Here is a 72,089-nt window from a genome sequence, read left to right as displayed (position 1 = left end):
TGGGCGATTGCTGAGAAATGTCAAGATTTCATCTCAAATACTCAACTCTCAATTGACTAAAAAGAAATGATTTTAGTGGGAGAGAATAGAGGAGGAAGAAGTGAAGGAACTAGGAGAAAAAAGCATAATCTTTTTCTATAAAACTTTCCCAGAATAGTGAAAGAGCAGAGTGCCTTTTAAAAATAAAAAGGGGTATTTTTAAAAAATAGGTCATTTGGACTTGTGACCAACATGTAAAATATCCTTGCCCCCTAGAGAAAGAGTCACATTTCATTGAAAAAACTTTCACCAGTGCAGATTAGCAGCTGATCTGTAATTTCAAGTCTTGTGAAGTTGCTTCAACATGTGTCCAATTTCTTTAATGAATATGGATACCAAAATCTTAACTAAAATGCCAACTAAAAGATTACAATATATTAAAAATATTATACACTATGACCAAGCAGGATTTATACCAGGAATGCAAAGATGGTTTAACATAAAGAAAATCATTAATATAAATTTTTTAAAAGTACATTTTTCCTCTTCTAATTCTCAAAGGGTAATGGTTAGGAAGTTTGGAAGCATAAGGGATTGTGTCATTATTATCATTAAAATAATTATTAAAATGAGAACATAACTGCAATAATGATGATAGTAGTAATATGTAAAATACTTAATTGGGTTCAGCAATTCCTAATTTGTCCCAAAAAAGGATGATGACTGAAAAACTTGACCTTGAATTCAGGAATCAAAATAAATTAATTGAGGAAGGTGATACTGACCAACCCCCCCCCCCCCCATCTTTGGTGTTTTCCAGACAAGACGCATGAAATGTAAAGCTATAAAGAGAAATCCAAGGTTGTGGATGCTATTTAGAAGGACATATTTATAGCAGTTAAAACCCGCACAAAACCAAACATACATTTTTTATGATTAAATGGTGTCTATACAAAAATCGATACAATGTTAACAAAACATTGGATTCATAACCCAAGAAATATACAGAAACATTAGAAAAATCAGAAAAGATGTTCTCAGAATGCATCAATGATAAAAAAATATTGTAGAAATACTTTTACAACAAAGAGACCATATTAGACAAAGTAGCAGTCTAAGGTTGTTTGTCTCCAGTTGGAGCCTATGAAGTGGTTATGATCCTAGAAATCAACAGATAACATGTTAATAAAGTTTGTTGTTTGTCCTTCATTATGGGAGAGGGCCATGACATTAAGGAGATGAAGGCATGACATGCAAATGAATTGTGAGGGAGGGCTGTGCAAGATTACTTGACTCACTTTCCCCTCTAGGGTCATCTGGGTCCAGGGACCAGATAGCCCTGGACATATAAACTATTTATGGAAACAGAGGAATTAACAATAATTATTCAGTTTCTAGTCATTGGTACTAGTAGGGAGAGAACATGTATTCTCAAGGATTCTGGTCCTATTAATTGATGTAGCTAAGCAATGAGTTAATGATGGTGATTCAAGATTCAGTCATTGCTATTAAAAATTATAAAAAATGTTTTCTCAGGGATCTTGTCTTATTCATTGATATAATTATGCAATGAAGTGGCAGAAAATGTGTAATATTGTATTATAGGTTTCAAAATTTTCATATCTACCATATATCTAGAGAAGCAAGATCAGGTGGCTAGAATTATGTACTGGAGGCTTGCTATCCTTTATAATCTAACAGACTAATCTCTGGAATTCAAATCCAAACCTCAAAATATCCTGGAGAATTCCACAAATAAACTAACACTGGAGCATTATTACAGACAGGACTCTTACAAACAACCATCTGGACATAACATTGATACATAAAAAAGAATAATTTGTAAAAATAGATATCGCCCTGCCAAGTACTCAGAATCTTCAAATTACATGGAATGAAAACCTTTTTAAAAAGCAGGGAATTGTCAGGAAAAATTAAACATTGTGGGAACAGGGTGAAGTTCATATAATTCTTTTGGCATGTTTGCAGCCGCAGTTATTGTGAAGATGGTTTTAGTGAGTCCACAGAAGATGAACTTTTAGCCTAATTTGTTGTTGTTCAGTCATCTCAATGTACCCAATTCTTTGTGACCCCATTTGGGGTTGGCAAAGATAATAGAGTGATTTATTGTTTCCTTCTCCAGCTCATATAGTAGATGAGGAAAGAGAAATAGAGTTAATTGACTTGCCCAGCATCACACAGATAATAAGTGTCTGAGGCTGGATTTGAACTCAAGAAGATGAATTTTCCTAATCTTGGGCCTGGAACTCTTTCCATTATACCAATTATCTCCCTAAACATCATGATCTCTCACTCAATAACAACAACAATAACACAAAACCCAGTCATTTTCTCCACATTGCTATAGCCTATAGAACATTAAATATAAAAGAATAATAATAGGATAGTAACTTACTATCAGAATATTTCTCTTTTTTTTGGTCAGGCTATTTCTATTTGAACACCATCAAAAAAAGATAAGAATAAGATGATACTGATGATATAAATATAAAAACAATAATTTTATATATTTGCATAAAAGTCCACGCAATATTAAATATAAAATAAAAAAGGATAACAACTTATCTCAGGATTATTTCTATCCTAACTTTAATGAAATAAATGAGAATGATTGAATATTAATAACAATCATAATATTTTAAAAGAGATGCTGCTCTACCAAATCTGTTAATTAAGGAGCATTTATTAAGTGTCTACTTTGTGTTAGGGCAATTGGGTGGTACAGTGAACAGAGTGCCAGGCTTGGTGTCAAGAAGATTCATCTTCCTGAGTTCAAATCTAGCCTTAGGTACTTATTATCTGTGTGATTTTGGTCAAGTCACTTAACCATGTTTGCCTCAGTTTCCTCATCTGTCAAATGATCTGTAGAAGGAAATGGCAAACTACTCCAGTATCATTACCAAGAAAATCCCAAATGGAGTCATAAAGAATTGGAAACAATTAAAATACCTGAACAAAAAATAATTAATAATAATAATTAATAATAATAACTGATATGTACATGGCATGTTTACAAACCCTTATAAGGTAAGATGTTTTTATAATCCTCATTTTATACATGAAGAAACTGAGATAAAGTATTTGCTCAATGTCACATGAGCATAGCTTTTCTGACTCCAAATTCAATTGTTTTTTCCCACCATCCCACAGTGTTCCATACCTGGAACATAAGAAGATTATACTCTAGCCAAATCCCAGATCAGTTTGGTACTCACTTCTTGGCCCTAACTTTAGGAGGATTGTATGTAGATCATGTCTGTAGACATCCGAGAGCATTCAATTCAACTTCCTAAATTTTCAGATGACTAGTACAGTGAATAAATTATAAAGACTAAAGTCTTGGGTTCAGATTCTGCCTCCAATACTTAGTAACTTTGTGACCCTAAACTAGTTATTTTATCTTTTTGTGCCTAAGTTTCTTCATCTATTAAGTGAAGAGCATAATAGTATGCTTCTTACAGGGTTGCTTGGAGGATCAGATAAAATAACCCATGTAAAATGCTTTGTAAACCTTAAAGTATTATATAACTGCTGACTTATGTTATTTTTATGAAGAAACAGGCAGATTAAGTGATTTGCCTTTCCTTCCCCACACCCCTTTCAATATATGCATCTCCCTGAAAAACTTTAGCTGGTTAGCCAATGCCCAACTTTTATGTGTTCTTTTAAGAGCTTTATTGAAAATGATACAGCTTATTTCTCCAGATTTTTACTAGCTGCCCCAAACTTTGTATCCTTAATCTATAATGGTTAGCTCACTCCCAAGCCTTCCTCACCCCACTAAAACTTAGTAACTGGGTAAGGTACCTCATCTCTATCCAGTAAGTGTGTATCTATTGGTAGATTTAGACATTTTACCTTGCAGATTTTGCCCTTTCTTCTTTTCTACCAGCTCTCAATCTTCTTTCTTCTCCCCCACCTCCCCCATCCTTGCAGAGTATTCCTAGGTTTAAAGGAAATTAAAATGAGCTGACCCCACAAAATCTTGTAGGAAGCTTCTATATATTTTATGAAGAGGGATCAGAAGAAGATACTAGTAAGTTGTAGCTTTCTAAATACTTTTTTAAAAAGGGGAATTATAGCTAAAACATGTAATTGTTTGGGATTTCACAATTTGGGAACCAAAAGGATTCCATCCCATATGCTAGCTAATAGCAGAGTTTAAAAATCTCCTCTAAAGACTATTCTACAAATGGTCATCTAATCTCTGTCTGAAGACCTTGAGTGATAAGTGAACCCACCTACTACTTTCCAAGGCCATGTATCTCTGCAGTTTTCTTTACATACATATATACATACACACACATTCAATTTTTATGTTTTTCTAAATACATGTAAATGAAAATTTCTTAATATTCATTTTTTAAAGTTTTAATTCTCTCAATTTCAAATTCTTAAATTTAAAATTCTCTCCCTCCCTTCCTCTCCTCTCCCATCCTTGAGAAAGTAAACAATATGATATAGATCAGGGCTTCTTGAACATTTTTTCCACCCACTATCCCATTTTGCCCATGAAATTTTTATGCAATTCTGACTTTATAGGTATATAAAATAGGTACATACATTATTTTTAGTTACTTGTTCAATTTGTTGAACTTCTACTTATCTCTTTAGGAAATAGGGGTGTTTGGCGATACGAATTTCTTCTTGGGATTTGCTTCAGCTGCCTCCCTCATTATGTCATATTATATCTTTATTTTTCTTAACTTTGATGAAAGCATTATTTCTATGATTTGTGTTTTATCTATCCCTACTTTGGCATTGTTTTTTAGGTTTCAATTAATATTTAGTCTTTGCTTTAAAAATCCTTTATTAAATGTAAATTTTATGGCACTGATGTAAATAAAAGATGTATTTTTAAAAATAGGAATACAAATCAAACATTTACTCATAATAAACTATAGTTTTGTGACACATTCAGTTATATGACCCCATATGGAGGTAGAACTCACAGTGTAAGAATCTTTGATATAGTGATGATTAATTGTGATGGACTTGGAATTTCTCAACAATGCGGTAATTCAAGGCAGTTCCAGTAGACTTGAGATGGAAAATGCCATCAGCATTCAGAGAGAGAACTATGGAGACTGAATATGAATTGAAGCATAGTATTTTTTTTTACCTTTTGTTTATTTGTTTTTTTCTTTCTCATGATTTTTTCCCTTTTAGTCTGATTTTTCTTGCACAATGACAAATATGGAAATATGTCTAAAAGAATTGTACAGATTTAAACTTATATCAGATTACTTGCTATCTTGGGGGAAAGGGAGGTAAGGGAGAGAGGGAGAAAAATTTGGAACACAAAGTTTTACAAATTGAAAATTGAAAACTATCTTTATGTATATTTGAAAAAATTAAATGCTACTGAAAATTTCTTATTTATTTTTTTTTTTCCTGAGGCTGGGGTTAAGTGACTTGCCCAGGGTTACACAGCTAGGAAGTGCTAAGTGTCTAAGACCAGATTTGAACTAGGGTCCTCCTGAATTCAAGGCTGGTGCTCTATCCACTGCGCCACCTAGCTGCCCCCTACTGAAAAATTTTTAATCATAAAGGCATAAGGTTAGCTTTAAACCTAAAAAAAAATTTTGATATAGATTATATTTGTATAGTCATGCAAAACATTTCTATATTAGTCATGATGTAAAGAAAACACAAAAAACCCCAAAAATAATAAAGTAAAAAAGTATGTTGCAATCTGCATTTCCTCTTTGCAATTTTCACCAATTGTTCTTAGCTATGATTGCATATTTGTCTCTGCATTTCTTCTCATGGGAATATTCAGTCACTAAGTTATCTGCTGTGGTTTCAGGCCCCAGACACTAGACAAGTTCTTCATTTATTCTCCAGTCTCTGTGGTGCCCTGTTATTTTGATTAGCCTGAGAAGTTGTAAACCCCTTGTCATTTTTTAGTTGCCTTTGTTTACAAAGAACAGAGGATTAAACTGGAAGAATGTGTTATGACCTGATCTATTTATAATAATGGGGGGAGCCTGGCCTCCTCATGAGAAGAACTTGGAGCGGAGGGCCTTACAGGTACTTCACACAATCACAGAATTTGAGTCAAAAGAGGTGATTTTGTCCAACTCATGTCTAAAAAAATAATACCTACTACAACAAATCCAGCACATGGATTTTCTAAAATCTTTGCTTATAGACGTCCAATGAAAGGGAATCTACTACCTCCCACAGCAGCCCAATCCACTTCTAAGGATGATTATTAGAGATTTTTTTCTGACAAAAAAATCCTTTATTTGCTCCTTTGAAACTTCAATCTATTGCTCTTGATTCTGCCCCCAGGTTCAAATATCATTTCTATGTGATAATCCTTCAAACTTTTGAACATAGCTATGATGCACACACGTATCCCTCCCTACTCTACTCTTCTAAACTTTCAGTTCTTTTAACTAATGCTAATGTGGTATAAACTCAAGGATCTTGACCACCCTGATTTACCTCCTCTGGACAGTTAACTTCTCCTTTAACCTTTTATTCCATATAAATCTTTCTCAGCATCAATAAGGCTCAGTGGCATAAGCAAAGTTTTAAGATTCATGGGCACAGAGCTCAAATCCCTGTTCTTTTCTTGGCTCAGCCATCTTTGGACAATCCTTGACTAAGCCAATTATATAAAAGCAGAATAAGATAAGCATCCTTTTCTATCTCCCTAGGGAACTGTGGTAGAAATTAAATCTAATTTAAAATAATTTAAAGTATATTAAATTAGTAAATTTATTAACAAATTTATTAAATGAAATTAAAATAAGCTTAAAGTTGTTGTTAGAGAAAGAATATCTCACAGATACTGAATGGAGTTCTCTGATAAAATCCGCCAATCTCTTTAAGTCAAACTGTTATGTCTCATTGTGGCTGTCTGTGTGAGTGGGTAGTGTGAGCTCTCTAGGGCAGGGGTGAGCTACACCATGTTCTCATTTGGCTGGTAGTGTCCAGTTTTCTCTTCCAGTCCACAGCTATTTCATAGCAATCTTTTAGAAATGGGAACATGTTGTAAGATATGCATGTGCTAAAGTGGCCACCCAGTTCTCTTCTCCCAGTTTTAGTTGAATAAATAAAACTCACAACTGTGGCCCCAGAAGACTTTTGTCCAAACAGTTGGGTACCTGCTTTGAAGCATATAATCACTGATTTTGAAGGCCTTCTCCTACCATATTCCTCATGCTAGATATTCTCTCCCTTCTAGACATTTCAAATATGACCTGTTAGATTAAGTAAGATCCTCCACTGTCTATCCAAATTGCTGGATTTTATCTGAAATGTACACTCTTGGTTCTCTGGTAAACCTACTTCCCTGAAAATAGCCCTGCATCATCAGTTTGAGCCCTCACATCAGACATTGATGATTTCCTTTCCAGATAGCATCAGGAAGCTGTATTTTTAGGGTTGTCACTTTATAAGCTCAGGTGCCTGAGTTCTGCACTTAAGAGGAAGGAGCTATTTGTTTTTTCCCAAGTACTTTGTCTATAATCAGAGTGCTTTGGTTATGGCCACGTATTCTGAGAAGCCAGGATTCACTAAAAACAGTGATTACCTGAGAGAGATTAGTAGGATTTCCCATTCATTATGCTCTTAAGAACTTTTTAACTATTTCATGAAAATTCCCACACTGTTCAAATGATGATGCAACAAGAACAAAAAAACAGTAATGAGGTATTATATACTGAGAACATAAGAGTTAAAAAAATGACCACATAAGTACAATTTAGCACTTTGTTACTTCTTGCCTTTTATTATTCTTAAACTTTCTCATCCTTTCCCTTTAGAGTTCTTTTACTTTCTTTATTTGCTGCTAAAAAATCCTTAGCTCAAATGGTTTTATTTGAAATGAAAGTCTCCATCCTGAGTGTTTTCCTGACAGCTGGTAGCTACAAATGCAACTAGATTCTAGATTACTCAATTACTTAAGGAAAAATTGCCCAGGAACCAGAAAAAGAGAGCATTTATTATTTCTTTCTAAGAGGTATTCCTGTCTTTCTACTACATGGAAGAAACAAAAAAGAAAGCCTGAGTGTTGTTTGTCTCTCCTTCTCCAAGAGGACCAAGACATCAGGAAGGTGATATGACATGCAAATGAATTAGATTTAAGTGAGGGAGGACTGTGCAAGGTCACCTGCCTCATTTTCCCCTCCAGAGCCATAATGGGTCCACTGGAAACATATAGATAAGTATGACTAGGGATGGCCCTGAATGAAATGGGAAACCTTGACCTTTTTAAGCTAAGGTTTTCAACAGGTCTGAGTTTGACTGAGATTCCAACCATGCAGTGATTAAGGCTGGATAGCAATTGAGACATAGAATCTCCTCTTTCACCTAGTCCAAAAACAATCTAAATAAATAAAATAAAAGATTGAATGAATCTGGGAGAGGAAGAGCTGAGGGTTTCTGGCCAAAGCAGAAATGACTGCTACACACATTTAATTTGAGTCGATCAGGATCCAAACAAAGATCAAATGAGACTTGGCCTAGAACCTATTGATGGCCAATGAGAATCAATTTGATTTTGGTATAAGACCTGGTCCTAAAGAAAGAAATCTAGTCTGTAAATTCCAAGATATCTTAGGAGGGTTTCGAGGTGCAAAAGAGGGAAAAATGCTTCCATGAGAACAGATGTTATCTCTTCATTAAACTTTATTTTTCCCTAAACTGATAGCCCAATAGGTGGCAAATATTTTTTAAAGAAATGAATGAAGTAATGAATAATAAGGTGTGTTCAATGTTCAGGCATTTCAGCTATGTCTGACTCTTTATGACCCCATATGGGGTTTTCTTGGCAGATAACTGGAGTGCTTTGCCATATACCCCCCAGCTCATTTACAGATGAGAATACTAGGGCAAACAGGATTAAGTGACTTATTCAGGGTCACCCAGTGAGTAAGTGTCTTACATTAGATTTGAACTCAGGAAGATGAGTCTGCATGGCTCCAGTCCTGGTTCTCTATCCCCTGTGTCATCATGAAAAAAGTGGTGTATCTTCATTCTTTTCATAATCAGATGTTTCCCTAGCAGTCTACATTATGAGACAGAAGGAAAATCTCTTATATTTCTTTATCTTGGACAAGTGTAATTCATACAAGTTCTGGACCCACTCTCCCAAACAACATTTGCACTAGCTGATTAAGTCCACAGAGTTCATTTGTCTGTCTCCCCTCAGGATGCTGCACTACCCTGAGGGGATGAGAAGTCCCTTTCTATTGCTATCATTCATGAGTCCTACTATCTGGTATATTCCTACAATATCATCACCAGTTAATATCTCCCCAATATGAATTGACCAGCTACTACCTCCCCAATATTATCTAAACCAAAACTTGTTAAAATGTAGGTTGTGACCTCATATGAGGTCATGTAAGTAGATGTGGGGGTTGATAAATATGATTTATCAGTAAATGTTTGAGTTGTATACCTATTTTATATACTTATATACCTAGAATTGCATACAAATGTATTGTATGAAGAGGGGTCATGAGCGGAAAAATCAATTAATTAATTAATCAATCAATAATAATCCAATAAATAATTGGATTTAATAAAATATATTTACTGAGAGGCCATAACAAGAAGCAATAACCTCTGTCCTTAAGCAGCATGGACTTAAAATAATTGCTACAAACAGGATCTCAGATGCCAAGAATATTCTCTATTGGGAAGGTCAGATATGTCACTTCCAAGCTGTCTCAGCTACCATGGCTGAAGATTCTGTCATGGGCTTTGATTATGGTGTCTCTGATGATTCTCCCAATCTTTCAAAGCTCATAAGAACATGGTCTGTTCCCTTTTCAATGTTCATTCATTTAAAACCAGAAAAGAATAAATATAAAAAAGGAAAAGAAACAGAAGTACCTTATCTTCATAATCATATAGTAGCTGAGCTGGAAGAGAGAGTTTGAAGCTCCTCTTCCACCTAAAGGGCCCCAGTAGCTTTGCCCCCCTCCCTTTAAAGGTGTTAGAGGAGATTCTCCATTGGAGTTTTTTCAGTTCTAGTTTAACAGCCAGTTAAAAGAGGAAACTGACAAGAAGTCAGTCATGGAATATCTGCATATACTCTGAATAATTCCTCCATTATTTTAGAATTAGATCCCCATAACCTCATTCAGATTATTAGCAAGAAGAATGTATTGAACACATTTCATTGGTCAGTCTGCTATATACAGTAGTATAAAATTAAATTTTAAAAAATCATTCCCTTAGCAACTGACCTTATGTCTAGGAACCTACATAATTTACTGTTCAGTCATTTCCAACTCTTTATAACTACATTTTGGATTTTCTAGGTAAAGAGCCAAATGTGTGGCTTGCCATTTCTTTCTCCAGCTTATTTTACAGAGGAGAAAACTGTGGCTAAAAAGGTAAATGACTTGCCCATGATCACATAGTTAGTGAGTGTCTGAGATCAGATTTTAACCCAAGTTTTCCTGTCTCAAGGCCTGATGCTCTATTCACTGCACAACCAAGCTGCCTACATAATTACATAATGCTTTTAGATGCTTTTCTGTCCACTCTTTCCTGGTGCTTCTAGAGGGTGAAGATCATAGTTCACCCACAATTCAAGAGTCACAAATTGAACTTGGGAGTATGGGAGTGGATATCTTCTTTCCTCTCTCTTCTATCTTGGCTCAGAGAAATATGTCTCTGTTTTGTATTGTTTGTTCTTTTCAGTTTAAGATACCAATGTAGTAAGTGATACAAGTGGGGCCTTGACTGGGATAAAATTGGGCCTTTCACATTTGCAAGCGTCCCTAGAGAGATTTTCTGCCTAAAATCTTTTATTCTAGATATTCTGACTGAGTAATCCAAAGAAACTTGGTTAATAGTCTCTAAGCTATAAATATACAGTCCAATTATTTTTTAGTATGTGTTTCCTCACAAATCAATTCCATAGATTTAATTTTGCAAATTTTTCATTTGTTGACTGTTTGTTAAATACTGATAATTTGTATTACTGAATTCTGCAAAAGTACTGATATGTTAATTCATTCTGTATTATCAAGCCCTTTAGGAGTACTGATATTAAGTTTAATGTGAGAAATCTGGAGGCACAGGATTGCTTCTGTCTATGTGAACTATTCATATTGTTCTTTTTACATTTAAATAGAGATATATTGCTTGCCTTTTATGAAAGCTAAATGCTGTACAATTGTGTAGAATATGAAAGTTTGTGTCTAAAAGCCACAAATAGTTGAAATTCTTTTCTACTTCTCTAACTGGGACTATTTGTCTTGGGGAAAGTTTATAATTCCAATTAATTTATCCTGGCAGTAGCAAGCATACAATGAGACCCAGAGAAGATTGTAGAGACTTCTCTATTACCTATACTAGACAAACTTCTAGAAAATTTTGATGACTTGTGTAGAAAGGAATTTTTTTTTTCCACAGTCCTCCTTTGGATGCTTTATGAACTTAGGGAATAATTAAAAGAATCTCAACTCAGGGACAGTTTTCTTATTTGAGAATGGGATACTGTCAAATTAACCCCAGGCTCCAAATTCCTGTGGGGAGGACTATGAAAAGCTCAATGGATCAGATTTCTATCATGAATGGGAAAAGTTTCTTTTTTTTTGCTTTTTCTTTGGTTTGTGGATTAAGAAAGGCCCTGTAATAAGGTTAGCAATTAGAGATGTTTGGTAAGCTTAATTAAATCTCCCTTGTTTTATGAATCTGCAAGACTTTGTATTTGTGGATCATAGCGATTTTCATCTGTATAGACAGGATTGCATATGACCACGTATCAGTGGCTGTATTAAGACTTTATTGTATAGTGTTGGGACAACATATACAAGAACATTGATTATGTCTCCCAAGAGAACACAGAGACCTATTGTGAATTTAGGGTGAAGACTGTTAAAATTCACCCCTTCCTATTTGTAGTGGACAGCAAATTTCAAATGGAGGAAATGTATAATAGGGCTTGCCTGGGTAATCCCAAATCACCTAACATAAAACTCCTTACATACTCTGTCACGTGGGTAAGAATAGCCTCTTTTAACTGTTCCGTTCTGCACACATATATTGTATCTAGGATATACTATAACATATTTAACATTTATAAGACGACCTGCCATCTAGGGGAGGGGGAGGGAGGAAGGGAAAAGTCAGAACAGAAGTGAGTGCAAGCGATAATGTTGTAAAAAATTACCCAGGTATATGTTCTGTCAATAAAAGTTATAATAAAACAAGCAAACAAACAAACAAACAAACAACAACAACAACAACAAAAAGAATAGCCTCTTTTGATTGATTATTTTGTCAGAAAGGCTGCATCTTTAAAGCTGGCCAGACTGGGACAGTGTCTCTCTGCTCACATATTCCTTCTGCTTCTAGAGGACAAAGATTACATATAGTTTACTCACAGCCTGGGTGCCATGATCTGAAATGTGGGGAGGGGGGAAAGGTCGTAGGAGAAGAAATAATTTCTTCCCTCTTCCTCCTAAGAAATGGGGCTGGAGTCTCTGGTCTGTGTTGTTTGTCCTTCTCAATTTTAGATGACAGTGGTGATTTCTTACTGAGCCATGAAGACCTTGGAGTTAGGACTCCAGACAGGAAATTGCAGGCAGTCAGCCCAATAGACAAGCCCTGAGAAAGCCAAGGTTATTGAGATTCAAACTCAAGGGAGGATTTTGGACTTAGAAATGGGACCATAAGCTATAGTCCAGCTTCTAAAATTGTGGTTTGCAATCCCAGATAGGGTCTGGTAATTGAATGTGGGGTTGCAAAATTATGATTTATTATCAGTAAATGTTTGATTTGTATACCTATTTTATATGCTTATATACTAGGGTCACAAAAACTTCTGAGGCAAAAAGAAGTCACAAATGGAAAAAGTTTAAGAAGCCCTGATTTATAGGAACTAAGTTAAGCAATAACCCTAATCTTCCCTTTCCCTGAGAGTGAGAGTGGGAGAGGAGGAAGGAAAAAAAAGGAGAAAGGAGAGGAAGTAAGGCTCCTGTGTGTTATGGAGTAAATTTGTGACTAGACTTTTTGGAGTATAAATATCCCTTTGCAAAATGTGTTTTAGATACAATGTGACTTAACTAAAGATTTCCTGACAAGTGATTTCTTAAAGAATTTTATCCTTAAAAGTATACTTAAAAAATAAATAGGCCTCCAAAAAAACAAAACAACAAAAAAGAAAAACCCACCACCACAACAAAAGATTTAAAATGTCATAAAATCTGAATGGAAAGAGGCTATTGATTCCAATTCATATTTGGCCAGGAAGCCCCCTATAATGATCTTAGGATATTTAGCCTTTCCTTAAAGTTGTCTAGTGAAGGGCTTCTCATTTATTTAGGTAACCAATTATATTTGTGGACAACTCAAATCCTACTTGATTTCTTGCTCTGAGCTTCAATCTGTCCTACTTCTTGGGCCACCAAGTTAATTTTCTAGTGCCAAGAAGCTTATTCTTCTCTATAATAGCTCTTGAAATACATAAAGACAGTCAATATGTTTTCCTAAGTCTCCTCAGGTAAATATCTCAAGTTCCTTCAACTAATTATTTTACAGCATGATCTCTAATACTCTTAACATTCTGGGTGCCTTCCTTGGACATGTTTAACTTTGTCTATGCCCTTCTTAAAATGTGGTTTCTATACCTAAACACAAAATTCCAGGTGTACATTAACAAAAGAGTACAATGAGACTATTACCCCAAGTTTGGTATTAGTACATAGACCTTAATCAATCAACTGATAAAAATTCATAAGTATCTACTGTGTTCAAGGCATTGTGTCAAGTGCTAATGATACAAAATAATAAAATAATAAAATAGCTCCTTCCCTCAAAGAACTTATATTATATTGGAAATAGTTGGAGAAAGGGGAAACAATATGTATCTAAGTATATACATAATAAATACACAATAAATGTAAAATCTTTGAAAGAAAATATACTGGAAGCCAGGGGGGAAACTTCATGTACGTATTGTTGTTCAGTCATTTTTTAGTCATATCTAACTCTTCAAACCCCATTTGGAATTTTTTGGGCAAAGATACTGAAGTGATTTACCATTTCCTTTTGCAGCTCATTTTTATAGATGAGGAAATTGAGGCAAACAGGCTTAAGTGACTTATCCACATAGATATAAGTATATGAAGTAAGATTTGAACTCAGAAAGAGGAATCTTCCTGACTTTAAGCCCAACCCTCTTTGCACTGTTCTAGCTAGCTGCTCAACGTAGATATTAATTGATCTGAATCTTGGGGGGGGGAACAGGGATTCTCAGAGGTGAAGATGTGGTGGGAGTGCAGCCTAAGCACTGAAAGACAGGTTCTTCAAAGACAAGAAAATTAGAAACAGACTATATGAAGAAAAGCAAGATGACAGCCAAAACCCCTCTCCCCCTTAGGCTCTCTGACCTTTCAGAGCTTCTCTGATGGTCTGACTGGCCACACATCTTGCCTAGAATCCTTGTTATAAGGTCATCATAACTTGAACTCTGGATCCACTGAAGCATCACCATTGGCTCCCATACCTTAGTGCATGGAAAAGGGATGACTGTGCAATAAGGCCAAAAACATAGGTTGGGTCAGGTTGTGAAAAGTTTTAAATGCCAGACAACTACATCTTTTATCCTAGAAGCATTAAGAAGACATTCAAGTTTATTGAGTAGGGAAGTGACATGATTAGCTTTTGCAAACCTGCATAAATGATTTATTATTATTTATTATTGTTGTTGCTATTATTATTAAAGCAGAACTAGCAAGCCAATTTGCATAATGACAACAATAGTAGATAAGAAAATAATCACAAAAAAACTTCCAAACTGGCCAAAGCCTACCCAGTAACAATTTCAAAATGCTAATATTGAAATATCTTTCCCAAAAAAAGAAACAAGATATGTATTCTTAGATATGGTCATGTGATCATTTTTTATTTGCTTAGCTATATATATTTGTTACAAGAGACATTGACTTTGCCATTTCCTTTGCCAGCTCATTTTATAGATGAGGAAATTGAGGCAAACAGAGTTAAGTGACTTGTCCTAGAGTCCAGTTCACCTTTAGCACAAAGACACTCAGACCCACTACTTGGCTCTCAAGGTTCCATATCCTTCTTTCCTGTCTCCTCTGAGTCACAAGCTTCCAGTTTCCAGCTTCCCAAAACAGGACTGGATTCTTCTGTGCCTCTTTGAATTATTTATGCTTTTTGTGCTTTATAGCACTTCTTCTATTCTTTGAGAACTATTATTTATCCATAGTTTATTCCTCAGTTTAGGGCTTCAAAACCTTGGGTTTGTGAACTTTTAAAAGCATATTTTGATAACTGTATTTCAATAGAATTGACTTCCTTTATATTCTGATGTATTTTATTTTATACATTTAAAAATATAATTCTGAGGAGTATATGAGTTTTTTCAGGCATTCATGACTCAAAAAAAGATTAGGAACTCTTGCTTTTACCAGTGTACAGTTCTCTAGTAAGGAAATCAATTTGCATTTTGAGCAGATGTAATACTACTTAGAATTGGCAGAAAAACAAACATGAAGAAATACCTTTCAAACATTGAAATATTTCCCTTGCCTTTCATACTTGATAATCCTCATGGCTAATTGCTTTGGCAAATAGACTTTTGCCCCTTGTGAAGTATGACTTAAAAAAAATAGAGAGCTTCCCTGCCATATCTCTGTTATTGGGTAATACTTGATCAGATATATGTGATGGATGAGCAATGACCAGATTCTTCCTGGAGCCTTATTGCAAATAGCAGATGACTCTGAGGTTATCTGTGAGATTGACCATAGGAACCTAATTTCCAGTCTCTTCTCACTCCTTTCTTGTTCTTCTTCAGTCAATCAATGAACATTGATTTAGCACCCACTGTATGCCATTCATTGTACTAACTATTGAAGATAAAATAGTTTGCTTATATAATGGATGGATTAGAAGAAGGAGAGCTTTCTAGCAATGTTTTTGGTTAGGATTAGTTAAGGAAGGGAGGGAGGAAGGGACAAAAAGAGGGAGAGAAACAGAAAGAGATGGAAAAAAGGAAAAATATTGAAAAGAGAAAGGAAGGGAAAAAGGAAAGGAAGAAAATCTACCAAAATTGAAGAAAAATTTGAAGGAAACAATCTCTAAGCCCCGATACTTATCCAGATTCTACTTTAAGATTAAAATAGAAATAAAATCAAAAACAATTAAGGAAGACAAGATGATTAGAGAGAATTAAGGAGTACTGAGAGATATTAAGAAGAACCTAAAGAGACTGATTAAAGAAGAAAGTAGATGACAAGACAAGACAAGATAGTGAAGAAAAGGTACATGGGTCAGAAGGTTAAGTAAATTGAGAGTGTATCTTTGATGAGTGAGGGAAAATGTTGAAACTGCAAAGCTAATACCAGACAGGGAAGTATGTGTCATTGTGGATATGGAGTTGTTGAAACAAAAGCAAAGGAATTTGAGGGGAGCTATCAAGTTATTAAGAGGCACTTGGTTGTAAAAATTTTAATCATGAGTTTGGGGGTTGGGTGAGAAATGGTGTAAATATCCACAAATCACTTAAAGAAGGCACAATCTTTATGGACGGAAAATTGTGTAGCAACTAGTATTTATGCCACCATTATTTGCTTTCAAGTATGAACTATTCTCCCTCCTGAAGGACAAAGTGATAGGATTCTAAGGACTTATCTCCATACTCTAGGTTGAAATAGCTAATGATGTGTTCCAAAGGGAAGAATAGAGTATAACACAGAGAAGAAAGAAAATAAAAGAACCGTGTTACAACTGAAGCTTGAAAATAGATTTGAACCAATATAGCCAAGATTAGAAGGGAAGCAGAAAACTGTGGGGAAAATTTTACATCCAAAGTTTCTGATAAATACCTCATTTCTAAAATATATACAGAAGACTAAAATGTATAAGCATACAAACCATTCTCCAATTGATAAATGATCAATGGATATGAACAGCCAATTTTCAAATGAAGAAATTAAAGTTATTTCTAGTCATATGAAAAAAATGTTCTAAAATGGATTATTTTACTACTATTGATTAGAGAAATGCAAATTAAAAGAACTTCACACCTCTAAATTGATTAAAATGGCAGGAAAAGATAATGATAAATGTTGGAGGGAATGTGAGAAAACTGGGACACTAATATTTGGTGGAGTTGTGAACTGATGACACCATTCTGAAGAGCAGGTTAGAACTATGACCAAAGGACTTCAAACTGTACATACACTTTGATCCAGCAGTATCTCTACTGAGTCTGTATCCCAAAGAGATCATAAAAAGGGGAAAAGAACCCATATGCTCAAACATGTTTGTAGAAGCTCTTTTTTTTGTAGTGGCAAGGAACTGGAAACTGAGTGGATGCCCATCAGATAGGGAATGGCAGAATAAGTTAGGATTTATGAATGTAATGGGATGTTATTCTATAAATGATCAGCAGGCTCATTTCAGAAAAGTCTGTAGAGAGTTACATGAACTGATACTAAGTGAAATGGGTAGTAGCAAGAGAACATTTTATACAACAAGAAGATTATGTGATGATCAACAGTGATGAACTTGGCTCTTTCCAACAATATGGTGATTCAAGGTAATTCCAATAGACTTTGATAAAAAGTTCCATCTGCATCTAGAGAGATTGGATGGAGACTGTGAATAAAAACATAATATTTTCATCTTTTTGTGGTTGTTTGCTTGCTTGTTTTTTCTTTCTCATTTTTTCCCTTTTGATTTGATTTTTCTTGTTCAGGATGATAAATATATGTTTAGACAAACTGTACATATTTAATTTATATTGGATTACTTGCTTATCTAGGGGAAGTGGGGAGGTGGGAAGAGAGAGAAAAAGAATTTGGAATCCAAGGTTTTGTAAGAGTGAATGTTGAAAACTATTAGTTTGCATGTATTTTGAAAAATAAAAAGCTATTAGACTAAGGGCAGCTAGGTGGTGCAGTAAATAGAGCACCAGCCCTGAAGTCAGGAGGACCTGAGTTCAAATCTGGTCTCAGACACCTAGCTGCAAATCACTTAACCCCAATTGCCTTAGCCAAAAAAAAAAAAAAAAAAAAAGAAAAAAAAAAGAAGAAGAAGAAGCTATTAGACTAAAAAAACAAACTAGATTTGGGGCTCTTTCTGTAGAAGAAAAAGTAGATCCTCTGAGGAAGAAGTAGTTCCTTGGTCTCCAAAGAATGACATAGCATAACCACTAAAGCCCCAGAGATAATCCAGATGGTCTTTGATTATGACTTACCGTTAATGTTTCAGCACACAAGAAAATAATCATAGTTGATGATTCCTTGTTCAGTACCCAGATTCAGAGATCTGTTGTTTTCCCAAATTCAGTATTTAGGACATGAGAGAACCTACCAAAGTTTCTCAAAAGAGACAACAATTACATTTTTCTGTTGATTCAAATGAGGCAAATGACAATTCCAGAAGGCACCTAAAATATATTGTCGATAATTATGAAATATTATTATTTTTATAATGTTGAGTCTGAAGCCAAGTGAAATGAATTCAAATCCTGCTTCCTATGTGACTTTGGGTATCTAAGCCACTATGTGTCTTACCTTTGTTCACTTATAGACTGAGGACAGTAACATCTACTATACATAACTCACAAGGACAGAATTGTGAGGATCAAGTGAAATAATTTTTTAAAGGGCTTTATGAAATTCAAAAGCTAAACAAATGTCATTATCCATGCTAGTAGTATAGATGCTCAATGTTAATACTAATAGTCATGGAATCTTTAATCTGTTCCATTTACCAACATTAGCTGATTTTCTTCTCCTTAGTAAATTTGGTAGCCTCACATAGTTAGGGGCTTGCCATATTGGTGCAGAATGCCTGAAGCATTCCGTCAGCCTCAGCCTCTACAGTGGCAGAGAGCAGCCCTAGCTAATTTAATACAAAACTGTATTATATAATCTATCAACGGGAAGAAGAAAACTTGAATTCAATATTTCCTAACCTATACAATTTTCACAGGAAAAATGCTTCTCTGACTATTATGGAGAAACAAGAACATGTAAAACTTGCAAAATAACACCTACATATATTAAAGATTACTCCTTGCTTATGACATAAAGGCACATGAAATATAAAGCCTATTATTCATTGATGCAAGGAGTGGAATTTCTGGGTGTGAAACTTCTAGCAAGATAAATCATCATTTTCTCTGCAGTTCATAAAAAGACTACCTAGCACATTCAGCAGATGAGTAGAACTAGTTCTAGGGAACACAGTCAGTATGACGCAGATATGAAATTGGAATACAGGTTTTCTTGGATCTGACATACATCCCATTCGTTGTACCTCCTCTTCCTTCCTTCTTTCTCCTCCTCTCTCTCTCCTTGCTCCTTTTCTCCTCTTCCTTTCCCACTATTAATTATGTTCATACAGCAAATATTTATTAATTGCCTACTATGTGCCAGTCATGGTGCTAAGTGCTAGGGATACCAAAAAGAGGCAAAAAACAGCCTTCCCTCAAGGATCTTACAATCTAATGGGAAAGACAACTTGCAAATGAATATATACAAAGTAAGCTAAATGTAAATATAGCATAAATAGGAAATAACCAAAAGCCACAAAACACGAATTAAAAGGGGTTGGTATTAAGCAGATTTTCTAAAGAAGGTGAAATTTTACACTGTAGGAAATACTGAACCAACATGAAGTGGTACCTGATAGGGCATTTTAGAAAAGGATAAATAACCCTTTTCTGATTAACTGTTCCTAATCTCTCTCTCTCTCTCTTCTCTCTCTCTCTCTCTCTCTCTCTCTCTCTCTCTCTCTCTCTCTCTCAATCTCTCTCTCTCTCTCTCTGTTTCTCTGTCTCTCTGTCTCTGTCTCTCTCTCTCTGTTTCTCTGTCTCTCTGTCTCTGTCTCTCTCTCTGTCTCTCTGTCTCTCTCTTCCTCTATATTTCTTTCTCTCTCTCTTTCTCTTTTCCTCTCTCTCTTTTTTTCCTCTCTTTCTCTCTCTCTCCCAAGATATCAAGAAAAGGTTAAATTGTCATCAGTATTCATGGGATCTGCCTCCCAGAAGTTGTCATGTTCCCTAGGCCACATAACTTCAACCTGAGTCAGGTATCCTTAATCTCCTTAGTCTAAACCAGACATACTGGGATTTCTTCCTACCTCTTCAAGAACCTTAAATGAAAGCTCTGTACCTCTGGCTCACAGTATCCACATATTTTTCTGGTCTTTATTTTTTTTTTTGCTCTGTCTTTCTCCTTGCCTGGATTCCTAACATAGAATGGACCCATAAACAAATTATAACATATAAAGTACATGAAATAGAGAAATAGAAATTGAGAGAAATTTGAAGACTTATATGAACTGATGCAAAGCAAATAAATTTTGGGAGTAAAATACACAACTATGAAAAACAACCCTAAAACAGCTGAACTCAGATAAATTGCAATATTCAGTCTCAGCAAGTTAAGAGGAAGATGGCCTGAAAAAGAGCTGAGGGACATAAGGATGGGAAAACTGTTTCACTATCATCATTGGGAGGAGGTAGGGAAGAACTAACATGATAATTCATAGAATTTCAAAATTAAAAGGGACTATTATTAGATTGTGTGATGCTCAAGACTAGAGACTATCCTTTGCCTTTTTCCATGTTCTTAAGACTTAGCACAGTACCTGGCACATTGTAGGTATTTAATAAATGGCTGCTAACTATCATAATAGATTAAGAGTTATAAGGAACTCCAAAAGCCATGTAGTCCAACCCAACAATTACATGAGTGAGAAAACCAATCTTTCAGAGAAAGATTAGATGACTTGCTGAAGGTCATATTGATAACAAGTAGTAGATTCAAGATTTTAACCATGTGTTACAACTCTAAAATCATAATTTTCATTACATCACACTGTAGTTATCTACTCTAAGTCATACCAGAAGAGAAATCTCCTCTGCAGTGTTCCCATTAAATGGTACTCTGACCTCTGCATTAAGAAGGGAAGTTGACTGACTTCTTTTGTAAAAGCCCATTCCAATTTTGGACAACTTTCTTTGTTAGGAAATTGATCCATACCTTCTTGACCAAGTAATTTTTTTTCTCTCTCCTCTACTTCTCTTTTTTAAAAAAAAAAGGTAGGTGGCATTGACAAAAAACAAGTTATAATAGAAAGTTTTAAAAAATCAGATGTCTTGTGAACTTTTTAGCCCAATTTCTTATACCTTGTTCAGCCAGAATCATCCAAATAAGACCTATTCTTCAGAATAGCTATAAAAAGATTAAAAATTCAAAGAGTAATTAAATTATAGCCATTTTATGCTGCTTCCTTACTGATACATTTTAGGAATATTTTAAACTTGTTCAAAATTAAACTTATCATGTTCTACTCTAGATTCTTTCTCCTTCCAACTTTCCTTTTTCAGATGAAGGCATTAACATTTTCCCCATTTACAGCTTCAAATCTTCACTCATCTTTGATTCTTATCAGTCTCTCACTTCCATATCCCTTTAATATCCAATAAATTGCCAGATTTTGTTGGTTCTCTCTATTCAACATTTCTTGCTTTCACCCCTCTTCTCCACTCACACTATCACCATCTTAGTTGAAGTCCCCAACCTTCCCTCTCCAAACTACCTCATACTCATTTTGCAATTATTCTATGTGTACTCACATATTAAGTATTGGCCTGGCCCATTCTCATTGAGCCAGGGCAGTTACATCACAAGACTGGAGATTCCAATCCCTTCTCCTAGAATAGTGGTATCAAATTCAGTTAGAAATGGGAGGCACTAAGCCATAATAAGGAACCTGCTGGGGCACATTGACTAAGAAAACCACATGCTAACATTTTGTTGTTATTCAGTCATGTCCAACTCTGAGTAACCCCACTGAGAGCTTTTTTTCCAAAGATACTGGCATGATTTGCCATTTTTCTTTACCAGATCTTTTTATAATTGAGAAAACTGAGGCAAGTAGGGTTAAGTGATTTGCCCAGAATCACACAGCTAGAGAGAATCTGAGACCAGATTTGAGCTCACAAAAATGAGTTTTCCTGATTCCAGGCTTCAGCATAATTTTTGTGGGTTTTTTTGTTAAATATTTTCCAATTACATTTTAATTTGATTTGGTTCATATTTGACATCTTGAACCTAAGCATCAAAGCTTATTTTTGATGGAGTCATATTGGTTGGAAGGACCTATGGCATTTTCCCCTTATAACATTGTCTTTCACTGAAAGCCATGAACAGAGGGCTCTAAACTCTAACAAAACTGCCAAGAGACTTTTGAGAAGAGCCTAAGCTGAAGCTGACAATGGTCTTTTTAAAAAATATTTCCAATTCCATCTAGACAGTCAATTGAACAGCTTCCTCCAAACCATGTAATAAAAATAGGCAGACTGGAGCCAATAACAGAATATTGACATAAGCCCAAGTCATCCATTTTACATCATTGCTCTTTTTTTAAAAAATGTATTTATTTATTTAAAACTTAAATGCAAGATAAGAAAAATGAAATAGGAAAACAAAGACAGAAAAAAGGGAAAAACTAAACTAAACATTGTCATGTGCCCAGCAAAACATCAGAGATTATTCAAAATATGTAACAATAAATTTCCATTTTAAGAAAGCATGTATAGTAATAAGATATTATATTCATGAGTGTCCATCTTTTGTTGTCTGTTATACACTTTTTAACTTTATTCTTTTTTTTTTCCTTTCATTCCCTTCCCCAAGCAGACAACAGTTAAGCAAGGCTATATTTATGTATATATACATATATGTGTATGTATTCATGCACAGCTATATACACACATACATATATATACCTCCACTATATATATATATACACATGTATACATGCACATCCAAAACAACATTAATATGGCTGACGTATAATGTAGATTTTTTTCTTGATAGAATATTTGTTTGACTTTGAGATCAATGATTACTATCCATTCTTTTTTTCTAATAATTCTATTCCTGATCATTGTTATATGTTTGTATCACATTATCACTCTTGCAGAAACAGGTTTCCCTCTTCTTCACTATGTGGGGAATTTGTATCAGGCAAATGCCTAATCTTCTTTCAGTAGAATATAAGGTACTTTAGAGCAGGAGCTCTTCAATTTTTGACTTTTTATCCCTCATGCCCAGCATAGTTCCTGGTACATAGATGTTTAACAAATGTTTATTGATTGAGTGATTTTTGCCAGGACTTCTAATTTATTCTTCTGTCATCTGTCTCTTTCATTTTCTAATCCATCCTTCACACAGTTGCCAAAATAATCTTCCCTATCCAACAGTCACTGCTCTGCTCAAAAACCCTCAGTGACTCTCTACTATCCTTAGGGAAAAAGGCAGGGAGTTGTCAATTTTTTAGTTGTATTAGTATTTCTAGCCTCCAGTCATCCTGATCTATATCTTTGTCAATGGACACAAATTGTTCAGAAAGAGAAAGTGAGGCTGTTGACTTTGCATAGCCACCCTCATAAATCCAACTCACTTGATCTAATGTCATGGTTCCCTTTGAGAACTAAGGACAAGCAACAACAACAATACCTAGCACTTAGCACAGTGCCTGGTCCATGGTAAGCACTTAATAAATTTTTGTTGGCTTGACATTGATAATTGACTATTCAAACCAGAACCAAAAAACATATTAGTTATCTTCCATTTAAACTCCAAATTCCAAGATCCACAAAAATCCATTCCCAGGACCTACCTTTCTATCAATATTGTATTGCATTACTGATTATGAAAAGAATTTTGAAGTAAGTTTCTCTGATGAGGGCTCAATTTCTCAAATATATAGGGAACTGAGTCAAATTTATGGAAAAAAACCATGAGCCATTACCCAACTAATAAATGATCAAAAAATATGATACATGCCTAAAGGGTTATAAAATCATACATATCCTTTGATCTAACAATACCACTACTAAGCATGAATCCCAAAAGAGATGAAAAAAGAAAAAGAAAAAAATCTATATGTATAAAAATATTTCTCTGGGCAAAAAATTGGATGCCTATCAATTGAAGAATGGTTAAGTTGTTGTATGTAATTATAAAGGAATGTTATTATTCTATAAGAAGCGATGAGCAGGATGCTCTCAGAAAAACCTGGAAAGTCCTCCATGAGCTCAAGTAAAGTAAAACGTACTGTGTACATAGTAATAGCAAAGTTGTGGGAAGATCAGGTGTGAATGACTTTACTATTCTTAGCAATACAATGATCCAAGACTACTTTAAAGGACTTATGATGAAAAATATTATCCATACCCAGAGAAAGAATTGGTTGTTCCTGAATACAGACTGACATAATTTTTTTAAATTTCTTTTTTTCTTGAGAGTTCTTTTTGGAAGGGGAGACATCTATTTTTTCTTTCACAACATGACTTTTGTGGATATGTTTTGCACAGCTTCATATGAACCTTCTCAATGAGGAGATGTGCAGAGAAATAGGGAGAATCTGGTACTTAGACTTTTTTTTAATATTAAAAAAAATTGTTTTACATGTAGCCACATGAAATAAAATATTAAAACAAAAAAGATCATATTACATTTACTGATATCATCTTGATCACTTTAAATTTCCTAATTAATCTCATTCAATAGTATCACTCAATATTATCAAAGAAATTGTACATTTAGGCTAAATTTAAGAAATGTAGATTAAAAAAAATTTACCTTTTCCAGTGTGGTATTTTTTCCCTATGGTGTGGATGTTTGTTTTGAGAGCTTTCTTTTTTATTGTTCAATGGGGGTGGGACTAGGGATGGAAGACTCAGGGAGGAAAATATAATAAATGTCTCTATTTTTAAATTAATTTTAAGAAAGAAAAATTGGCTTCAGATCATTGTGATCAAGAGAAAAATTCTTGATCTTTTCAATCACTTTCTTGCTTTATCAGGAAAAGCCCATGCAAAAAGGCATTCACTTGCTTATTGCAAATCCACCCACTTCTTTAAGATTGTAGACAGCATAGTATTATTTTGTTTTAAGTTGAAACATATTTTATTCAGTAATGTGGCTCCCTTCCAACATGATAACTGATAATCCAATAGCCTGAATCATCTAAAGAATTTGAAACAAATGCATACATTTAAAAAATGATTTACTTTTTTTTTTTTTTTTTTTTTTTGCAAAAGTTAAAAGAATAGTCCTTGATTCAAAGTTAACCAATTTAATTCATATTGGATTAATTTCAATTCTGAGCTTCAAGGGAATGACTATATATTTGGCATGAACCAATTAATCATGCTTTTCTGGTTTGACTAATAATATGAATGTCCACATGAACAGATCCATAGAGATTTAAGACGGTCTTATATCCCTAGGATCTACCTGAACCAGTCTTCATTCTTTTTCCAGGGTTACTGTCTCTAGTCCTCTTCTTATTCCCTTCCACTTATCAAAAATTCCTAAGTAGCCACACTAGGGAAAGGGGTTGAACCTTTCAGAGTTACAGCTACAGTTATCCTTTCCCTATCAAAGGAAGTTAGGGACATAGCACACCTCTACCCAAATCTGGAAAATCTGCAAAAAACTTTCTGGTCCTCCCTTCACAACGGAGAAGTCTGAATTATTATGGTAATTATTTATTATTATGGTATTATTTATGGTAAAAATATCTTGATATTATATAATACCATACACATATTTTATGCATTTCTAAGTTTCTAAACTTTTTTTGCATCCTCTGGGCTTCTGCAAAACTCCCCAAAATTCCCATTTAATTTCTCATGATAATCCATGATGTATCAAAACTACAATGGGGAAAGGTGTGATATGAAAGGAATAACTTTAATAATTTCAGTCACAGGACAAATTCACTTCCAAAATTAGAGTTCCATAAATCCACCCTAACTCTCATCTTATAAGAAGATAGTGACAGGGAATATGGCAGATCTTAGATACCCAGAATGCATTAGCAACAGAACCCTCAGAAATACTGTCTCAGGCTTGGATGAGAAAATAAGAGATGCTTGCATTGTTAAAGCAAGTGACCATAGCACAAGTCTGATAAAGACTTTGAGTTACATGTTCAGCAAGTCAAAAAAATTGTTAAGTGAAAGAAGCATATTCCCCACCCCTTAGATATTGATATGCTGGGACAAATCCCCCATCATTCCACCCTAGTTAGAGCTCTGAAGTCAACATCTTAACTCTTAATAATTCCTTCTGGAGTTTGTTTATTTTTTATTATTATTATTATTTGGCAAAAATACTAAAGTGGTTTGGCATTTTCTTCTTCAGCTCATTTGATGGATGAGGAACTGAGGCAAACAGAGTTAAGTGACTTGTCTAGGGACACACAGTTAGTAAGAGCCTGAGACCATATTTGAACTGAGCTTTTCCTGACTCCAGACCCAAAGCTCTATCTTCTGCCAATTTAACTTATTTGATCCTGATAATAATTTTGTGAATGAAGCTAAGTGGCAAAGTAGATAAAGTGCCAGTTCTAGAGTCAGGAGGACTAATTAGCAAAACCAAACCTTGTGAAGTAAATTAGTTTAAGTATGTGTGTCCATTTGACAGATGATGAAACTGGATCAGAGAGGTTAGTTGCTTTACTGAATGTCATATACAGGGTAAGCAGACAAGATTAAAATTTACAGTGGAGAGAATGCTAGAACTTCTTCCTTTCTTTGCAGAGGTAAGAATGGATATGGAACATAGTATTTATTATCATATTTGATCAGTATGTTAGTTTTGTTGAATTGCTTTTTTTGCCTCCTCTTTCTTCCTTTGTTATATAATATGACTCTCTGGGATGGGGAAAGGTGAGATATATTTGGAATAGCAGACAATGTTAAAAACAAAATGAATATCTGTAAACTATTAAAAAAAAAAAAACCGGGAAGAAGTGATAAGTCTCTATTCAGATGATTTAAATCCTAGAAGCTAGCTGATGCAATGGATAGAGTCTCATGATCAGAAGATATAAATTCAAATTTTTCCTCAGATATTTCCTGGTTGTATTACTGTAAATAAATCACTTAACTGATGCCTGCCTCAGTTTCTTCTTCTATAAAATGAGGATAATAACAGCACCTATCTCACCTAGTTAGAGGATCAAATGACTTAAGATTTGTAAAGTTCTTCACACAGTGCTTGGCACATAGTTGGAGATTTATAAATGTTTGTTCCTTTCCCCACCTTATATCTTGGTTCTACCATTTACCATGTGTGTGGTCATCCCTCCTCAGGAGTCAGTGTACTTATCTGTACAATGAAGGTGGGGAGGGGTGTGTGTGACTAGATGATCCACAAGGTTCCAGCCAGTCAATGGTTTGCTAGTAACAGCTCAAACTTCACAAACAGCTTTGTGAAGCCAACTGTTACATTTTCAGTGTGAACATTTACAACTCAGAAATTGGCAAATTCTACAAATTAATGCTTGACATATTGCTTTGTTGATTGTTAAGATTTAAGAAAGTGATGGGAGAACATGTTAATAATTAAGAATAAATATATAAATTTTTCCAGATAGCCATTTAAACATTTCCCAATATACCATCCATTAATTTATATTATTCTATAATCTAAGTCCAGCACCTTCACTCAGTACCACATTATCCATATCTTCCTAGCCTCAAAAAGGAAAAATGCTTGGCATGATTTTACATGCATAACTGATATCTTATTTCTTACTTTCTCAATGGGTGGGGAAAGAACAGAAGGAAAAAAGAAAATTCAGAATTAAAAAAAATTAAATGTTATAAATAAACTTATTTTAAAAAACAAAAATAAAATAAAATAAAATAAATAAAAATATTTATCTCTACATATACATATATCTATCTCTGTATAACTATGTATATATCTATACTTAGATATCTATATCATATATATACATAGCTATCTCTTTTTATTTGTATATGTGTCTATATCCATATCTACATATCTATCGTCTATCTATCTATCTATATCTTCCTAGTCTTGGTTCATACTTCAGTGAACAGTAACCATGGATTTCAGCAGAGAAGAAGAATGACTATAAAAAGAAAAAAATTGAGGCCCTCCCAGGTGTGCCATTGCCAGGGTAAATCAGATCTTAGGCTAATATTTTTTTTTCTTGGTTCACATCTGTGATATCCTCTATGAAGAGATGGAAACTCTCTCTGCCAATGAAAATCAGCAACTATTTGTAATTTATAGTCTCTGATAATCATTCAAGAGATTATTACAAGGTTAAATAGTACTTCATTACATAATTAATGCAGATATATTAGAGGTGGCCCCAATACTCAAGTCTTCCCAACTCCCAGATTAGCCCTCTCTCCATTGCTTCTAAAAATCCAAAATCATATTACCAAGAATTAGAGATCAGGTTAACAGATCCGGGTCAGGCACATAGATCAGGATCTAGGAGGAGCAGACTGAACAAACAAGATTGTCAAGCCAAAGTCAGTTTTGCCAAGCATAGGGAACAGCCAAAGTCATAGTCAGAAGAAATAAGGGAAGCATACAAATTTAGCTTCGCTCCAAGCCAGGGAGGTAGCAAGTGATAGTATTCAGAGGGCTGCCCTGAAAGTCACAAAGACTGAGATAGGTGATAGATAGATAGATAGATAGATAGATAGAGAGTTAGATATGTAGATATAGAAATATAGATATGTAAAATAAGTCACTAAATCTCTCCATGCTCTGGGCAAATCCTTAAGACAGCCATCTTACATGGCGTCCATAGATTTCAAGGGCCCATGAACTTGGACAGGAAAATGATTACATCTTTATTTTCACTCCTCTCTAACTGAAATTGAAAACATACAGGCAACAAAAAATATTTTTAAAAGCAGTACATAGGTTTCACCAGACCACCAAAAGGATTTATTGTATGAAAACATTAAGAATTTCTGTAGAGAAAGTGCTGACCTGTTTTGATGGAGGGAGTTTTTTATATCAAAGAAACTATGACTCCAGTTCCTATGCTAATCCAAAGATAGAAAAATAGCTCGTTATTAGAGTGACTAATGAATTGTTTGTTTCATTCATTTCAACTGTATTTTATTCTCTGTGACCCTATTTGGGGTTTTCTTGGCAAAGATACAAGAATGATTTGTATTCTTTTCCAGATCATTTGACAGATGAAGAAATAAGGCAAATAGATTTAAGTGACTAGCCCAGGGTTACATGACTAATATCAAAGGTCAGTTCTGAACTCTGGACTTCTTGATTCCAGGCCCAACACTCCATCTATTGCGCCATAATTTTACCTTGGGCTAACCCTTCCTCTACTTGACATTCAATTAAATAAATACTTATTAAGCACCCATCTGAAAGGTTAATTGTTTTATGCCCAGGTCTCCTTTTCCCCAAGGGTGTATTTGGAGGCTGAATTTCCATTTATTTCTCACAAGTGGATTGTCCAAGACACCTCTGGGAAGGCTGCCATGTCTTTTATATTTCCTTCTCAAGATAAGCCATCCTTAGACCATAGCAAGTCAAGCAAAGTGATCGCCCATTAGGCAGAAGTTCTTAACCTTGGACCTGGAAACTTATTTTTAATACTGTAATAACTGTATTTTAATATAATTGTTTTCCTTTGAAATTGCATTTATCTTATTTCATGTATTTAAAAACCAATATCCTGAAAATGGGTTCTTAGGCTTTACTAGAATACCAGAATAGTCCATGGCATGAAAAAGATGAAGGATGTTCTTAAAGTTTATTTTATCCTAGTTAACATTCAGAGCAATATTTTATCACTCATGGAGTATGCAAGTTCTGATCTCAATGCACCTGAGCCAAAAACTGAACTTCATCATTTTTAGAGAAATGGTTAACATCTTTGCTGCCCACTAATTCATTGTTGATGGAGTTGTGAAATGATCCAACCATTCTGGAGAACAATTTGGAACTATGCCCAAAGGGCATACCCTTTGATCCAGCAGTGCCATTACTGGGTCTGTATCCCAAGGAAATCACAAAGGAGGGAAAAGGACCCACATGTGCAAAAATGTTTGTAGCATCTCGTTCTGTAGCAGCAAAGAATTAGAAGATGAGTAGATACCCATCAGTGGGAAAATGGCTGAACAAGTTGTAGTATATGAAGATAATGTATTATTATTATTCTATAAAAATGATGAGCAAGCTGATTTTAGAAAGGCCTGGAAATATTTATACAAACTGATGCTGAGCAAAACAAACAAAACCAGTAATACATTGTACACAATAACAGCAAGAATGATCAACTATGAAAGACCTGGTTCTTCTCAGTGGTTCAGCAATGCAAAACAATCCCAATAAACTTTGGCCAGAAAATGCCATATACATCCAGAAAAAGAACTATGGAAACTGAATGTAAATCAGTACATGTTATGGTCACTCCTTTTTTCTGTTTTTTTTTAATCTTCCCCATGGTTTTTCCCCTTTGTTCTGATTTTTCTCTCCCACCATGATCTCTAAAGCAATGTGTTTTAAAAATAAATATTTTTTAAAAATAAAAGACATCTTTGCTACCATTTGCTAAAGCAGGATTCTTAAACTTTTTCCACTTGTGTTCCCTTTTTACCTCAAAAATTTTTGTGTGTCCCCCAGCATATAGGTATAGAAAATGGGTATACAAATTAAACATTTACTGCTAATAAATCATAAGTTCATGATACCCACATTCACTCATGAGTCTCAATATGGAGTCTCAAATCATAATTTAAAAGCTTTGTGCTAAAGGATAGCATCTATAATACTCCCTGTGATCTCTGATAAGAAGGTGACATAAAGGTGTCATACCCTCACACATGACCAAAGATTAAAACTAAACAATTTTTAAAAGCTTTATTTCTTTCTGCTGAAAAGACCCTTTTTTCTTCCCAAGTCTTTATCTAACTTATGATGATAAAGTCTTAGTTATTCCTATTAAATGCTTTTTGTTCACTCCCGTTTGTAGAATATCCTCAAATTCATTTAGGCAGAGCAGAGGACAGATTAGTGTGGGGTTGTCTGCCAAAGAAACTCAACAAGACTTATGTGAGTCTAAGAACCTCCAGTTCTTACTTAAGAGTCCCAAATCCTTTGTGCTTTCATGCAAATGAAACTTTCCACATCTCCTTCTTCCCACCCTCTCAACTGAGACGTTGCTGCCTATATTGTCTTGAAGCTCTGGAAGAAGGTTTAATTTCCATTCTACCTTGACTTGCTCAATCTACTGTCGGGTACAGGTTGAGGCATGTCAAATCATTTCCCATCCTCAGAGAAAGTCTATCATCCATAGTTTTGGGAAGGCAACCCACTGCTGAGATCACTCATTATTAAAGATGTAACTGCCCAAGGGGCCATGATGGGATCTCGCAAGTAGGAAAAATGTTTCTGTAACTTTGGAAGAAAATCATGTCAATTTTTTCATGGAGAAGGTTTGTCATTGTCTATCAGAATTGACATACTGTAAACATCTATCCAGCAAACTCTTTAGCAAAACTTGTTTCCACCAAGATCCTGTAGTAAGATGATACAATTTTGTATCAGGAAAGATGAATAGAACTCATTAAACCTCCTTCAAGAATAGATCATCCCAGATTAATGCTATTTCCTTTCCTGACAGGGTTACTGAAAGGTAATTTTACCGAAAATGGATTTTAGCAACACATTTAGTAAAGTATCCTAAACTTTTCACAAGAAAAAGATTTGTAGTTTATGTAATGATACATTAGATGGATTTGGAACTCATTGAAGATCTAGACTCAGAGTAGCCAATGATCATTTAATATTAATGTGGCGGAAGATCTTCAGGGGAGTGACTTAGGGAGATGGACATGCCCCTTTGCTTTTTAAATATTTTATCAATAACTTGAATACAGACAAAGATGTCCTTCTCACATTTGCAGATGAGACAAACTGGGAGTGATAGTGAACACTAAATAATAGAGTCAAGATCTGAAAAGATTTTGAAAGGCTAGAATATTAGACACTAATAAGATAAAATTCAATAGGGCTAGATATAAAATCTTGCATTGGGTTAAAAAAATTAACTTGACAATTATGGGATGGGGAGACAGTGGCAAACAGCAGTTTTTCTTATTAAAAAAAAAAGTCTAGAGATTTTAATGAACTGCCAATTCAATATGAGTCAGCAACCTAATGTGCAGCCAAAAACAGTTTATGCAATCTTGGATTACATTAAGAGGCAATGCTTCCAGGAATAAGGAGATGAGGGTTCCTCCACACTCTGCACTTATAACATCAGAAATATTATGCTCAGTTCTGGGTATTGCACTTTAGTGAGGACAATAGTGATCTAGAAATTGCCCAGAATAAGGCAATTAAGGGAGAAAACCAGATCAGTTGAAAGAACTACTGATGTTAAGCCTGGATTAGGTAATTAAGCACTTAATTAATGGTTAATGAATTATAAAGCATTTACAAAATGCTTTGTACAAACATTGGTTATACAAATTAAAAAAAAATAAAACAGTTCTTGACTGTTTCAGTGAAATTTGGGAAGACTTGAATGAACTGATGGAGTGAAATAAGCAGAACCAGCTAAACAACTTATAGAACAAAACATCAAAAAGACAAACACTTCTGAAAGGCTAAATTAATTCTGCTCAACATTCTTGAGGACTAACAATAAACCATGTTCTTTTTCACTTACTGACAACAAAGGCATGGAGTTGGGGGATGAGAGGAATTGGAAATCAAAAGTAAATCCTGAAAACTAAAAATAAATAAGCATTTAAAACAAACAAACAAACAAAAAATAAAGATCCTGCATTCAAAAACAGAAATGAATGTCTATTCTCAAGGAATGCTTCTGTATCTTTAGGAGTTTATATATAGAAGAATAGTGCTCAAGGGATAATTCAGTCTACAGAGTCACAGAACTGATGAACTGAGTCATATTGACATGCTCTTTCCAGTAGCACTGGAATAACGATTATTGTGCTAGAAGTGAGAAGGCACAAAGTATACTAGATAGGAGTATGTTTAGATAGATGCCTGGATAACATACAAAAAATGGTCTTGGGAGCTGGTTTAGATAAAATGGACTAAAGTAACTATGCACTTGCTCAGTTGTCAATCAAGAAAAAAAACATTTCAATTCTCTTTAATCAAAGAATTTGTGTTCAAATACCACTTCTGATTCTGATTACATGTATATGAATCTGTACAAATTTTTAACACCTCCTTGGGTCTTAGTTTCTTAATTTATAAAAGGAACAGAAGGTGTTGGAATTGATTTCTGTGGCTCCTTCTAGGTCTGAATGTGTGCTCTTTCCCAGGGTTCATTGCATGATGCTGGAGATCCAATCAAAAAGGGCTATCTCAGATGAAGAGAAGTAGGACACTAGCAATGGCAAGAAGGCAAGATAAAGTAGGTGCCATTTTAAGATTTACAATATACTTTACTCACAGAATCCGAAATGGAGATACTTAATGACTTATACTTCCCCAAATGGTATAATCATGAATTAAGCTTTAATTCAAGATAGTCAAACACTTGATTGTTTAATTGTAGAATTCATGCACCTAAAATACTCCAAAAGTACCTCAAGGCAAGGTATGAGTTCTGTATCCCAAAGGGAATTTGATATTTGTGTTCCCATATTTGAAAGGTTGTCAAGTGGAGGGATTAGACTTGTCCTGTTTTACCCCAGAGGATAGAAACAGGATCAACTGGAGAAGTTTTGGAAGCTAATTAAAAGGTTTCATGTCATGAACAACTTCCTAGCAATTAGAGCTGTCCTGGAGTGAAATGGGCTGCCAAGAGAGGCAGTGGACTCCCCATCATTGGATGTGTTCAAGCAGAGGCTGAATAATTATTCATCTGGTAAAATGAACATTTTTTTCCCCCAGCATGGCTTGGACTTTATGGCTTTTGAGGACCATCCCAATTCTAAAAATTGTCTGAGTCCTGGATTACCTCTGAAATGGCTAGAAAAAGTTTCAATGGCCAAAAATGAAATCAACATGATCTTAACTTTGACACCATTAGCATGAGTTGGATGAAGGGCATACTCTAAGCCAGTAGTCCTCAAAATTTTTAAATAGGGGCCAGTTCACTGTCCCTCAGACTGTTGGAGGGCCGGACTATAGTAAAAACAAAACCTCACACTCTGTCTCCACCCCTCAGCCCATTTGCCATAACCCTGCAGGCTGCATAAATGTCCTCAGAGGGCCACATCTGGCCCACGGGCAGTAATTTGAGAACCCCTGCTCTAAGTCATCTTACCATCCTCAAGGATGAGGAAATGATTCTTTGAATCCAAGTCTGGATGCTACATTTTATGAAGGGCATGAAGAAGTTGGAGAATGTACAGAAGAGAGCAGTCAGAAAGATGAAGGTGTTATACAGAATGCCATATGGTGATCAGATAAAAAAACTAGGGATGTCCACTCTAAAGAAGAAAAGACTCAGGAGTAACATGAGAGCAATCTTCAATTATCTGAAGGACTGTTGTGTGGGAATGGGATTAATTTTGTTTTGCTTATCTATAGAGGGGATGGCAAGGGATAGAAGATGCAAGGGTCAAGTGAAGAGCTGATGTAAGAAAAATAATTTTAAGAATTACAAGTTTTCAAAAGTAGATTGGGCAGCTAGCTGATGCAATGAATAGAGTGGTAGGTCTAAAGCTGAGAAGATCTGAATTCAAATTTGCCCTCAAATATTCACTAGCTGTGATCCTAGGCAAATCAGTTAACTGTTTGCCTCAATTTCCTCTGTCAAATGAGCTGGAGAAGGAAAAGACAAACTAGTAACTGCCAAAATAACCCAAATGAGGTCACAAGAGCTATGAAACAACTGAACAATAGTTAAAAGTAGAATGAGGTTGCCTTAGGGCATTATAAATCCTTTCTTAAGGGATGCTCTTTAGCAAAGACTAGGTGACTTCTTCTTTGGTGCATTGATTTAATCTAGTTACTTTTCCTCCTTTTTTCATCTAGTACCTCCTCTTTATCTAGTACCATTTCAAATTCCCCCAGAACTCATCAAGTAAGATGTGAGGGTTCAAAGAGGTTGGTTCTGCTCTCCTTGGCAAAGAAATCAATTTGTTAAAAATAATGTTTTGCAAATCTTTTCTCATTTTTCTTCTTTTTGTTGTCCTTTCACCATCATATTTAAAAGCTTTTGAGACAACTTTGCTTAATTGTTTACCTGCCATGCTTCCTTTAAATTGACTTTATTTTCTTCTACTTCCCTCTGCTTTAGAGACAATATTAGGGGAAAATTAAAAGAACCTATGTGTTCTAAAATATATAGTAATTCTCTTCTTGATGAAAAAAAACCAAAAAACTGGAAACTTTGGGAGTGCCCATCAATTGGAGAATGATGAACAAGTTGTGATATATGATTGTAAGGGGAAACTACTGTGCTATAAGAAATGATGAACTCAGTGATCTCAAAAAAACATGGATAGGTATGTATGAAATAATGAAGAGTGAAATGAGCAGAACCATGAGAAATTGTATACTGTAATAGTTATACTGTTTTAAGAACAATTTGAGGCCTCATCTCCAAAATATACAGAGAATTGACTCTAATTTATAAGAAATCAAGTTATTCTCCAATTGATAAATGGTCAAAGGATATGAACAGACAATTTTCAGATGATGAAATTGTAACTTTTTCCACTCATATGAAAGAGTGTTCCAAATCACTATTGATCAGAGAAATGCAAATTAAGACAACTCTGAGATATCATTACACACCTGTCAGATTGGCTGACAGGAAAAAATAATGATGAATGTTGGAGGGGATGTGGAAAAACTGGGACACTGATGCATTGTTGGTGGAGTTGTGAAAGAATCCAACCATTCTGGAGAGCAATTTGGAACTATGCCCAAAAAGTTATCAAACTGTGTATACCCTTTGATCCAGCAGTGCTACTACTGGGCTTATATCCCAAGGAAATACTAAAGAAGGGAAAGGGACCTATAGGGGCCAAAATGTTTGTGGCAGCCCTCTTTGTAGTGGCTAGAAGCTGGAAGATGAATGGATGTCCATCAATTGGAGAATGGTTGGGTAAATTAGGGTATATGAATGTTATGGAATATTATTATTCTGTAGGAAATGACCAACAGGATGAATACAGAGAGCCTTGGATAGACTTACATCAACTGATTCTGAGTGAAATGAGCAGAACTAGGAGATCATCATTATACACTTCAACAATAATACTGTATGAGGATGTATTCTGATGGAACTGGATATCTTCAACAAAGAGATTTAATTCAGTTCCAATTGATCAATGATGGACAGAATCAGCTACACCCAGAGAAAGAACACTGGGAAATGAGTATAAACTTTTTGCATTTTTGTTTTTCTTCCCAGGTTATTTTTACCATATGAATCCAATTCTTCCTTTGCAACAACAACAACAACAATAAATTTGGTCCTGCACACATATATTGTATCTAGAATATACTATAACACATTTAACATGTATGGGACTGCCTGCCATCTAGGGGAGGGGGTGGAGGGAAGGAGGGGAAATTTTGGAACAGAAGGGAGTGCAAGGGATAATGTTGTAAAAAAAAAAAATTACCTATGCATATGTACTGTCAAAAAATGTTATAATTATAAAATTAATTTAAAAAAAGATAAAAAAGAACTTTGAATGACTAAGTCATTTTTACTACCATAAGTACCCAAATTAACTACCAAAAACATATGAATGAAGACACTTAATGCATCCAGAGAAAGAACTGATAAATAGAAGTATGTATAGAATAGTTTTATGTGTGTGTATATGAGAGAGAGATACTGTGTGTATGTATATATTAACATTTATATACATACATACATGCATACATATTTGTCTAGTGGTAGCCATTTCTAAGTAAGGAGGGACGGGAAGAAAAAAGAAAAAAAATTACAAGATAACTTTATTATGTATTTAAAAAAGAAATAGCAAGTTGTACATAATAGAGTTTCAGTTTTTTGTATAGTTATCTTTTTTTCTATTCTACTATGTTACAGAAATGTTTGCTTTATTTCTTAAGTTCAGAATAAAACAATAAAAAATTTAAAATTATATTACTCATAATTGTTCATTATCCTTCTTTGTAAGATTTTACAAATGAGTCAGTACTCTTGCCCAATGGAGCCTCTAGCAGCCACCTACCTGTTTCACATTTAATTTACATTGATTAAATTTCCTGATAAAATTATCATAGGTAGTGATGATGTCATTTCTATTGTTCTTTTTTTTAAATTTTCTCATCTGTAAAATGAGTTAGAGAAGGAGTGACAAACAACTACAGTATTTTTGCAAAGAAAACCTTAAATAGAGTCATTAAGAGTCAAATAAAATGGGGGAAAAGACTGAAAATTTCAATCACTTGTATAAATAGTTCAGGATTAATTTGATTCAATTGTGTTCACTGCATCTGGGCCACTTCCAGTTGTTCTGATGTATATTTTGTCTTTGGACTCAGAAGATTCTGGAAGAGAAAGTGAGACTGGTAACTTTGCATAGCTCACCATCACCTAAATCCAATTTACTGGCATGTCTTGGCATCACCTCCCTAAGGCCATGGTCTTCAAGAAAGGACAAACATCAATGATCCGATTTTTGCTTTATTTTTGCCATTATTATTCATTGTCTTTTATTTTTTTGCTTATTCTGATCTCAGCTCTGATGATTTAATGATTTGACTCTATACAGATAACTGACTCAGGAAATATTCTCACATCAGTAATTAGTCTTTTCTTACCTGTTACAAGATAATTTATTTCATACTTCATGATGTTATTTGGTATTAACTGTGATTAGGGTTTAACAAATCTTTGGGGGTCTTGAGTTTTTAGGTTACCTATAAGACACTAGCCTCTTCTCATTCTCTCGTCTTTCGTGTATTTCTCCATAGACTCACCTTTTCCCATCTCTGGACTGAAATTACAAAGTATCAGAGTGTACACTGGTTTGATTTGGAACATCTTATGAAGCTCTTCATAGAATTTTTCAGCAGCTAATGTTGGTATATAAATTATAATCATTTTCATAGTTGTCTTTTAAAAATATTTTTCATTAGTGTGGCAATATTTAATGACAAAATACCCCTGTGAAATAATGTTTCTTGTTGCTTATGGGTATATGATAAAAAAAAAAAAAAACATTCTTTCAACTTCTTTTTTTGTCTCTCTGAGAAGAAATTGAGATCTTCCATGGTACCTTTCCTTCTTCCCATTGACAGTAAAAATGTCAGGATTAATATGATTCAAATTCTCCGGCAACATATCTACTCACTGGTCACTGTCAAAGGATTTCACATCATAGTACCAATAAGCAAATCTAAAAACTGTGTGATTCTAAGCATCTGCCTTGATTTTGTCCCTTAGTATTCCTTCCCCTTCCCTGACTTTGTCACTCCATTTGAAAAACAAGTATAGGCTACAAAAATTTAAGTCCATGACCAGAAATTAGATTTTATCCATTAGAACATGTCCTCAAAGATAGGAATCGTTCTCTGCATGTACACCCCAGCATTTACTATAGTGTTTGTCACATCATAGGTATTTAATAAATGTTTATTGACTGACTGACCAAAAAAAAAAAAAGAAAAAAGAAAGAAAAAAAGAAAAAGAAAGCACAGCCTTGACAGGTGACCATTCTACTGATGATGTTCTTTTCAATAGCAACTAAATTGGACCTCAGAAAACAAATTTGGATTGTTATTAAAGCTATATTCAAAACTTATTAAGAATGACAGAATGTGCTAGGTCAATAGAAAGCAGAAAACTGGGGGTGGAGAATGAGGGGGGGATTTTATAGACAGTTTCTCAGATAAAGGTCTCATATTTCAATATATAAAGAAGTTTGGAAAATCTATAAGAATGAAAGTAATTACCCAATTTATAAATGGTCAAAGGATATGAATAGGTTGTTTTCCTATGAAGAAATCAAAACAACTTATAATCAAATGAAAAATTGCTCTAAATTGTTATCCATTAGAGAAATACAAATTAAAACAACCTTGAGATATAACTTTATACCTACTACATTGGCTAAAATGATTGAAGGGGAAAATATGCAAAGTTGTCTTTTTTTAAAAAAAAATAATCTTTCATCTGTCTTTTTTCATATTTAGCTAAGAATCTTCTCTTAGCAATAGTTATGAAAAATAGTTCTATCCATTTTCCTCCAATTTTAAAAATAAGGTTAACTTTAATATTATAATTGAGTATGCAGTTGGGGCTTATTGTTATAAACTTTGTAAGGTGGTGGTTTAAAATTGATTTCTATTTAATTGTTTTCCATTTTCCCCATCCATTCTTGTCAAATATAGAATTCTTCCTCATACTTTTTATGTTAATGTGGAGTTCAGTTATTCTGATGGTTTTAAATTTATTTTCTGCATATACGATGTACCTCTTTTTTTTTTTTTTGCTGAGGCAATTGGGGTTAAGTGACTTGCCCAGGGTCACACAGCTAGGAAGTGTTAAGTGTCTGAGGCCAGATTTGAACTCAGGTCCTCCTGACTTCAAGGCTGGTGCTCTATCCGCTGAGCCACCTAGCCGCCCCCATGTACCTCTTCTAACAGAATGTAGGCATTTTGAAGGTAAGCACTATTTTTTCCCCTTTGGCTTTGAATCCCAAAGATCTACTACAATACATTGCATGTATGAGATGTTCATTAATTGCCTTTTTAATGTAATTGGGTTGCTTGTTAAGTCTATTCCCCTGAATGTACTTTTGTATTTTTAATATAGTACTAGATATTGTTGATGATTATTTATAATATACTCTGAAGTTTAGAAATTCCTTCTTCATTCTTCCTTTAAAAAGTTATTTCCCTCAAGATTTTGGACCTTTTGTTCCTTCTAATAAATGTTATTTTATTTAACTATGCAAAATAAAGGGGACAGCTAAGTGGAGCTATGAATAGAATGGTGGACCCCAAAGTCACAAAGACTTGAGTTCAAAATATGACCTCAAACTGACTACCTGTGTGACCCTGAGAAAATCGCCTTCATCCTGTTGGCTTCAATTTCCTCATGTATAAAATGAAGTGGAGAAGGAAATGGCAAACCACAGCAGTGTCTTTGCCAAAAAAACAAAACAAAAACAAATGGGTCCCAAAGAGTCAGAAATGATGAAACAACAACAAAGGTGAAATAATTCCTGTGTATACCTTTTGCTATAGCACTAAATCCGTCTATTAATTTAGATCACATCATTTTTACTATATTGACACAAAATAACCATGAATCACGAATGTTTCTCCAATGATTAGTTTAGCCTTTATTTCTTTAAAGAGATTTGCAACTGAATTTTTACATGTCTTAAATATATTCTGGTAAACCACTTCCCATTTAGTTTAGGTAAATTGTGGTTCTTTTGAATGGGAGTTCTCATATTGTATTTATTTTTAGATTGTCATTGCTGCCTATAAATGATAATTTTTACAGATAACTTTTTATGGATTTATTTTTGTATCTTGTTACTTTACTGAAATTATTGCCTTAATTAGGTTTTTTTTTACTAATGGTATGAAATTTTCTAAGCAAACTATCATATCACATGCAAACAGGTATAACTTTTGACCAAAGTTTGTCTTTAATTTTGTCTTTTCTTATTACATCATTAGCATTTTAAGAAATATGTCAAATACTAGTAATGAAAGTAGTTATTCTTGTTTTATGGCTTTATTTGTTGAGGACATTTCCAGTGTTTCTCCAATGCTATTTTTTAGCTTTAGATTTATGCTTTTTAAAAATACTGTTTTTAAATGATTCTTCTGTATCTCTTCTTTTTAGGTATTTTTGGCAAGGTATAAATGATTATTATAATTTGTCAAAGGCACCCAATTATATGGTCTTCATTGTTTTTGTTTTAAATATTGTTAACTATGTTCATTGTTTTCCTAAAGTTGAATCATTATTTTCTTTGCCATAAAGTTCACTTTGTCATAGCAAAAGAATTTTGGATATATTGCTATGCAACTTTAGCTGTATATAACCATATGCACCTGTATATACTAAATACCTATGTTTATATATAGGTATATACTGACATTATCCCAACACATACCATTACATAAATGGTACAGTTATGTCACTGTATATATACAACACATACATACATACACATATATATATATATGTGTATGTATATATGTATATATATATATATACATATATATGTGTATGTATATATGTATATATATGTGTATATATATATATATATATATATATATATATATATATGTAGTACTATAATCAAATAGTAGAAAATCTAATACATGGCCACTTCACAAGATTCATTATTTTTACTAATTGGAACTAAGTGATAGTCTTTCTCCCTTTATTTTATTTTATTTACATTGTAAGATCCATTACCAATATTGGCCAATAATTTTCTTCCTCTGTTTTATTTTTTCTTGGTTTAGGTATTAGAACTATATTTGTCTCATAAAAGAAGTTCAATGTTTTCAATTTTTTTTTATTTTTTTGAGGCAATTGGGGTTAAGAGACTTGTCTAGAGTCACATAGCTTGCAAGTGTCTGAGGCCAGATTTGAGCACAAATCCTTCTGACTCCAGGATTGGTCTTCTATAAACTATTACCACCTAACTGTCCCTAATATTCTCAATTTTTGAGAATGATTTGTATAATATAGGAATTCATTGTTCTTGAAATGTTTGATAGAATTCACCCTTAAATGTCTGAACAGAATTTTTTTCTTTGTATCTTATTTAATTTAATTTTCTTTAATAAATATCAGTGCTTACTAATTCCATTTTCTTGTGAGGTAATGAATCTCCCAATCATTGATGGAACTTCAAGACTAGAATTCACTTGTTGCCTAGGTTCTATCATCTAAGGATTTTTATTCATTTAAGAAGACCAGGAGAGAATGATCAATATAATAGAAACAATCATAGCATAAACTAATAGACATATAGTGATCAGGCAAAAGAAACAATTTGATACTTGCTGCTATTCTTGCAATAGTCAGTCATTGATGCTGAAAACCCATCAGAGAATAGAATTAAAAGACTTTTTAAAATTATAATGCTCAGTTATTTCATCAGTCATTAGTTCTTCAGGCTCTGGAGCCAATTAGGAGACTTTTGATCAAGATGTAGTACTAGTTCTTCAGTCACTGAAACTGGTTCCACAAAATTCCCTGTGTTAGATTTGATTGAAACAAAGAATATTTGGGTATCCTCTATATAATCTACCAGAAAAGGAAATTCAAACACACTCTAAAAATTGACTGTATCCTATTAGACAATCCCCACACTTCACATAAATTATTTCCTTCAATACAAAAACCCACAGAGATAGAAATGATAGTTATTATTTTCTTTTACAGATGAAGAAGTTAATGAAATCAGGGCACTTGACAATGATCACATAACTAGTAATTATTAAAGACAGGATTTGAACCCATATTGTCACCCAAAGATTTATCCATCAACTTCATAATACATTCTAATATTATATAATGTATAGTACATATATATTATGTGTAATATATATTAAGTATAATATATAAATTATTCTAAAATATTTTGTTGTTGTTCAGTTATGTCCAATCCCTTATATCCTTATTTGGGATTTTTTTTGGTAAAGATCCTGGAGTGGTTTGCCATTTCCTTCTCCAGGTCATTTTCCAAATGAGGTATTGAGGCAAAAAGGTTCCAGGGTCACACAGGGTCTGAAAGCAGATTTGAATTCAGGTCTTCCTCACTCCAGAACTGGTGCTCTATCCACTGTGCCACCAGGGATCGAATTTTGGGTAGAGTGTTCAGAGTCCAGAGTGTTCAGCCTCCATTTTCTTTCTGTTTTGGGGGGAAAAGAAAAGTACACTTACCCTTCTCCAATTCTGCAGTCCTTGTTATGGAGTATTTCTCCTATTCCCCAAGGGCTTTCAAGAATCACTGGGAGTCTCTTATGTGTGTGTGGGTGAAGGGAAGTGTTAGAACTGGGAAATTTATATAATCCTAGTAGCTGAAGACCTATTTTCCCTGCCCCATTTGCTATTACCCTAGAGGAACAGTCAAGAAAAAGTGCTAAAGTCTGCATTTATATAAATCAGCCCTAAGATCATAGTCATACATAAGACTTTTTCCCCCTGCAGTAAGAAAGAGAATGGTTATAACATTAAATAACTGGGAAGGAAGTTTTTCAACACAGAGCAAGCTTGAAATATTTCCATTGAGCTGCTATTTCAAGAATGACAAAATCAAACCAACCAGAAAAGAGAATAATTGGACATCATTGTTAAGCTAGAAGATGTGGTTACAAACAGATTCCAAAAAGAATACGTAGCAAAGAAGTAGTAAAGTAAGAACCAGGCTATTCAGCCACAAACAGGACAGAAGCTGGCAGAGTCAGAAGGGGTAGAGTAAACACAAAAGCTCAGGCTCACAGGACAGAACAGTCAAAGCAAATCCCTTGGCTATCCCTTAAGGTACCTGCTCTTCCAGTTGGCACTTACCAAAATAAACCTGCCTACCTTATGACATATAAAAGGTAAGCATAAGTATAATGGAGAGATGCTACGATACTGTGGAAAAAGCATTGGCTCTGGAATCAGGCTATCTGGGCTCAGAACTTCCCTTGATATTCACTACCACTTTGACATGGGTTAAGTCACTTAACCTGTTTAGGTCTCAACTCCCTCTTCCGTAAAATGATAAGCTTAGATTAAATGGCATTTGAAATCTTTTTTTTTTTTTTAACCTCTAAATAGATGATCCTGTAGTGCCCAGTGATTTGTCCATGACCACACATAACCAGGCTGGAATTTGAATCTCTCAGAGATCCGTTAACCAATCCTTCTTTGAAGGAAACATTTCCTCTCCTAAGAATAAGTATGACGACAGATTCCAGTGGAAAGGTGAAGGGGAATCATGCTTGTAAAACGTTAATTGCCTGAAAAATAAAAGGACTTCCTCAAAAAAAGTTTTTTTGAGGGAAGAACAAATATGAAGTATTTTCTTCTGCATTTCTTTTTCTCTTCCTGTGAATTAAAAAAAAAGTTTTATTGGTCTTTTTTTGCACATCTATCATTATCCATTTAAGCTATCCTTCCCCCACACACACCAGAAGCCTTCCTCTGAGACAATTTTTTAAAATTGTTCAGCCATTTTTCAGTCATGTCCACCTCTTTGTGACCCCATTTTGAATTTTCTAGGCAAGGATACTAGAGTATTTTATCATTTTTTTTTTCTCCAGCTCATTTTACATATAAGAAACTAAGGCAAACAGGGTTAAGTAACTTATCCAGGGGTCACCCAGCTAAATTGTGTCTGAGCTGAATTTGAACTCAGGTCTTCCAGACTTCACATGGGGAGTTCTGCCCACTGCACCACCTAATTGCTCTGACTATACAAAACAAACTACAAAAGTTTCCATTTTTCTTATATATTCCTCTTTCTCGTTTTTTTTTTTACAGCATATCTGAATATTTGTATTGTTTCTATTAGGTTTGCAATAAAATAAAAGATTTAGAAACTCCTTACTTGTTCCCTATTACAGGGGAAAAAATAGCTCTTTTCTACGTGAGGTACCTTCAGAGAGTAATTCTATTGTGGGGCTGGACTGAGACCTTAGCTAAGTGACTGCTTTCAAATCCATCACCAGGATGGGTTCAGTCACAGCTCTGAAGCAAAGCAGCCCCAAATATAGATTAGATGCAGGTAGCCTGACTTTTTTTTCTTACCTCCGGGACACGTGTGGTGGTGCAGCTGTGGAGATGACATTGTTTGCCTTTCCCAGAAAAATACCTCCTCATGAATTAAGCTGCAGGCTCACAGTCAATGCCCCACTTACTTTGTTCCAAGCCCTCATTCCTTCGAGCCAAGAAGGATAGTGATGCTAGTATCTCATCCCCGACACTGAGATGCGGCCTTTGTTTGGAAGGACAGCCCTGCTGTTGTGCTCTAAATCATCTGTCAAAAGGTCTTCCTTTCCATTCTACAGACCTGGCACTGCTGGGCCTACTGAGCAGGGGGAAGGCACCACAGCTCCATTAAAGGGCCTGCTTCCTATGGGAAGTGTGGGAGACGCATAGTGTGAGAAAGGCTCCAGAAGGGAAGACATTCTAGGCTCTTCCAGTGGGAAACAGTAGGAAGCACTGTCCCTTCTGACAAGGCTTAGAGTGCATCTGCTTGCTTTGACACTAGTTAATGGTGTCTGCTGGTTCCACTGAATGTGAGAAAGTCCAGGGAGAGAAAATGGCAATTGAGTAGTGAATGAAGTTATTTTCTGGGGCCCTCCACTAGTTTGCTCTAGCTTTCTGAGCCCATCTTGCAATTCTTTATTCCAGTTTTTTTTTAATATGCCAAATAGAGATGACATTAGTTATTGACCTTCTCACGTGGTCCATACAGTTCTTGGGAAGATGGAAAAGAAAAGAGTATTGATAAGGCAAGGTATTAATGTATATAAAGTACTTGACTTGAAGTGAAGAAAAACTGGTCCTCGTCACTCCTCACCCACTAATTGTACGTCATTTAGTTTCTCTGGGGCTTAGTTTCCTCAACTATGAAATAATAACTATTACTTATATTACCTTTTTTTTTTTGAGGCTCAAGTGAAACAAGATATGTGAAGGTCTTTTTAAACCTTTTGAAGAACTCTATTTTGTTGTTCAATTACATCTGACTCTTTGTGACTCCATTTGGGGTTTTCTTGGCAGAGATCCCAAAGTGATTTGTCATTTATTTCTCCAGATCATTGTACAAATGAGGAAACTGAGGCAAACAGGGTCAAATGACTTATACAGCGTCATACATCTAATATCTGAGGCCTGATTTGAACTTAGGTCTTCCTGACTCCAGACTTGGCACTCTATACACTGAGCTACCTAGATATCCAAAAAAGAAGCTTTATAGGTATCACCACTGCCACCACCACCCAACACCACCCACTACCCACCCACCTCCACCAGCAGCAGCATCATCGTCAGCATCAGCAGCAGCAGCAGCAGCAGCATCACTGGTGAATTGGCACCCTGAAGACACTTCTTTGCTGAGATCATTCCTTCCTACTTGATGTAATTTCCTCATCAGATCTACTATTTTAGTAAGAACTCAAGCCATGCCTCTTCTCATGCTCTTTTCATCTTCTTTCTATTCATCTGCTATATTATCTCCCTTCAGATAATCTTATCCCATGTTATTAACTCCTCTTCTTATATTTGTCATTATTGCCATTACAACATAAGCTTCTTAAAGATCAAGATTATATTATTAGCTTCTATCTATATCTTATCTTAGCACAATGCTTAGCAGATTGCTTAGTAGTTAATTAGTAAAATGAATAAAAAGCACATAATAAATGTTCTATAATCTGTGTATCATATATGCTTAATGAAGATAGACACCTTCTTAAAATATATTTCTCCAATTTACACTAGGTTTTCATTAAAGGGGGAGAAAATACATTTAACAGTTAGACCCAGGTGATCAGAGTAATTAGAAGAATTAGAGAAGAGGCAACAAAGAAATTGGCCTTGGAATCAAGAAGATAAAGTTTCACATTTCACCTCTGACATTTACTAATTCTGGATAAATCAAATACGTCAGACAATTCCCTAAGATTTGAAAGGGTTATATCAACCTTAGTGGAAAAAGTTCCCATACTGAGAAGTCTCCATGTACCCAATATCACAGATAATAAGTACACCACCAAAGAATGTTGTAGAGAATCTTATGACAAATTGGTAGGGAAAAAAATAAAATGGTTCAATGAAAAAAGAGTATTAAACAGATTAAGGATATTTAGTCTAGAGAAAAGAAACAAAGCCACTTTTGAATATTTTGAAGGGTAATTTTGTGAGATCCTGATTAGACTTTAATCTACTGGCCCCCCCAAAAATAAATGAGAATAATGGCTAAAAATGGAAGGAGATAGAAAGATTTTTTTTTAATTTTAAACTAAAATCTAACAATTGGACCAGCCCAAAGTAGAATGGACTGCCCTAGCAAATAAGGAGTTCTCCCTCACTGAAATTGTTCAAGCAAAAGTGGCAACTAGAAGATTTGAGTTCAAATCCAGTCTCAGATACTCAGCCTGTGTGACTCTACAAAAGCCTACCACAGTTTCTTCATCTCCAAAACTGGGATAATGATAGAAGGGCTGGTTTGAAGATAAGATGCATTTGTAAAATGCTTTGCAAATCACAAATTTCTGCATAAATTCTATTTTTTGAACAAAGGTAGAATGAATTTGCATAAAAAGGTATTTCATTTCTGAGCTATATCATTTACAATTCTAAAATTGTCATTCATTCTCCTAGATAGTGAGACTAAACCTCTAAAATGAGAGAGGCAGCATTGCAATATTCTGTATTGGCCAAGTACTTTGTGGGAGAGGAAAGAGTTAGGGATAATAATATGTTGTAGTGTTCTTTCCCTTTTCTTCTGCAATGCTGGAGAGCTTTGCAAAACATTAGTTCATTAATCCTTCCAACATCTCTACAAAGCAAGCAGAGTATAATGATACCTGCCTCCTGCAGGGCTGAGCCTGGCTCTTTTAAAGGTACAGTGCCTCCAGTTAAGAAGCAACACTATGAGGAAAATGTTTGACTAGAGGCCTGTTTAGGTTGCATTTCTAAGAGGAAAAAAAAGGTATTTTGGTTTTTCCATCATCACAGTTTTTTCCAGTATTCCTCTTCACCTCTTCCAGAGAACTATTTTGTATAACAGTATTTTTAAGGATCAAAAAAGGGGAAAAAATAGCATTTATGATACAATGGGAAAAGTCCCAAAAATATGTACTACGAACATTATCTGTACATTTTCCTCCACTCAAGGAAGAGCATATTGAGTCGGGAGGAAAAAAGTAGCAAATCACTCCATTATCTTTACCAAAAAAATCACAGTTGATCTCACAGAATCAACATAGCTGAAAAACAACACTAAAACTAAAGTGTCCTTCTGCCATTGAGTCCAATGAAATTCTGTGGTGTAACACTGGACAGTGTCCTGGTTCTGGAGTTCAGAAGCTGAGTTCAAACCCATCAATACCTAAAAGACCTTGTACTAACCTCTGATCCTAAGGGTCATCTAGGAGAGGATCAGATTAGCTGGGCTCTAAGATTTCATTCAAGTCTCAGGCTATTATTCTATAGATTTTTCTAAATGCTCTTCAAAATAAGGCTTTTCCAATTCATTTAATTCGATTATATTTAAAAGGAAGCTCTTATTGCAGATCATTGTGCCAGTCCTGGAGGAAAAGATTCAAATAAGACAGTTTCTCTGCCTTGAAGGAAACCAGCACATAACAGATGATTAATATTTATTGACTATAGTCCAAAAAGAGGATATGACATAAATAATATAAAATGATTTTTTTGTTCCCAGAACTATGGTTTTACATGAATGTTTGGCTGTGGAGAAAGAAAAAAAACTATAGAATTTTAAATTGCCAATCCAAGACCAATTAAAATCTCAATCCTTTTCTACTTGTGACTATAGAGAATTCACTTAGCCTTTTCTATAAATAAGGGGGTTAGATGTATGCTCTAAAATTATGGTTACATTCATTGGCATAAGGAGGTCCCAATAAGAAAATTCTTTTTACTACTCCAGATCTATTGTTATTCTGTAGTTTATAATCCAAGAGAGTTGTCTGGGCAGGGAGGGATTAAATGACTTGCCCCGAGTCACATAGCCAGTGAGTGACAGCAGAAACTCAAATTCAAGTTTTCCTGACTCTAAAGCCAGTGCTCTACACACTGTTAGGTTTCTTTTCTATAACTAAATTAGAAATAAGTATAGGAACTAGATCTGTGATTTCCTTGGCATAAGGAACTCCCAGATGAGGAAACTTCCTCTGCCAATGTAAATAAATACTTTTATTTACCAGTTAAAGTCTTAGAGAGTTACCCAGAGAATGAGAAATAAAGTAGCTTGCAATGGGTCACCAAATAGCTACAAGTCTTAGTTGAGATTGGACAGAAAACTTCACAGTTTCAAATTTGACTATCTGCTGTGATGCTTTACTATAAATAATATATTTCTGTTATTATCATGTTTCCCATGTCTTTAAATGGGATTGTTCTAAAAGTAAAGTTTTTTTTTTACTTTCTCTTCTTTTTTCCTTGCAGATGATATCAAGCCAGAAGAATCATTAAGAGAATGTCTAGAGTCCTTTCTGGTTTTGTTTTTTTTTTTCTTTTTCCATAAATTGTAAGGTGTTTAGAAATTAACTTGAATTGAGGTGTGTTAGTCAGACTAAAGCAGAAGGAAGGATTCAGTAGTGCTTAAGAATTTCTCAGAAAATTTATTTCTTTCTTTTTCTCTCTCAGTCACCAATTTCTATTGATCTTATAAATGGGAAAACTGGGGCACTTGATAGATCCATAAACACGTGGTGTGAGAAGGGTATCCTGTGAGTGAGGAGAACCCAGGATTCTAGGCTTTTCCTATATTCCAAGAGTATTGATTTTCTAACTATTCTAGAGATGTTAATCTCTATCATTGCGTTGTTGTTTTTTCCATATTAACAATTCAAATAAAGAGAATCTGTGTGTGGAACTTTTACTGGTGCCCTAAAGAGTGAAGTTAGAGAGAGATGATGAAATCAGAAAAGATTCAACTAAAAAATTTTCTCATCATAATCTGTCACTTATCAGATCCTGCCTTTTATCTGAAAATTGGCTGATCAGAGCAGCTACCAGTCCATACTTGCCCTATCCAGCTGCTGTTCTAACATGTTTACCATGAACAAATACATTTTGTTTTTATAGAATGAATAATATCCTGAAAGGGAAACTTCAGTTTCCCACAGCCTGGTTTCAGAAATCTCAGCTGAGACTCCAAAATAAGTCAACCCTCACTATCACAAAATATTTTTTTTTTAAATTTGGAAGGAATATTAGCAGCCATTAGTCTAATCTTTACTTGATAGTAATCATAATAATAACTACATTTAATAGAGAGCTTAAAGGCTTGGAAAGTACCTTATGTATAGTAAGGCATCTGATCCTTAGCCCTCTAAGATAGTATTATGATCATCATCATCATCATCCCCATTTGTTGGAGGAAGAAATCTAGGTTGAAAGAGTTTAAGTGACTTGCCAGGGTCAAAGAGCTAGTAAATGTCTGAGATAGGATTTGAAGTCATGTCTTCCTAAGGCAGCCTGATGTTTGAGTGGATAGAGCAATGAACCTGGAGTCAGGAAGACCTGAGTCTACCCTCAGCACTTATAAACTATGTGATCCTGGGCAAGTCATTTAACTTGTTTGTCTTAATTTACTGGAAAAGTAAATGGCAAACCATTTCAGTATCTTTGCCAAGAAAACCTCTTCAACAATATGGATTGTGGTATGGTCTGAGGCAGGGGTTCTCAAACTATGGCCCAGGGGCCAGATGCAGCCCGCTGAGGACATTTATACAGCCCGCTGGGTTATGGCAAATGGGCTGAGGGGCGGACACAGAGTGTGAGTTTTTGTTTTTACTATAGTCCGTCCCTCCCACAGTCTGAGGGACAGTGAACTGGCCCCTGTTTAAAAAGTTTGAGGACCACTGGTCTGCGGGGTCAAAAGAGATGGACATCACTGGACAACAATTTCCTTATCTTAAGTCTCAGTCCTTATTGTCTATGCTACCTACTTGCCTAATAATGATAACTAATGTCCACATGCTACATTTAAGATAGGAGATATATATAGAGAGAGATAGAAATATAATGAAAATGTATATATATATATATATATATCCTATCTTACAACACACTCAAGTGATCATCCAATTTTTGCTTGCAGATTTCTAAGACTGCCATTCTAATTTTGTGCATAGTTAGAAAGCTTCATTTTTTCTAGTATCAAATCTAAATTTGTCTCTTGGCATCTTCTACTCATTGCTCCTGATGTTATCCTCTGATACAAAACTTTTTTTCATAAAACAGTTCAAATACTGGGAGACAGCTATCATGTCTTCTCAGAGTCTTCTCTTCATCAGTCTAACATCTCCATTCCTTCAACTGAATAACTGTATTTAAAATGTCCCATAGGATCTTTAAAATCTCACAGAGATGAAATGGGTCTGGGGTAGAGCTTTTTTCTTTGCTGATTATCAGAGTAAAGAATTACCTATGAAAAACTTATACTAAATATACAATATTCTTAATAAATCACTTTGAACAGGGGCGCTTAACCTGGGTTTATGAATCATTCCATAAATAAATTTCAGAATATTTGTGAACTTGGATATATATATATATATATATATTTCATGATAACTGGTTTCTTCTGAAATTCTACATATTTTACTCTATGCATTTAAAACCATTATTCTTGGAAGCGATCCATAGGCTTCACCAGAATGTCAAAGAGGGCCAGAACACAATAAACATTATAAAATACCTTTCTTAGAGGAAAATGGATTATTCATTTTTCTAAGTTTTAGGTGGATGGGCCCAGTCTCCTGAGATTTATGAGTAATACACGAAATCTGCAGCTGTTAAAAAAAAAAAAAGTATTTGTTAATGATTTCTAGGAGACATTTGTGAATCAAATTTCTGGGAAGATATAAGGAAGTCATTTGGAGGCTCACAGTTTTATATACTTAGAATATACACAAAAAGACTGAAACATCAGATTTTAGATTTAATGCTGGAAAGAACCTTAGATGTCATCTAGCCCAACTTCCTTATATTACAGATGAGGAAACTGAGGCCCAGAAGTGAAATAACTTACCTAAGACAGTGCAGGTAATAAGAGGCAGAGCTAGCATTTGAACTCTGGACTTCCAACTTCAAATCCAGTACTTTTCCCGCTGTTCATCACTGGGCTTGCTTTTTCAATCACATGATCCATGACTTCTGTGAGGTTGTGGTAAAATAGGTAATTTTCTGCTTTGTCTGAGACTTGGAAGTCCAAAGGAAGCTCTCCTCTTACTTCCTGAATTCTACTTCAGGAGTAAGGGACTGACAGTCACATATTCTTTGGTCATCTGATTAGAGCACACAGTTGCTATATTACTACAGTTTAAGGAAAAAACTTCTCAGGGTACAAATCAGATATAAGCAAGCCAAAATGCCACACAGATTATAACAAATTCAGTTTAGTAGATCAACTTAAAAGATCCTTCTCCTATCTCCAGGTATTATTCTACCTGGAAAGCTCCTCAAAGATCATAGACCTCAACAATAAATTCAATAAACATGTAGTAAGCCATGTGCTAGATGCAAGGTACCAGGGTAGCAATTTCATATAGAATTACAAAAAGCTAGAAGGTACTTAAGGGATTGAAGTCTGTATTAAGAATCACAGAATATTACAATGGGAAAGAAACCTCAACAATCATATAATCCACCCATGTGGGAAAGTCTCTACTCTATCTGTTTCAAGTGATTCTAGGAACAAGAGGGAGATGAGGGAAATAATATAATATTGCTTGGAATAGATGTGATAATGAAAAATAAATGAGAGAAAGAAGATAAAAACTATACAATTCTTTTTTTTTTTTCTTATGTTTTTTCTGTACTGAGGGAGGATACTCTGTGGGTTGGGCATAACAAAAAAATTTATTAAAGGAATTGAAAGCCATGATAAGTGAGAAGACAGCAAAATGCCACATTGATGCTTACAAGGTTGCTAAAATCAGATGAATTATCTCCCAAAGTCCTGAAAGAACCCACTGATGTAATTGATGAATTGATGTTAACTGGTTTGGAGGGAAATAATAGACAGAGGGGAAGTATCTCAAAAAAAAAAAAAAAAGAAAAGAAAAGAAAATATGATCTTTATCAAAAGGGGAAAGAAATTAGATCCTTCAAACAATAAACCTTTGAGCTTAACTTAGATTACTGACAAAATTCTAAAAATGTGAAATGTAGTCCCAAGGTGCTAAGACTCAGGACAACAGAGATACCGGGTACCAATGTCAAGTAATCAATACACATTTCTTAAATGTCTACTATGTGGCAGATACTATGTTAAGCATTGAATATATAAAGAAAGGCAAAATAATAGTCCCTGATCTCAAGGAGCTTACAATCTAATAGGAGAAAACAAGATGCACACACACACACACAGACACACACACACACACACACACACACACACACATATATGTATATATATATATATGCAAAGTCAGCTATGTACAAGATACTTTTAAAGAGATCACAGAGACATCAGAGGTTTCCTGAGATTATTGAGAATTCTTGGGTTGTATCATTTGAAGACAATCAGGAGAGCTGTCTCTTTAGTGTTTTGGTGGCTTTAAGGAAGACACTTATACCCAAGTTTTGGCAGGAGAGGAGGTAGAGAGGTCAGAACAAGATATACATTGACTGTATGCAAAACAGAAAGCAAGAAAAGAGAAGAGAGGTGAATAGCAAAGGAGTGGAATGGAGCTAAAATCAAGCCAAACAAGTAAAAGTAGCCATTAAAGTCAAATCTAGTCAGTATAATCTTTCCCCTCATCTCCCATAGCTCAAAGTGACCTCTAGTCCTGAGGCCCACTATAACCTTCTATATCTTACATAAATGGTTATCAACATTTCTTTATTATTTGACATTGCTAATAAATTACATGACCATTAATAGTGATTTTGACTAAACCTATGAGTTCATGGTTTGGGAGTGATAAAAGGAAAACTAGCTTATAGGAAATGAGATATTTCTTAGCTTATTCCAGGGTAGCCGATGAACCAATTAGAAAGTTTCTGAAACTGTTCTAGACTCAATTTGTAAAATCTTGAATTATTTTATAACTGTTCAAATTTGTAAAATAAATTGAATATGAAGTTTTATAGGTAATTATAAAGACTGTTCTTAGTTCTTACAAAATATTCCACATAAAATATTAATAAGTATTTTATATAATTGTTTTTTATTTTTATGTTTAGAGTTTTTATAATTATAAAAAGAATGACACTAATTTATTTTATAACTAATGTAAATTTTAATTTGAAACTTTGGGGGACAAAAGTTATCATTGTTGTGAACACTTAATAAAACTAAAAGAATATAGATATTCACAGTATATTTTTGTTGTTGAAAGGGCTTCATGGAAGAAAAAAATGTTGGAAATCACTGTTCTAGAGCATATTTACCTGACTGCTTTTGCACTTGGCAAGAAACAAATAAGGAAATAAGCCAAAAACAGAGAGAAGAGATTTGGTATGGCTATAAGGGGTACCATGTACATACACATAATCCAAAGAGCATTACAAATCATTACAAGGATAGTTGATGATCATGTAGATTACCATTAGTGATGATGATCATCAGTAGTTAGCATGGGTTCCTCGAAAACAACTTATTCCCAATTAACCTAGTTTTCTTTTACAAAGTTACTAGACTGATCTAAAAAAAAAAAAAAAAAAGTCTTACTCTCTTACTCTAATGCTTCATTATAGTATCAAGATGACCACAGATTCTTTGAGGCTTTGCTATAAGAGTATAATAAGCTTCAGCAGATTCTACTGTGCTGTAAAAGCATGATATCAGTGAAATGCTATATATACTTTCTAACGATCAGTAAAACCATATAGCAAGACTCTCAGCATTGTAGTGGAAAATGGGTGAGGATTTATTTTACTATGGAAACCTATGAAACAAATTAAAATATATTATTACAGACACTTTTCACTTCTACGGTAGTGATAAAAAATAATAGAAAATGAGACAGAAGAGAAACAACTCATTGACCAACTTCTAACATCCTATATCAAGATAAGGTCAAAATGGGTTCATGATTTAGACATAAAAGGTGATACTATAAGCAAATTAGTAGAGCAAGGGACAGTCTACTTATCAGATCTATGGGGAAGGGAGGAATTTATAGCCAAAGAAAAACTAGGAAACATTATGAAATGCAATATGGATAATTTTGATTACATTATATTAAAAAAAGGTTTTGCACAAGCAAAATCAGTGTAGCTAAGATTAGAAGAAAAACAGAATGCTGGGGGGAAATTTTACAAACAGTGTTTCTGATAAACGCCTCATTTCTAAAATGCATAGAAAATTGACTCAAGTTTATAAGAATACAAGTCATTCCCCAATTGGTAAATGATCAAAGGATATGAACAGTTTTCAGACGAAGAAATAAAAGCCATTTCTAATTATATGAAAAAGTGCTCTAAGTCACTATTAATTAGAGAAATGCAAATTAAGACAACTCTGAGGTACTATTTCACACTTCTTAAATTGGCTAGGATGACAGAAAAGGATAATGATGAATGTTGGAGGGGATGTGAAAAAACAAGACCCTAATGCATTAGTGGAGTTGTGAAACCATTCTTGAGAACAATTTGGAACTATATCCAAAGGGCTATCAAATTGTGCATGCCTTTGATCCAGCAGTGTCTCTACTGGAGTCAGTATCCCAAAGAGATAATAAAAGAGGGGAAAAATACACATATGTGCAAAAAATGTTTTAGCAGCCCTTTGTGTAGTGGCAAGGAACTAGAAATTGAGTGGATGCTCATCAATTGGGGAATGGCTGAATAAGTTATGGCATATGAATGTAATGGAATATTATTATCCTGTAAGAAATAATGAGCAGTCTGATTTCAAAAACATCTGGGAAGACTTACATGAACTGATACTAAGTGAAGTGAGTAGAACTAAGAAAGCATTATATACAGTAACAACAAAATTATAAGATGATCAAGTGTGATTAATTTAGTTCTTTTCAACAATGAAGCAATTCAAGGCAATTCCAATACACTTGTGGTGGAAAGTACCATCCACATTCAGAAAGAGAATTATAGAGACTGAATGTGGATCAAAGCATAGTATTTTTGTTATTATTTTGTTTGCTTGGTTTTTTTTCTTTTTTGTTTTTTCCCCTTTAATCTGATTTTTTTGCATAGTATTGTCATATATACAATATGGAAATACGTTTAGAAGAATTGCATGAGTTTATCCTATATTGAATTGCTTACTGAATAGGGGAGGGGCAAGAAGGAGGAGAGGAAAAAATATGGAATGCAAGGTTTTGCAAAGATAAATGTTGAAAACTATCCTTACGTGTATTTGGAAAAATAAAATACTGTTAAAATAAAATAAAAAAAAACATAAAGAAAGAAAATGGAGCAAAGGGTACTAAAAATCACACAGTTTTTAAACAATCTAAAATCATTAATTTGATCATTAGTATCCTAAGTGTGACCTTATTTTTCAGTGATCAATTAAGAAACAAATTTCTTAAAGAAGTGAAGCATATCAATATTAATATCCTTTCTACAAATGAAACCAAAAAAACTATAAGCAAGTTGTAGTGAATACTCACAGGGTCTTCTGGGAGAGGTAGATAGGAAAGAATGAAATATCCATTTTAAAAACACCTACTATGTGCCAGGAATTGTACTAAATATTTGACAAATATATCATAACAATAACCCTAGAGGATAGATGCTATTATTATCCACATTTTATAGGTGAAGAAACTGAGATAGGCAGAGGTTGAGACTTTCTGAAGGTCACATAGCTAAAAAGTGTCTGACTGCATTTGAATCCATGTGTTCTTGACTCCAGTTCCAATTCTTTATCCACTGTGTCACCTAGTTGCCACTAGAAGTAGTCTCCGAACTTTATTTTGCCATTTCCTGAAATACCTGATCATCTCACTTTGTAATACTCATGATAAGCAAAAATAACACAAGGTGCTTCAATCTGCACTTGGACTCATGTTATTTTCACTTTTATTGTTTTTTTTCTTCTTGTGGTTTCTCTTTTGTTTTGATTCTTCTTTCATAAAATGACAAATGTGGAAATTTGTTTGATCTGATTGTACACATATAACATATCAGATTGTTTGCTGTCTTGAGGAAGAGAGAGAGGAAAGAGAGAGGGGGAAGAAAAATGAAAATAAAATCTCAAAAGTAAATGTTGAAAACTATCTTCACATGTAATTGTAAAATATAAAATACTATTTAGTAGGGAGAAAATAAAATGCACAAAGAAAAAAAAAGTCTATGTGTTATAAGCGGTAAAGAGTTGGCCTTGGAACCAGGAAGATCTGGGTTCAAGGTCCATATGGACTATGTAATCCTGGACAAGTCATTTAGTTTCTTGGTGAGAAATTAAAGCATATATCTAATATAGTAAATTGCAGAACAGGTGCTCATCTGCATTGGGAGAGAAAAATCCTCCTAACTGGGAATGACTTACTGCAATAAAATTGCAGGTAGAGATGAAAACAAATACAAATGAAATTCAGAATTGTGTCATCTTATATTAAGGTCAGTATGGCTCTTTTGACATATGAGTCAGCACAGAACAATCTTCCCAATTTCCAAGTATAAAAATTAAGTGATAGTATCTATTGACATTTTTTCCTAAAGTTAACTGTTGATAAACTATTAACAGATGATGAAGTGAAGCACTGGACCTGGAATCAGGAACACATAAGTTCAAATCCAGCCTCAGATACTAACAGTGTGATGCTGGGCAAATCATTTAACCTTGATAATCTAAGTTTCCTCATATATAAAATAAGCTGGACAAGGAAATGGCAAACCACTCCAGTATCTTTGCCAAGAAAATTCAAAATGGGGTTATGAAGATTCAGACATGAATGAAACAGCAACAAACTTAGTAACTTTTGATAATTTTGTTATCCTGTACATAGCTCGTTAGTCCAAAGTTTTGGTAAACTGTCTTCCCTATTAGATTGTGAACCTTTTAAAAAAAAACCTTTCTTTATATTCTCTAGTGATTAATACAAAGTTTTGGCACATGGTAGGCACATAATAAATGATTAATTGACATTTACATATGTCTGAGGCAAAATTTGAACTTGGAAATGAGTTCTGACTCTGTGCCTGACATTCTATCCACTGAGTTATCTAACTGCCCAACATTTCTACAGCACTTACTAAGTACCAGGCACTGTGCATAGTACTTTACAAATATTCCTTCCATTTGATCATGAGCTATTCCATCTCAACAGATTGTCCCCTCTATCATCCCTACTTTTTCACTAATCTTCAAATGTTCCCTTTATACTGGTGGTTTCCCTGATGCCTACAAACACATTCAAAACATACCTCGAGAAGTAAACACTATTATTCCCATTTTACTGTTGAGGAAACTGAGGCAAGCAGAAGTTACCTTACCCAGAAGTCACTTATTTAAAATCACATAGCTACTAAGTGTCTGAGGCTGGGTTTGAACTCAAATCTTACTGACTTCAGGCTTATTCTTGATGCCTGCAGAGATACTACAAGAGATTTATGAAAGTAGACTCTACAGGACTTAACAACTGATTGGTTATGGGAGAGGAAAGAGTGAAGAGTCAAGGTTGACCCCTAGGCTATCAGCCCAAGTACCTTGGAGAGAACCCCCAAGAGTAATAGGGAAGGGAGCATTTTTAGGGAAAGATGAATTCAGTTTTAGACATGCTATGTTCAAATTATCAATAAAACAAACTTTGAGATGTCTAACAGGAAGTTGGACATTTAAGACTGGAAGTCAAGAGAAAGATTACAGTTGGACAAGTAGATCTAAGAGTCATTAGCATAGAGGTGATATTTGAAATGATGGGAGCTGATGAGATCACCAAGTGAAATAGCAGAAAGAGAAGATGACTCAGGACAAAATCCCACAATTAGCAAGTACAACAAATAAATATTCAGCAAAGGAGACAGAAGAGTGGTTGGAGAAGATCAAGAAAAGAGCAATGAAACAAATACATAACGAGAATAGAGTATCAAGTGGGAAAGGGTGATTTTGTTCAAAAAGGACAAAGATTGAAAACAGGCCAATAAAATTGGTAACTTTGATAAGGATATATTCAGTGGAATGATAAGCCAGACTACAAAAAATTAAGAAGAGAATAAGAAGAAAGGAAGCAGAGGAGCTTATTTATTAGAGAAGACTGTAGTTTAATTCCAAAAAGAAAGAGATATTAGATGATAACTAGAGGGGATGAGTGGATCAAGGGAAGGTGTTTTGAGGATTGGGGAATTTGAGCATATTTGTAGGTAGCAGGGAAACCACTAATATAAAGAGAACATTTGAAGATTAGAGAAAAAGTAGTCATGATAGGAGGTATCAATGTGTTGGGATGAAAAAGCATCACTTGGGCATATATCAGCCTTTGCAAGGAGAAGGACCACCTCTTCATGTAAAACAGAAGTGAAGGAGGAGATAATGGTAAAAATCATCTTATGTGAGATTAATAATAGGAATAATGAGAGAGCTCTTGGCAAAAACTTCAATTTTTTTTCAGTGACATATGAAGCAAAGTTCTTAGTAGAAGAAGGAGAGCTGTGAAAAGTGTGAAGGAGGAATTAAAAGATTTGGAAAAGCTGAAGTAAATCAATAAGGAGATATAAAAGCCTTGCTACAAGGAGGGCCCATTAAACATAAATTTATAATGAATCCAGTCAGTAAATCCTTTGATTTTTCTCTACTCCCCTTCTATAGCACCCGACTGGGAGCAATGGCAAAGGCTGAGGTTTGGCAGAGCAAGATCTTTGATAAGAAAAAGGGTCAAGGGACCTTTTCCCATAGGGAAGAGGAAAGAATAGGGTCAGGTTACAAGTGATGATGAGGGAAAGATCTGAGAGTTTAGAGACTGTAGTGAGAATGAACAAGATTTAGAATTGTAAGGCGTAGGGAAAGGGAGAATAACAACAGATTATGATCAGATAAAAGAATATCAAAGATATGAATATGGATGTGAAACACTTGTAAGTAACTACAAGATCAATGATCTCTTTACATAGCTGTGGTAGACTAAAGGAATAGGTCATAGGAAATGAATAAATTGAGAAATTAGGAGTTAGGGTGTTAGAGGGAATATCAATATGAATATTGGAGTTCTCAAGTATTTGGGAAGGAGAAAAAGACCATGATTCAGGCACTATATACACTGAGAAAAAGGAGAATGTTCTTCAGGTCTGTATCAGCTCCCAGAGTCTTTTATCACCCAGAGAGTGGGAGATAAATATAGTTTGAATGAATTTCAAAAGAGAGTTTATTGAATGAGAATGGTAGAAGAAGAGCATGGAAAAAGCAATGGAGAGCAAAGAATAATCTAATCCTCCTACCATTTGACTAATAAATCAGAAAGTATGAGTGAAAGTACAACCAGTGCTGTAAATGGTAATTCATTTAATTCATTTTCAAGCAGTTCATAATTCTATTCCTCTCCTCATTAGGAAAGTTACACTGTCATTTCAAATAGGATCCTTAATTTAAACCTGAAAAAGACCTAGAGATTATTAAATTAATCTTTCTCAGTTTCTATATTATAAATCTGAAGCCCAAAAAAATTAACTTCTTCCGGGGTGGGGGAGGTATCAAACAGCTAGTAAGTGCCCAAAGCAGGATTGAACTTAAGTCTTTTTGACTCCAAAGCCAGGATCCAATGAGATATAACATAGTACTTCTCCTGGTGCTAGATTGTTGTAGAAATAACTTTAGGATAACATTGTATGATCCTGAAAGGAAAGAGAAAAATGAAAAAAAAAAAAAACAAAACTATTTGGTACACCTTGAATGGTACTGACAGAAAAATGGAATCATGTGAATAGAAAAAGAGTCATTCCCTTTAGAAATCTAAGATGGTAAATGAAGAGATTTAATTTCATAGAATCACTAGCAAATTTTTTAAAATACCTTTAGTGGTATACTATTCTTCCCAATTCCAGTATTTGTTAAAGGCTAATTTCAGCAACTTCCAGTTTTATTTTCATTTCCTCTTTGAATTTGCCAACAAAGATGTAAATAACATGGGAATTATCATAATCTGACTGATGTAGGTAAACCATTCAGATGCTGTGTATCAAGAAAGTATACATATATGGAATAGCTTCTGTATCTCCCAACATCTACAACAACAGGGGCAGATTCACTGACAGCTTAACTGCCAAGATATTTTACCAAAACAATATTTTCTGGCTTTAAAATCCACCTTCTACTTCCAAATCATAAAGATGTTATCAGTTTTGAATTTGAGGAGAAATAATCCTCAACACTCTCTTTAAATTTTTATGTAGCCTTGCAAAGATATTTTCACTGACAAATTCAAGCAGGCCCAACCCTTTGAATAGCCTGTACCGAATTATTATCCAACAACTGTTTTCTTTGGAAAGGGGGACAAAAACCAACAAAACAAAAAGGTGATTTTCAGCTCAATCACCTTCAGTCTTGCATGCAGCTTATTCCATTCTTTCTCAAGCTCTCAGATAAGAAGCACCCTTTAGGAAGAAGGAAAGAAATAGTCTTGACATCTGTAGTTTTTTCTTTGATTATCTCCATATCACTATACTATATTTATCTATATAGATATATGTATCTGTATCTCCATATACAAATATATATTTTTTTCTTCTTTACCTTGCAAATAGCTAACGGCTTCTAGCCAGGGCTAAACCCAGCCCTTTCATGCCCTGCAGTCATCACTGGATCTTTAAGAGAAAACCGATTCTCTGGAATGCTGTGCGTGCACATACCTATCTGGGCTCTGCAGCCCACACCTGCCGAACAGGTAAACCAGATCCTCCACAGGGCCTCAGCGCCACATTCCAGTCCAGCAAGCTATTACTCTCTAATTGTTACCTGTCAAACAGGTCAACTCAGCGCTTGGGCCAGGCCCAAACAAGCGCATGTTCCCACGAAATCCTAAACCTGCCAACCTTTGACCTCTTCTAAGTTTTAGCGATTATTTTAACTAAGGACTGATTTAATTCCTGACCATGACTTTTTAACTGGAGCAAAGATAGTGTGCTTTTTCTCCTGTATTTCCTATGGCAAAGTAGTGGGCCAAGAGCCCCATATTGTGTGGCTCCCTGAGATGAAACTCATTCCCTAACTTCTCTAAATCTATCTTCTTTTGATGGAAAGGGGAATTTCCCCTGGGTGTGTAAGGAAGCCTGGAGATGGTCCACAAAACAGAAACTTACAGTATGGTATACCGTTCTTGTTTTTGTTCTTTGCATATTGACATATATATTTACTGATGGTTGAGTTTCTTATTTAAAATAAAAAGGGAAAAAGAAAAGATTTAAAATAGGGTACTGGCTATAAATTTTTTCTTCCTGTTTATCTACATAACTACAAGGTACCAACTATCTAATCCAATCTCTTCATATGATAAGGAAACTAAAGTCCCAAAACAAAACAAAACAAAAAAAAAAAAAAACAATTTATAAGTAATAAGTCATTAGAGGCTAGATAAGTGGTATATAGGCTAGGGTGGTAGGTCTGGAGCCAGATTCATTTCTGAGTTAAAATTTGACTTTAGACACTTACTGTGTGATCCTGGGCAAGTCATTTAATCCTTTATAAGCTGTCTGATGATCTGGAGAAGGAAATGGCAAACTATTCAGGTATCTTTGCCAAAAAAGTCCCCCAAAACTCAAAGAGTCAGATATGATTGAATAACAATAGCACGAATGTTCTTTTACACTTTGATACCTTTTCCCACTATCCTCCCAGTCAAGCCAGCTCCAGGACATCTCTCAGAGAAACTTTATCTATACTATCTCTACCTCTCCAAGAATCTGAATCAATTTTAGAATAGCTCTTTAAAAGTTTTTTCCTTATATCATGCATTAACCTATTTCTTTTCAATTGGAATTCTTTCCTCCTTTTTTCTCCTTTCTGGCACCAAATAAAACAACAATAACCCTTCTAACCCAGGACAGATTAAAACAAACTTGACACTTATATTTGGCTCACACCCATTATCTCTTATTTTTTTACCTTGGCTCTTCTTCCATATTTAATGAGTTCTGTTTTGTAGATTTTAGAGGACTGTTTTGCAACACTGATAATTATATGTGAGTAAAGGAGTTTTATTAGGACCCATTGGATTTCTTATAATGGAGCATATGTGGGGGGTTGAGGCAAAAAGTATGAGCTAGTCAAATTATTTGTAGGCTGGTCACTTTGGAGAAGCTGTTCAAAAAAACTGCTCCAAATAATGGAATTTCAATTATCTCAGCAACATACAGTTATCCCCAGAGCAGGTCCTGCAACATCATGTCTGATAGAACTTTGTTTGACTGAGTAAATGTGTTTTTTTTTTTCTTCTCCTCCTGTGGCTGAACAAGTTATTCTACAAAGAGCCTCAGATCTCTCTGAAGAGGTAAAACTGGCACTTCCTGTTCAGTTCATCCAGTTCAGGCTTGTTTAATACAGTCAAACAGGATGGGCCTGCTCCCGACAAGAGAATCTCCAAATCCGGCTTTGGTGATGATGAAGTCCTGAAATCTGACAGGTTTGTTCAGAAAATTGCAAGGAAAAGCAAAAGTGTAGAATGATGCAAAAGATGTTCCTAAGAAGGTTGAGTACAATCTGAACACTGTCTTGTTCAGCATCCAATAGTAAATGCTATTAATTAACAGACTCCTTATTGTCTGAGCTATAAATGAAGAAAAATAACTAACTTTTTGAGGTCTACACATAAATACAGAATGGTGAAAGGATCAGAGAGATTCTTCAGTTCAGCCTTCTGTCTTCTGGTGCAAGTAAACTATCCATGACTAAAGAATAGACACTTTCAAATCCCAAATCCAGTTTTTGCACAGCAGTGGCACAAGTCAGGAATACAATTGGGTGATCAACTCCCCCTCAAAGAATCCTTACTTCCTTCAAAGCACATCCCCAGGAGAACTTGCTACATGAGAACATCTTGTTATTAACACTTTCCTCTCAAAACAACTTTGTATATACTTTACATTTATGTTGCATTTTTGTTCACGTGTATATACCTAGTAGAAAGCTAGCTGCTGGAGTGTAGGAATGGTTTCATTTTTGCCTCAGTTCTCCAGGGTTTTGTTTATTGAATTTAATTAAAAACCCTTGATTCTCTTCTGAAAGATTTGGACAGAGACTACCATTAAAAAAAATTTAAGTACATTGATATATTATATATATTTATAATTTTCTTTCTAGCAAACAACCGCTATTACTATCACAAACGTTTAACTGGTCATATATTGATTTTTTATAAATAATAAATACTTATTTCCATTATTTTTCTTTTTTTGTTTTGCTTTTATTCACTTCCATATGCTATTTTATCTTCCTGGTCAGTTTCTCTTCTGATTATTTTACATACTTATTTACAACAGAATTTCCAATTTTCTAAAATATTCCTAAAATAGATTTTTTTCTTCTCCTTTCTTTGAAGAGCTCCATCATTCTTATCATTTTGACAATCAAAAAATTCTTCCTTATATTCCTCTACAATTTTTCCTTCTTCAAAGTCTGTTTTCTTTTGATTGATCCTTCATGGACATGTAGAATAAATGGATCAAATCACACACACACACCTCATTTTCTCAATTTGTCCCTGTATATGGGGGATGAAGGTCTTGTGAAAAAATAACTCAAAATTCCATTCACATGACAGCAAAAGTACCCTCTGGAGTGTATCTATACAACCTATTATTACAAAGAAATCACTTACCATCATTATTTGTGACAGAAAAATTGGGGTAGGTGGGTGGGGGGTGGAGAGAGACTAGAGTTGTGATTTCATTGATACAGGGAGCTCCAGATGAGGAAGCTCTCTTTCTATACTCACAATTCAGAACTTTCTCTGTAAGTTAGCCTTAGAGAATTGCCTTTGGCACTAAACAATTAAATGATTTAACTAGCTTCATATAGCATGTATCAGAGGAGCTTTTACTGAGACTAGCTTTTTATTTACTGCACTATACCATCTTTTGTCAAGTGCTTAAGTTGTTCCTGATGTCTTGCTATAAAGTAATCTTTGTAAGGAAATCATGATAACATTTAACTTTAAAAAAATGAAAATTTATAGCAAATAGAAATATTCTTTCAATATCCATCTATCAAAAATTTACTGGCCACAAAACCACTAAGTTCCACACTTGTTGCCATAAGACAAGCCCAAGATACTGATGCTACTGCCTCCTAGTCAGGCTTCTGGTCCACAACAATCCTTGGTTTAGAGGTCCCATTTATGGTTGCTGAGAGATAGCCTGGGACAATTGTTTCATCAAAATCACAATTTCTGAATGTCTTAGAAAGAACTACACCTCTGTTAGGCCTGCTGGGTCCTTTCCCCATTCAGCCCCAGGATCCAACAGCTTTTACCTGTGAACCTTTTATCACATTCTATTCATGTTTTTTTGTGAAATCAGATGTTCAGATGCCTTCTGAGACACAGTCACACAGATTACAGAGAAGTTAATAATTGAAACCTCAAAGGTAAAATTTCTAATCATTTATTCTTCCTCAATGTCGTCCTTAATCATCTACCTGAATTTATTTCCAGTGTTTAGCATATTTTTACCCTTTCCTCCTAGAAATACTGAACCTCAATTACCAAAAAATAAGCCTTCTTTCTAATCCCAGATGGTCACTCATTTATCACCATCTACCTCAGCATTCCCTTCATCCCTTTCCCTCTATAAATCTTCCTTCTTTAAATTTTTCTGCTATTTCCATTGTGCTCTCTAGAATTCCTGTTCCATAAGTAAGAAATATCCTTTCATTTTATGCTATGTCTTCTTTTGTTCTTTTTATCTTCTGATACTTCCCTTGACCTAGCTAGCTTCAAATGGCACCAGATCCCTGGCCATCCTCTTCAGTAATGACTGCTCTTTTCCCTTTTACTCAGTCTCAGGCTGAAGTGGAGAAGCTGAAATACTCCTTGCTACCTATTTCTATTTTTAGAATATGTTCTACCATTATCAGGACCATGCCTTAGATCCAAATTATTCTGGGTCTCATTTGATTGGCCAAAAATAGGTTCCAGGCCAAACTTCATTTGCTCACTGTTTAGGCCCTGATTGATTCAGAGTTAATATAAATAGCAATTATATCTGTTTGGGGCAGAAACCCTGAGAGTCTTCCTCTCCCAGAATGATTTTTTTTTACTAGCAAAAAGAGACTATTCTCCCCCTTAATCTAGCCTTAATCAATGAATGGGCATTGCCTCAACCAAACATATTTAAGGTTGAAAGCTTTAGCTTGAAAAGGCCAAGGTCATCCTTTTCATCCAGGGCCATCTCTAACTTAATATATATATCTTACCACTGCACCTAGATGGTTTTGGAGGGGAAAGTGAGGCTGGTAACCCGACACAGCTCTTCCTTACTTAAATCCAATTCACTGGCATGTTATGGCATCACGATCCCAGAGGATGTCATGGTCCTCTTCAAAAAAGAATAGCCACCATTATTACTAATAACTTTTCCTTTTTGTGGATTCATGCAATCCACATTTATTACTTAACTCATAGTCTGGTAACTGTAAATTAGGACTACCACTGCCCAGAACATTTTCTTAATGAGTTTACTCTCATTTTAGAGTCTATCCACTGATCCTATCTTAGATATATTATATTCTTTGACCCTTTAGTTATATGATCAATATTTCTGGTTACTCAGAATTTGTATCTGCATCTCTCTCCTCCAAACATTCTTCTCTTCCAAACTCCTTATTACTGTTAAGAGTATCACCATTTTCTCAAGATGTCTGAAGCAGGCCCTGTGGAGTACTTAGAATTTGGGTTAGGCAACAAAGGCACCAAGACCATCTGTTGCATCTGAGGCATCTCAAATCTTACCACTGGAGTTGAATGACTCTAGAAGATAAAATGAGACTAACAACTTTGAGAAAATACACCTCATTTCGTGTGGTGTATTTTCATGATTTCACCCATCATCCATAAATATGTATTTTTCTGCCCAACAGAATGATGTCATTGATTTGATTCAAAAACAAAACAAAACAAAAAAAAAAAAAACTAACAACAACAACAGAGAGGCTCACAACCTCAGGGTCATTTTCAATTTCATTTTTGTATTTACTCTTCCTAACCAATTTGTTGCTAAGAGTTGTCATTTCTATCTTTGAGATATTTCTTATATTTATATGAACATATATATATATATATATGTATATATATATATATATGAAAGGGAACTATACATGTACATATGTGTATATATATGGATATACATACAAATGTGATCTATATATGTGAAAATATGTGCATGTATGCACATATACACATGAAAGGAATATATACATCTCTGTATGTATATCTCCTTTTTGTTCACTTAGCCAGCACTGTGATACAGGCCTTTGTTTCATCCTTGGACTATTCCAATTGATTTCAGTTGATTTCCAACCTCAAATATCTTCCCATTCCAGTCTCCCTCCTATTCAGTTGCCAAAATGATCTTCCTAAAGCATCTGTCTAACCATATCTTCCCCACCTTCCCCTAACAACCTAATTTGTTGTTAGGTAAATAGAAATCTAAGGAACTAATTTAGTCAAGAAATCCTAAATTGAATATTTGGGAATTAAGAACCTTGAACTACTCTCATTATACATTTCTTATGTTCTTCAGAAACTTATAACATCACTAACAAAGGAAATTATTTTTAAAAATAGAAATATTTATATCATTATGTGTTCTTAATTCATTACATCATGATTTATTATTTTAAAGGGCATTATTCTTTAGTAAGTTAAGTGGGAAATACTAGATAATGGAGAGTTAGAAAAATTGAGTATCACAGCATTATATATATACACACACACAACATAAATTACTTGAGAGAAAAACTAATTTGGCAAAACTTGTGGGAAAACAGAAATACTTTGGCAATAATTTGTTTTAGGCCAGCAGTTACAATAAGCTCAAAATGAATATTCTATCTAAATAGAAAAAAATATACCATAAAAATGGAAAAGAAACCAATATAACTTTGGCTAGTAGAAAAAAAATTTTAATTTTTACAAAAATTTTATGCATAGGTAATTTTCCAGCATTGACAATTGCAAAACCTTTTGTTTCAACTTTTCCCCTCCTTCCCCCCCCCTTACCCCAGATGGCAGGTTGATCAATATGTTACATATGTTAAAGTATAAGTTAAATACAATATATGTATACATGTCCAAACAGTTATTTTGCTGTACAAAAAGAATCTGACTTTGAAACAGTATACAATTAGCCTGTGAAGGAAATCAAAAATGTAGGCAGACAAGAATATAGGAATTGGGAATTCTATGTAGTGGTTCATAGTCAACTCCTAGAGTTCTTTCTCTGGGTGTAGCTGATTCAGTTCATTACTGCTCTGTTGGAACTGATTTGGTCCATCACATTGTTGGAGAGGGCTTCATACATCAGAATTGATCATCATATAGTATTGTTGACGTGTATAATGATCTCCTGGTCCTGCTCATTTCACTCAGCATCAGTTCATGTAAGTCTCTCCGGGCCTTTCTGAAGTCACCTATTGGTCATTTCTTACAGAACAATAATATTCATAAACCAAACCTTATTCAGCCATTCTCCAATTGATGGGCATCCATTCAGTTTCCAGTTTCTGGCCACTACAAAAAGAGCTGCCATAAACAATTCTTGCACATACAGGTCCCTTTCCCCTCTTTAAAATCTCTGGTAGTAACGCTGCTCGATCAAAGAGTATGCACAGTTTGATAACTCTTTGAGCATAGTTCCAAATTGCTCTCCAGAATGACTGATGTATTCAAAATTCCACCAACAATGTATCAGTGTCCCAATTTTCCCACATTCCCTCCAACATTGCGCATTATCTTTCCCTGTCATTCTAGCCAATCTGACAGGTGTGTAATGGTATCTCAGAGTTGTCTTAATTTGCATTTCTCTGATTAATAATGACTTGGAACATCTTTTCATATGGCTAGAAATAGTTTAAATTTCTTCATCTGAGAGTTGTCTGTTCATATCCTTTGACCATTTATCAATTGGAGAATGGCTTGATTTCTTATATATTAGAGTCAATTCTCTATATATTTTGGAAATGAGGCCTTTATCAGAACCTTTGACTGTAAAAAATGTTTTCCCAGTTTGTTACTTCCCTTCTAATCTTGTCTGCATTAGTTTTGTTTGTACAAAAACTTTATTTGATATAATCAAATTTTTCTATTTTGTGATCAATAATGACCTCTAGTTATTTTTTGGTCATAAATTCCTTCCTTTTCCACTGGTCTGAGAGGTAAACTATCCTATGGGTCAATGACTAGTTTCTGCCATACTAATTTCTAGTGGAAAAGTTCTTAACTAAACAAGAGACAGAGCTGATCACAAAAACAATGTTAACAGAGGGGGAAAAACCTGAATATCAATAATTTTGGATTTTAAACAATAGGTAGGAATTTCACAGTGACTAAGGAGAATGTCTCTGCCATAAAGGGCAATATGATCTAAGGTTTTAAATTGTGTTAAAGGATGAATGCTATCATCTAAATTGATTAAAATATTTAGCAGAATAGAACCAAGGATAAACATGTGATATTCTATTAGTGATTTCATTGATGGTTGATAGAAATTCCTAGATTACCATTCATTTAATCCAATTAGTCAACCACTTCAAAATTTCACCAAGATACCATGAGAGACTTGATCAATTCACAGAATCTCATTTCTATTTCATCAGGTCCTCCATATTTGTCAAAATCAGATGCAAAAATAGAAGATATCTTCTTTATAGATAAAATTATCTATAAAGCAAGTCAATAATGTTTCAGTTCCTCTGCTTTTAACAAATAGATAGATGTCTGATAGATGTCTGGATGTCTGTATAACCAATTTTTTTTTTATCTCAATGCTAGCTTTGGGATGAGTTCTGGAATTCATTATTCACTTCCTCTACCTATCTTGAATCTTTATAGTATTTCTCTATTCTAAGGTTACTTCTCTTTTTCCTAACCTTAATTTCCCACAGATTTATATTCAAGAAGTTCACTTCCAGAAGCCAAGATGGCAAAGTAAGCAGCAAATTGCAGTAACTCCCCCGAATTTACTTCCAAACAATTATAAAATAGCACCCCGAAACAAATCCAGGAATAGCAAACCCAGCAAAAAGACAGGGTAAAATAAACTTTGAGCCTAAGAAACTTGGAAGATTGTCAGGAAAAATCTGTCTCACTTGGGTGAAAAGAGATCCCAGTCTAGGACAGAAAGCATCTTAGCAAACCCCACTTAAGCAAACCTTTCCTGCATCCCAGTTCAGTGGAACATGTGAATTCCAACACCAAGACCTCTCAGCCAAGTGCTTCAGCATAGCCTAGGGAATGGACAAACTACAGCTCTCAGAATCCACTCATGCTTCAATGTATTCTCAGAAATACAGAAACATCCTACTGGCCTCAGCACACATCAAATACCAACACTAGAATCCAAGTTCAATATCGGAGAAACTGCCAGACCCCCACATTCTTCAGCAGTGCCAGCCAACCCTTACCTCACCCATTCAACAGAGTGCCAGACACAAAACTTCCCCTTGACCTCAGGGCAACATCAATGCAGTAAGTAAACAGCCAAGGTCTATAGTCCCTAACACAAGAAGCCTGAGGCGGTGCCCTTTTCACCCTGAAAGCAGAGCTCAAACTTCAAAGAAAGGAAAAAGGCCCAAAAAAAGGATGAGAAAAAAAAAACAACAAAAAAGAATTTGATCATAGATGATTATTATGGTGACTGGGAAGTCAAGACACAAACTCAGAAAAGAACAACAATGTGAAACAAAGCAAAACCCCAAAGAAAAATGGGAAGTGGTCTCAAGCCTCAAAGAGTTCAAAAAGGACCTTATGAATTAAAAGAGGTAGAAGAAAAATCAGGAAAAGAAGTGAGAATTATGCAAGAAATTTATAGAAAATATAGTAAAAAGCTTTGAAAAAGAAAACAAGTTCTTAAAGTTAGAACTTCCAAATAGAAAATGATATACAAAAAAGTTGAAGAAAACAATACTTAAAAGTACAATTAGCCAAATAAAAAAGTACAAAAACTAACTAAGGAAAACCATTGGAATACATGAGAGAGCTGCTGAAATACACAGGAGCCACCTAACAATGCCTTCATGGAGATCCAACCCAGAATGGATCTCCTTTTGTGAGAGGATGATACAAGAAGACTGAGAGGCCGTTGTGTTGTCTGATCTCTCTCCTCTTCCCTCTGCCTCCAATTTATCTCATTCCCAGTCAGCAACACCTGTGTCAGCAAAGGCTGCCTTGCAGCTCCTTCAGATGTTATGATCCACAGCTGTAGAGGCTCTTGGAGAATTGACCTGTCCCTTAACAGAAAACAATTTTTAAAAATTAGAATATGGCAAGGAGAAGTTAATGATTCTTTGAGAAATCAAGAATCCAATCAAATAAATTCCAAAAAATGAAAAAAATAGAAGAAACTGTAAAATATTTCATGGGAAAAACAACTGACCTGGAAAAATAAATCAAAGAGAGACATTATCAGAATCCTTGGACTACCTGAAAGACATAAGCAAAAGGAAGACCTAAACAACATCTTTCAGTATTTCAATAAATTATCAATTTTAGATATCAATGATATTTTAGATACCTGATATTTTAGAACCAGAAAGTAAAAATAGGCATTGAAAGAATAAACTGATCACCTTAGGAAAGAAATCCCCAAATAAAAACTCTGAGAAAAATTATAGCCAAAGAATGTCAGGTAAAGGAAAAAAATTAGTGTAAGTGTCCAGAAAGAAATAATTCATATATTAATGATAAATCAGGATTACATAGGACTAAGTGACTTCAGCACTAAAAGATCATAAAACATGACATTCCAGAAGGCAAAATAGCTAGGACTACAACCAAGAATCATCTGATGAAATGAAGCATGCATAATAATCAAGAAAAAAAAATGTCCATTCTTGAAGTAGAAGAATTTCAAGTTTCAAAAGAAATCCAGGATTAAACCAAAAATTTGAATTTTCAATATCAAGATCCAAGAGAAGCATAAACAGTTTAAAAAAAATAAGGAAAAGAAAACTTAAGGGATTCAATAGAATTAAGCTGTTTCCTACATGGAAATATGACATTTGTAATTCTTTAAAACTGTATCATTAATAGTGATTATAGAAGGCATATACATAAACAGAAGGTATAGGTATAAGGTAAATTTGAAGGAATGACATAAAAATTAATTAAAGGATGAGAAAGAGTACACTGGGTACAGAAGAAAGGGAGAGAGAGAAGGGGATAAAATATTTCACATGAAGAGGATAAAAAGATCTATTACAGGGAAGGGAAAGAGGAGAGAGGGAACAATGGGCATCTCTTGAACCTTACTCTCATCAGTATTGGCTCAAAGAAGAAATACTATACAGAATAAGTTGAATTTAGAATTATATATTGCTCAACAGGGAAGTAGGAAGAGAAAAGATTATGTAAAGGGAGGGGGAAGAGACTGACAGAAGTGAGAGAAGACAAGGGGAAATGGTAAATAACAACAAACTCAGGTGAGAAGGGGAAGGGTGAAAGAAGAGAGAGAATAAAAAGGAGGGAAAATAGGATGGA

General features: G+C 34.6%; 1 long non-coding RNA gene across 1 annotated transcript; it reads right to left on the bottom strand.

Annotated features, from left to right (window-relative positions):
* Positions 1 to 40,986: 40,986 nt before the first annotated feature.
* LOC141543096 (uncharacterized) lies at positions 40,987 to 52,012 on the bottom strand. Its single transcript, XR_012482327.1, has 3 exons — positions 51,527 to 52,012; positions 51,194 to 51,287; positions 40,987 to 42,655 (listed from the first exon to the last, which is right to left on the bottom strand). It is a non-coding gene; the product is annotated as an uncharacterized LOC141543096 (long non-coding RNA).
* Between the last annotated feature and the right edge of the window lie 20,077 nt (positions 52,013 to 72,089).

Source organism: Sminthopsis crassicaudata, chromosome 1 (genome assembly GCF_048593235.1).
Source record: "Sminthopsis crassicaudata isolate SCR6 chromosome 1, ASM4859323v1, whole genome shotgun sequence".
NCBI classification, from domain to species: domain Eukaryota; kingdom Metazoa; phylum Chordata; class Mammalia; order Dasyuromorphia; family Dasyuridae; genus Sminthopsis; species Sminthopsis crassicaudata.
Note: the sequence above shows the minus strand (reverse complement) of the source record. Positions and strands in the feature narration are given on the sequence as shown.